This window comes from Cyprinus carpio, unplaced genomic scaffold (genome assembly GCF_018340385.1).
Source record: "Cyprinus carpio isolate SPL01 unplaced genomic scaffold, ASM1834038v1 S000006502, whole genome shotgun sequence".
Classification (NCBI taxonomy): Eukaryota; Metazoa; Chordata; class Actinopteri; order Cypriniformes; family Cyprinidae; genus Cyprinus; species Cyprinus carpio.
In genome coordinates, this window is record NW_024879170.1 from 415,685 (window position 1) to 487,773 (window position 72,089).

Sequence of the window (72,089 nt, forward strand, 5' to 3'; positions counted from 1 at the left end):
GTGAGGTTTCTTTTTAAGGAACATTCTCAGTACATTCAGAAGTTCTGCAGCTTCAGACGTGGCTTCACTTTCCCTGTTAGATGTGGGTTCAGCCTTGAGCTTCCAAGCATCACGTCGAGAGTGTTCCCCCTCCCGGCTCCCTGGGCTTGGTGTTCTGGAGGCTGTTGGTCGGCTATTTCTGAGTCGCCGGCTGGCTTCCCAGACGGCCCCCTCCTTTTGGTTGTGGGAGGGGTGAGGCTGGTCCCAGGATCCTCCAGAGCGGTCGTTCTGGTGCCTCGGACGGGCACCACCACGACCGCGCTGCCCTCTGCTGGCTTTGAACGGTCTTGACTCTCGGTGCCGGGTTTATAACTGTGGTGCTGTTGGGCGCCCTCTAGGGTCAACTCTGAATAGGACAGGGCAAATAGTTGGGTGTTTTACAGTCTTTTCTGACACAGTCTTTTGTTTGGTGTAAGCCTTATGGGCTAAGTCGCGTAACTGTTGCGTTGACATGCAACGCGGGCATGCGAACACTCCCAAATGGTGGCTTACAGTAGGATGGAGGTTTCGAAGAAACAGAGTTCGGAAGTTAACGTCTTCCTCCATGCCTGGTTCATTTCGTGCTCCGAAGTAGGCACGTCGCAGTCGGTTATAGAAATTCGGTGGGGTTTCAAGTCGACCGAGCTTGAGGTCCATTGCGGTTACTAACCCTTGGTCTGATACTGGATCAGAGAATTCACGCACCAAAGCTTTTCGCAGTTGCTGGTAGTCTGTTTTGACAGTCTCTGGTTGACGGTCTAAGAAACTGCGTACCTCATGACTGGACGTAATTCTGAGCAGGTACAGTTTGTCCCAAGTGGTTACGTTGGCGACAGTTTGTAAGTGAAAGTCTATGTCTTGTAAGTAAGCGTGAATGTCATGGCCTCCTGCAGGATCTGGGTTAAACGTAGGGATGTTTCTAGCCAGCTTGTCCAGTTCTTTGGGAGCCATGTGTCCGTGGCCGGTGACCAGGACTTTCTGGAAGGGTTTTCCCTCCCCCGCTGCTGACAGGGGTTCGTGGAGGCTGGTTGGTAAGTAAGTAAGTAAAATTTATTTGTATAGCACATTTCACAGATAAAAATCACAAAGTGCTTCACAACAATAGGTAGAATCCACAACACTTATAAATACATTACAGCACATAACCAAAATAAACAAAAGTACACATTTTGAAAAGCAGGCTTTCACTCCCTTTTTCCAGCTCTAAGTTCTTGGCTGAAAGGCTTGGGTCCACTGGCCAGGGGAAACTCTGTGGAGTGTGTGTTTCCTCTTTCTGTTCACTTTGCAGTCTATAAGAATGTTTCAGTTCTCTGTGAACGATGTCAAGTTCATCTTTTAGAAAGTTTTTATGCTGCGTAAGGTCATGGATTTCAGCTCGGGCCATGTTCAGGTGATTTTCATAGGCCTTAGCTTTAGCATCTCTTTCTTTCAGTTCGATTTCAGCCCTTTCAAGGAGGGCTTCAGCTTGTCGGAACTTTGCCTCGAGTCCCTCTCGGGCTTCTCTCTCCAAATGTTCTCTTTGGTCTGTGTCCAGACGAAGATTCTCCAGGGCATTTTGAAGTCTGTCTACTTCCTCCTGTAGCCCTGGGTCTGTGGCATCCTCTTTCTCGCGCTGGTGTTGGGTCTCGAGAAGTAGCTTATCTAGACGGCTCTGGGTGTGAGCCTGATGCTTCCGGGCTTCCTCCGCTTGAAGTCTTAGAGTTGCAGCTTCCTGCTCCAGGTCGAGGTAGCTCTTTTCGCTGAGCCATGCCTGGGTGATGAGGAGGTGAGCTAGGGTCCCGGTGATCCTGGCGAGTTCTTTGTGGGGGTAACTCTGTGTCGGATCGTGTGCCATCAGCTGGTCCATCTCAGTGTCCAGTTGTCTTTGGCTCAAGTGCTGCAGGTCACTGGTGTCCGTGGGCAGGAAGGGGGTCGTCATCGTTTCCAGCCATGTCGCTAGCTGATCCCAAGGGACTGCGGGACTGGATGAATGAGACATCCTGGCTCACTGCGGACGAGAGAAACACAGCACACACACAAAGAGGCCAATGCAAGTTTGTTCTCTGGCTAACGAGCTATCGTATGGGCTATGCCGTCTATAAGAATTTCGGCTAACTGATGCAGACAGTTAGGCGGGTTCAATTACGGGTCGGCCCAAAATAGAGACTTTGACAGATTGTAGCCTCGTGGGTCACCTGGTGACACCGGCTGCTCGGTTGTCGCTCTACTACTTAGCTCTCCTTGGGGTCTCTCGGTGAACTGTAAGAAACAAAATCACAACAGCATGAAAAGAGAAAAGAAAATTTAAGATAGGAAAGAGCACAGTGAAAACAGAAACACCAAATAAATTGGTCTGCAATGAAATGGAATGAATACGAATGCTGGAAGTGTTAGGAAGAGAATAAAGGGGCTAAGCCTGCTACCTTTCGCAAGAGTTTCTGCTAGGGCCTACAGCACGTGTGGCTATGGGAGTAAGAGACCTAGGAAAAGGGTGTGGCTTAGAGAGGAAAAGTGGACCAAACACTTAACACATATCCGGGGGAATATCTAATATTCTGTGCCTTATAATAAGTGGATGGGTCTTATCACATTTGGTTCACCTGGGTGAACTGATGTCGCTCAGGTGAAAACCAGCGGCGCGGGCAGACTCCCTGGCGCTCCCAAACACTCAACCGCAGTGTCCCCGGCCCTCCGTTACTCTGTGTCGCGTTGCGCCCTCTCAAACAGCTTGTGACTTTTAACACAACCTGACAGCACTGCAAAATTGGGCTGTTCCCTAGAACCCTCTCGAAAGAGAGTGGCCCCCTTTTAGGCCCTGGTTTAGGTACTGGTCCCAGAAATTGTGTTGTTTGTGTCGGCTGGACTGATTGACTACCTTTGGAGTGCCAAATTGCTGATGTCTCCACTGCGTGCCGCAACGACGGACAGAGATAAGAGAAACCAAGTTTCACTCACAGCCAGTGTCGGTAAAGCTGGTCGGCCCCCTTGCTCACTGGAAACCTGAGATGACTGTCCAATCACTAAGGGAGTTCCACAATCAAATACACAAAGGATGAACAAAGGAAACTTAAAGTGAATTAAGATTTGTTTTGTTTAACATCAACTAAGTGAATATATATGTAGAAATTAGAGGCAACAGCTGTACCTAATTATGATAAACAGTCAACAGTCAAAGGCAGGAAAATTTGTCTAACATAAAATAATATTCGCACGAGCAAAGCTGTAAATGCAAATAATTATTGAGAATTTAGACGGCCTAATTCAACAACCACAGAGAAATAGAAATTATCTGAAACGGCCACAAGATGGCGTAATTTCACTCATGCAGGCTGAAGTCAGAAGGCGAGGCGTAATTTGAGACTTCTAAACACTTAAAGGACGCCCTCTGGTGTTTAGTCAGCGGAATTAAAGACAACTTCAATGTGATTTAGAATCTGAGCGTTTGTCAGGCTGATTTTCTGCGTCAAAATCACAACTAAACAAACAGACAAAGGTTTTAGGACCTTTGCGGTGCTATATTACACAAGAGCGTGAGGCAGGATTTCTTCGCTGCAAAAACACGCAAATGTGAACAACAGGAATTTTCTGTCTGTTGCACTCCCATACACATTTATCAAAATAGCACTTATGATTTAAATGTTTTAGGTTTAAAATTGGGTAGCTAAGCCAATTTTTCGACCAGGAGTTTTATCGTTTATTTTTGAATATCACTGTGGTTCACCACGAATTCAATAATGATATGTAAATACAAGGCCTTTTACAACTGAATCAGAGGAACATCGCTCTGATCAGATTTACGTATTGCAAAAAGAGATTTCTTCGTCTTTTAATAGGCGGGTTATTAATATTAAAATGTTCTCACTGCAGAGAGATCTTGGTCTTCTCTTAACAGGAGACTTTTAACATTTATACTGCAGTGTACTTTCATTAAAAATAACAGTGACTATACTGTTAGGTTTTTTTTAGAAACTGTTAATGTGCTGAACAGCTGGCTTTTGTGCCGAAGGACTTCGCCCGAAGTGTGACTTAACTCACAATTCTAAAATGCGCATGCATAATATTAACATCCAAAAATACGCATGAATATGAATATGAATATTGCTCACAGAAACAAAGTTTGAACGCTGCCCAAAATAACTCCACCATAAAATATTTAGCAACAATCACTTTCTGGGGAATAATTAACTCAAATGAAGTGAATATTCTTGAGTCTATGAATATGATGTGCTTATTGCTTACAAATATTAAATTACCCAAAGAGGGAATATTTAATCATTTAAAGGTAATCTTTACTAGAATTAATGTAAGTTATCTAGACCATCTGTTCGTCCCGCGAACTGGATGCTAGACTTCCTTATCAAAGATCAATAAACAAATACCCTTCTTACAAACTCCAAGAAATATTAATCTTCTGATCAGGAAAAACAATATTTTCTGGGTCTGTACTATTTAGATTACGGAAATTAATTCCTAGAAAACAAAGCTTGTAGCTTAGATCACACGATTCAGGGACTTCGATCTTGATGAGCAATAAAACGGTTAAATTCAAGCAAATTATTGTATTTAATAAAAGTGGACTAAAAATTACATAACTACAATTCACACAGAGTAAATATGAGTGTATAGCAAAACAAACAGTACAATTTAAACAAGATAATCGAACGAGAATAGTAATGAGATAGAGAGGGAGAGAAAGAGTGAAGGCAGATCTAGTTTTTCTGCCATTTTTACAGCCCTAGTTTGATTATGGTTGGAGTGTTAGTGTTCATTTCGTTAACGAAGTCTATGACGAATTATGTTCGTCAACAAAGTTTTTCCCACTGATGAAAACAAGACAATAATAAGTTAATTTAGACTCATGGTAACTGAGTCTAAATGAACATGCAATATTGTTCACGAAAAAAGTTGAGACTAAAATGTAGGTAAAAGAACAAAAACTTTACCAAAACATTTTTATTTTTGTTGAAAAAAGTGGAGCCAAAACATTTCTGACTGCTGTACAAGACTATTATGCAAGTGTTCATGTTTGCGGTTGCCAGATATCAAGAGCTCAAATCCCCCAATCAGAGCTTTTCTGTTAAATGGATACAAACTCTGCCCGTCTTTTTTGTTTTTTGCAATCTGGAAACCATTTATATACGCTCTCTCTCTCTGTGGAGACGCCGTGATCTTAAAACACCGACATACAGTACTGTACACGTAAGCTGGAGTTCAGCGATCTCCGTTTGAGGTGTTCTGCTTAAATTAAAGTGGCATTCAGCCAGTCTGAGTTCTGTCATGGATCTCGACTGTATTGTCAGAGGTTGTGCAAGTAATGTTACAATCAGCAAACCACAATCACAGAGCGGCAATAAGTCTTTTTTACCATTGTTTTAAAAGAGAAACATTAATGCAATTTGGAATTATTAATAGGAATTTCTCTGTTATGGTATTAGAGAGTAGGTTTTTATGACAGTTTTCATCATATAGACAGGGTGAGTGTATATCTGTAGTCTCTGGTGTTTATTTGGCCTCTAATTGATATCCTGTTATAAATCTGTACACTAGATGAGGTAAAATAAACCATGCATATGATTCGATATTCTGTTGATTTCTGCTTATTAGTGAAAGAGCAACTTCTAATAAAATAAATACATTTCCCAAATAACAAAAATCATTGCAGTTAAAATTAAGCAAAATAATATTTTTTATATTTTATTTGCATAGATTTATATTTTAACCATTATACAGTAAGATGGAAATATGAACAAAATGTCTAAGTTTCCACTGACTAAAACTAGACTAAAATGCTCAGACATTTAGCCCTGGTTTCACAGTTCAATTAGGACATTTAAGTAATTTTTATAAACGTGCCTTAGAAAAAAACATTGCTGGTGTCCATCTTGAGACAAAACAAAGACATTGATATATTTTAAGATCAATCAGTGCAAGTTTCTTTCAGTTGAAACAGCTCAGATTTACATTTCAATCTGAGACTAGGTTTAAGCCTTGTTTGTAAAACTGGGGGTTAGTTGACAAACTAAAACAGGACAAGTTGACTAAATATGATAAAAACTAAAAGTTACATTTGACACAGGACTAAGAGTAAATTAAAAATAGCCTAAGAAATAAACACTATTGGAGCTAAACACTGCAGGACAGTGGCAATCCAGGACTGAAGTCTCGGATGTATGTGAATAAAATCCTAAATTCTGGTCATCAGAATGAACTATACGAGGAGCTGAATGGGATTAAATATTCTTTCAAGTAATCATGATAACTGAAGTGAATGCATTTGAAAATAAACAATAACCAATGAAAATGACATCTGGAGGATGGAGTAAACCAGGACAATTGGTGATACATAAGGCAGTGGTGAGTTCTAAAGGGGCAACGAAGAGTAAACCTGCACAGACTGTTATATACAACATTAAGGGGTTGAAGATTGGTAACTGTGCATATGGGTATTGAATGAAAGATTAAAATCTAGCCAGATATTTAAATGGCCCAACAGCCACAATTGGCAATAAATCCATGAATTTGAGATTAAGGTCAGTGGGAACCTGAAATCTACTAAATTTGTAAAATAACAGAGTAGGATTTAGTCTTATTAAGAGCGAGTTTGTTGGACAGCAACCAACATTGAACTTTATCAAAGTTGTGATGGAGAGAATTATGAATTTCAGTAATGTTAGAGTTGGAGCAATAAATAACAGTGTCATCGGCATACAGTTGAATATTACAGTTAGTGCAGGTAAGAGGAAGATCATTAATGAAAATAGAGAACAAAAGAGGCCCAAAAGAAGAACCTTGTGGTACGCCTCTCTCTATAGTTCTGGAATCTGAATGACTGCCTCTAAAGAAAATACACTGTTGACGGTGATGAAGGTAGGAGTTGAACCAGAGAAGGGAGGACCTGTCAAGACCAATAGAATGTAATTTGTCCAGGAGAAGATAATGATTGACCATATCAAAAGCTTTAGTAAGGTCAATAAATACAGCACCAGTAAACATCAAACATCAAATCCATTAAAGATGTCATTAGTAAATTTTAATAATGCGGAGATTTGGATAGTTGATTAAAAATTAATTTCTCAAAGACTTTAACTATGGAATGAATAATTGAGATAGGTCTATAATTGTCTAGGTTGTTAGAATCACCCTCTTTATGCAATGGAATGACTCTGGCACATTTCCAGGCAAAAAGCACCTCACCAGTAGTAAAAGATAAGTTAAAGAGATAAGACAGAGGAGAAGAAAGGACATGGGATGCCAACTTAATGAATTTAGCTTAATTGCCATTTAGACTAGCACCACCGTTTGAGGAAAGTCCACTTATAGGCTGCTGCACATCAGTTGAACTGACTTCTCTAAAAGAGGAGCTCCCAGCAAGCTGGATTGGAGGAGACAACGGAGTGAGAAGGAAATTATACTTGAGGTGTTAATGAGAAATGCTGACTAAAGGCATTATCTATAACAATCGGATCATTTGACATTTCATTATTGATTAACATATTATCAGGCTTACCTAATAAATTGTTTATATGCTTTCAGAATTGTCTAGGATTATTAAAATTATTTGACAAGCTGTTTTTATTATAGTTTGATTTAGCGTTCCTAGTTTGAGTTGTACAGGTATTTCTTAAAGGGGGGCTACAATGGTGTTTCGTGTATTCAGAGTTGTTCACAGTGTTAAAGAGATGGCTTCTCATGCTAAACATGCCCAAAGTTTTAAAAAATAATTTGGACGAATGACGGAGAATTTCTGTGCCGAAAATCTTATTTCCGGGTTGGCACAAGTTTCGGCTGTTTTTTTTTCGATCGTGGATCTAATGACGTAGACAGTGGTGGAACTCCTTATATGAGCATTTCTCTTGGAAAAGCGCGCCCACGCACATGTCGACCAGAGGAGAGCGAGACCTCGCTCATCAACACGCTTCATCGGGAAATCGTGGGCAGCGCTGCACAGGATTTGTTCGAGAATGTCTCCAAATAAGTGTACACGAACAGTGGATCCAGTTTGTTTTTCTGGGGCAACAATGGAGTGTAGCAAGTGCGTTTGTGTGTTCTCATCATTTCAGTGACGAATGTTTTATAAACAAGGCCCAGGTCGATGCTGGATTTGCACAACGTTTGCTATTAAAACATGGAGCAGTCCCAGTGATAAAAGACCCCATTCATGTAAGTACAACTGCATCAGATTTCTGTCTTATTTTGGGAATCAGCACATAAGTGAATATATGTTAATGGAAACAACACAAAACATCTTTATTATAGCTTCGCTCACGGCGCGCCTACAGAAGCTCAGCTTTTTCCGGAGAGAATCGGAAAGCTGTATTTTTCTTTTATAAATATGATAAAACTAAAGACTTTTTGGAGATATGAAGGATGCGGTACTACTCTACAGGTACTCAAGATTAACATGAGATTAGGTGAAACTGTGTATGTTATGTACCCTTTAAGCTCTTGTAAGACTCCCAGTCCACTATATCTTGTGTAAGATGGTACTTCTTCCAGGCTCTATCTCTCTGTTTAAAGAGAGTAATCAGTTTCCCACTAACCCAAGGTGAATGATTGCTTTTTACCTTAATAACTCTCAGGGGTGCATGTTTATTAATAATATTCAAAATTTCAGTGGAAAAATATTCCCATGCATCATTAACAAATGGTATTAATTTTAGTCTATTCCAATTAATATTAAGCAAATCATGTATAAAATGATCACTATTAAATAATTTGGTTAGACGTACCTTGATCAATTTAGGTGGAAGATGAGGAGGTCTGTTTTTCCAGACACAATAGATAATGCAGCGGTCACTGAAACAGGAAACAATTGACATAATATTCTTTATATAGATTCTGAGGGAGAATTAGGAGGTCTGTAATATTTCCAGTTATTAAATGTTTATTTTCATGAAGAATTACTTTAACAAACAAGCCTTCGAAGTGTACTGGTTTCTCCTTTGGAACAATCACCTGTGACAGTAAGCTCAAGGATACATACGTGGCTACTCCACCTTCTCTAGAGCCTCTATCTGCTCTGTGCAGCGTGTAATTATCAAAGCTTATATCACTATCGGTAATAGTTGAAGATAACCACGTTTCGGATATTGTAATAATGCTAGGTTTATTGTAGACAAACCATACTTTTAGTTGATCAAGTTTGGGCAATAGGCTCCTTATATTTACATTAATTATTTTAAGACCGTTAACCATCCTTTAAAAAGAGAAAGAAAGTTAAAGAAGCAGAATTAGAAAAAATAGAGTATAATATACGAATGAGGGGCAGACTGCATGAGAACATACAAACACAAAATACATCTACACATACATCCACACACGCGCGTACATAACAGAATACTAATAGTTCAAACAGAACCATAAAAAGAAACAACAACAGAGACAAAACAGAACTCAGTCAGCAATAAGTATATTAACAACATAAATGAACCCTGCAACATCAAAGTTAAGAAGATTAATTAAGTGCAGGGATAGCATTGACCAAGGAATAAACTAACTCAGCAGACAGGATCAGGGGAAAAATTAATTAAAATAATACAAATACTAAAAATAATAAAAAAAGAAATAACATCTTGGTCAACTAATAGTTAATCATGAGGTTTTAATCAAAGGTTTTAATAATATATGATCCTATATCTCCTGTCACAAAAACAAGGAAAGGTACGCATCAGCTTCACGACACTGTGTCATAACATCAGGAGTATGGCAAAACAGTAATCACATGCAGTGAATAAGTGAAACAAAAAGATTCAAATAATAAGCTAATGGATAAATACAGACCGGACTCAAGGCGACTTCATATTGACATCGTGGATAAATGCATCAGCCTCATCCGGGGACCAAAATAGCAAAATTTTGCCGTCAACTTGAACTTGAAGCACGGCTGGATAGAGCAGTGCATATTTCATATCCATATCATGAGCCTTTTTTTAATTGAATCAAAAAGACAACGCTTTTCTATTAGTCCAGCGCTAAAGTCCGGATATATATACACTCGAGCTCCATTTAACTCCTTTTTTCCATGCGCATGACGTAGAATCTTCCCCTTCTCCTGGAAATGTGAAAACTTCACCAGGATTGACCTTGGATCCTACCTGGAGTCCCATCTGGGTACTCACTGTTCTGGGTTTATTTCAGTCACTTTATCTGCACAAACTAAGCAAACAGCTTTATCTTTGCCTTCAGTAAATAAATACTCGTTAAAAACTCTACTTTCTGCACCAGTCTTTCTTTTTTTAATGTAAGCTAACATATTTAAGGCTAATGACAAACTCACCTTTCTTGAAAGCTGCCCTGCATGATTGCGAACACATTTGATTGAAAGTGAATAGTCCGCGTCTCCCATCCAAGGCCTGTAAGCTGTCGGCCGCTCTCGCTGCCAAGGCTTACAGCGCTGCGGGCCAAGCTGCCTCTGCCCTACATGCCACGGCTATCCTGCAAACTCACCAAGCCAAGGCTTTAACAAATGCACGAGGGTAGAACCAACCCGAGGTTGATGCAGGAGCTGGGCACGGTGACTGACCTCACCCTTCCGGGCGACGGAAGTCACGCCGCAGTCCCTCGGGAAGGCGATGTCCACTCTGGTGGTCCAGTAGTTCCGTCTCTGGTTCAGCCTGGTCGGTATGAGAGACGTTGACAAAGTGCACTTTCTCGACACTCCCATCTCCCATGCTGTCCTGTGCGGCGACGCTGTCGAGGGCTGTGCCCAGCAGTTCCTGACAGAACAACAGCAGACTGAGGCCATACACCACATCTTGACCCGACGTGATCCTCCGGTTACCACCATTCCGTCGCAGGCAGCGCCTCAGCCTGCTCATCGCCGTGGGCGCCCCCCGCGTCCTCCACACCAGCTCTGCCCCATGCTGAGAGTTCTTCGAGGTCAAGGCTCGTGGTTAGATGATGGGCAACACACTGCCTCCTCATTCTCACCCACGATGCCCCCTTTCGCCAGTGGTCAAGAGGTCGCGGTTCGGAGACGGAACGCCTCTCCACGTGTCTCTGGCCAGTTCCTCCGGGAACACGGGCGTGTGCCTGTGATGACTCAGAACACGATGCTTTCTGGGCCATCTGACACAACTCCCCATCGCTGCACCACTGCGGGTATGTCTACTGTCCCTTTGGTGCCACTTGTACGGAGTTTGGGAGCGTGGCTTGCACTGCCCAACCCGTCACGCTGGCTCATTCGGATGGTCTGACTCGGTCACGCGATTCAGTTCACCCGGCGAGCTCCCAAGTTCAATGGCATTCTCGAGACTTCAGTGGCAGTCCGGGACACCTCTGTCTTGCGTGAGGAGATTGCTGTCCTGCTGGCGAAGGATGCAATCGAGCCGGTCCCTCCAGCCGAGATGAGGACAGGGTTTTACAGCCCTTACTTCATTGTACCCAAGAAAAGCGGTGGCCTGCGACCTATCCTGGATCTGCAAGTCTTGAATCGGGCCCTGCACAAGCTCCCGTTCAAGATGTTGACGCAGAAACACATTATCAAATGCGTCCAGTCCCAGGACTGGTTTGCAGTGATCTACCTGAAAGATGCGTACTTTCATGTCTCGATCCTCCCTCGCCACAGACCGTTTCTGCGGTTTGCATTCAAGGGTCAGGCATGGCAGTACAAGGTCCTCCCCTTCGGGCTCTCCCTGTCCCCCTGTGTCCTCATGAAGGTCGCGGAGGGCGTTCTTGCCCCACTCTGGGAAGTGGGCATCAGGATCCTCAACTATCTCGACGACTGGCTCATTATGGCCCGGTCCCGAGAGGAGTTGTGCGATCACAGGGACTTCGTGCTCTGGCACCTCAGTCAGTTGGGGCTTCAGGTCAAATGAAACAAGAGCAAGCTCTCCCCTGTGCAGAGAATCTCTTATCTTGGTATGGCGTTAGACTCGGTGAGTATGACGGCACGTCACAACAGCGAGCGTGCCCAGTCAGTGCTGAACTGTCTGAGTTCCTTCAGAGGCAGGACAATGGTACCACTGAAACGCTTTCAGAGGCTCCTGGGGTATATGGTATCCGCAGCCACAGTCACGCTGCTCGGGTTGCTTCATATTAGGCCACTTCAGCACTGGTTGCACTCCTGAGTCCCGAGATGGGCATGGTGCCGGCGTGCCCTTAGAACAAGTGTCCCGGCATGTTGTCACAACAGATGGCTCCAACATGGGCTGGGGCGCGACATGCAACGGGCCGGCAGCTTCAGGGTCCTGGACAGGACCTTGACTGCTTTGGCACATCAACTGTCTGGAGTTGCTGGCAGTGCATCTAGCTTACGGCGGTTTCGGCCGCTGTTGCTAGACAAGCACGTGTTGGTCCGCACGGACAACACTGCGGCTGTTTCGTACATCAACCGATAGGGCAGTCTACGATTACGTCGCACGTCTCAACTCGCCCGCCATCTCCTTCTCTGGAGTCAGACGCGGCTCAAGTCGCTGCATGCTATCCACATCCCAGGGGAGCTCAATCGTGCAGCCGATGCGCTCTCACAACAGCTCACTTTCCCCGGTGAAAGGCTACTCCATCCCCAGATGGTCCAGCTGATCTGGAGTCGATTCAGGGAAGCCCAGGTAGACCTGTTTGCTTCCCACGAGTCCTCCCACTGCCAGCTGTACTATTTCCTGTCCCAGGCCCCCCTGGGCACGGATGCACTGGCACACAGCTGGCCTCAGGCTCTACGCAAGTATGCGTTTCCCCCAGCGAGCCTGCTCGCACAGACACTGTGCAAGGTCAGGGAGGATGAGGAACAGGTCCTGTTGGTTGTGCCTTACTGGCCCACCCGGACCTGGTTTTCGGAACTCATGCTCCTCGTGACAGCTCCTCCCTGGCACATCCCCCTGAGGAGGGACCTCCTCTCTCATGGGCTTGGCACCATTTGGCACCTGAATCCAGATCTTTGGAGCCTCCACGTGTGGCTTCTGGATGGGACGCGGCAGACCTAAGTGATCTGCCACCGGCGGTGGTAGACACTATCACTCAGGCTAGAGCCCCCTCTACGAGGCAGGCCTATGCTCTGAAGTGGAGTCTGTTCACGAATTGGTGTTCTTCTCACCAAGAAGACCCCCCGGAGATGCTCGGTCAGAGTCGTGCTTTCTTTCCTGCAAGAAGGTTGGAGCATAGGCTGTCACCCTCCACCTCGAAAGTGTATGTGGCTGCCATTGCAGCCCATCACGATGCAGTGGACGGCCGGTCCCTGGGGAGGCATGACCTGAACGTTAGGTTCCTGAGGGGTGCCAGAAGGTTAAATCCTCCTAGGACACCCCTGATTTCCTTCTGGGACCTCTCTATTGTTCTGGCTGGACTTCAGAGGGGTCCCTTTGAGCCGCTGGATTCAGTTGAGCTTAAGTTCCTGTCTCTCAAGACAGCACTCCTGGTCGCGCTCACTTCCATCAAGAGGGTCGGGGACCTCCAAGCATTTTCGGTAAGTGAAGGTAAGTGGGCCTGCCTACTCTCACGTTGTCCTGAGACCCTGGCCTTGATTCGTGCCCAAGGTTCTACCACTCCCTTCCAAGACCAGGCGGTGAACCTGCAAGCGCTGCCCCTGGAGGAGGCAGATCCAGCCTTGGCGTTGCTGTGTCCCGTAAGAGCGCTTTGCATATACGTGGACCGCACCCAGAGCTTCAGAAGCTCTGAGCAGCTCCTGGTCTGCTTTGGAGGTCAGCAGAAGGGGAAGGCTGTCTCCAAGCAGAGGTTGGCCTACTGGATAGTGGATGCCATCGCCTTGGCGTACCATTCCCAAGGCGAGCCGTGCCCCCTGGGGGTGAGGGCCCACTCCACACGGAGTGTGGCCTCCTCCTATGCGCTGGCGCACGGCGCCTCTCTGGCAGACATCTGTCGAGCTGCGGGCTGGGTGACACCTAATACCTTTGTGAGGTTTTACAACCTTTGTGTAGAGCCAGTTTCTTCCCGTGTGTTGGGTAACAGGTAATTGGCGGGAAGGGTTTTCTGTGTCTCACGCTTGCTGCGCCATTCCCCCTAACACGGGGATGCGAGCGCCTTTCTTCTCCCAGTAGAGTTCCCCGGTTGGCGTACCCTGGTCGAGCATCCTCCAGCACCCTCGGCGGTCAGACTTGGCGGAGCAGTCTGCCGCCAGGCCCAGCACTGGTGTTAGCATGCCCGGAGTTCTGGTCAGCCCCTGTACTGGGCTAGGTGTCCATATGCCTTAATTCCCTAAGGGTAATCCCATATGTGTATTCTTCCACGGTAAGGTTTCCCTTTTGGCAAACCTGTGTCTTCCCTTGACAGACCCGCTGTCAGTCTCTTCTGGCAGCTGTTCCATCCCTACTCTAAGGTAGGACCTGCCTCAGAGACCCATTCCATATGTAGTACTGCCCCCTGGGTCGGTCCATATCAGTATCTCCACACGTCACCTCTCTACGGGTAGGATGTGGTCTCCGTAGTGACCTTTTCCTAAGGCTCGCTTCCCCATTGTCTTGCCAAGCTGTAAGAACAAATAGGGAAGATTTGAAGCAATCTTTCTCCGAAGGTTGAAATCCCTTCCACTAACTTTGTGTGGGCGGAACAGCAGCGTGGCCTTCTTCAGCAACGATGTACTCACCCTTTGGCCCCTTCGGTACCAAGGTCAGTGAATTTGCGCTGGGGCTTTGGGAAGGTTACGACCTTAAGCATAGCTTTTGTGGCACGCCACAGCTTGCCGACAGTTGCAGCGCCACAGGGTTGTGACGGTGTTCAGGTTGTGGCGTTTTCCATAGGACCCCATATGTCGTTCGACATAACTCATAGTGACCGACAGATAGGGAACGTCTCGGTTACTTACGTAACCCTCGTTTCCTGATGGAGGGAACGGAGATGTTATGTCCCCATGCCACAACCTTGAACCATCCGCTGTTGCCGGGACACGTTCTCGGCTCCTCAGCGTAAAACCTAGTAAGTGGATGCACCTGCTGCCTATTTATACCCGTGGGCACGGGGAGTGGCCCAGGTATGTTAAATCCACTAGCCAATTTTCATTGGCGTTTTCTCTTAAACTCAGAGATGATTGGCCTCCCAAGTGAGACCCCATATGTCGTACGACATAACGTCTCCGTTCCCTCCATCAGGGAACAAGGGTTGCGTACGTAACCGAGACGTTACGTTGCCTATTGGTAAGTCATGAAATTACCAAAAAATACGAATACATTATGTAATTGTAACGTCGTGTGTAAGCTATGTGGGTATGTAGTTTACAGTTGCTTACTTAAGGCCCTGACTGAAAACCCACAGTACGCTACTGCTATTATGGAATAACTTATGCTCAAAAAACTGCGTCTTAGTAGTATAAAACTGCATGGTTTTGTAGCATACAGTGTCACAAACAGAATGAAACCATCCACTAAAAAAAATCAAAGATAAGCAAAATATTGTTTATTTGAATTCCGGCGCTCTCTAGTGACGCGCGCTGTCGTCTAATGGGGCGATCTGCTTTGTGCACAAATAATTCTTTCTTTTTTTTCTTCTTCAACATTTTTCATATACGTTTGTGTATTTTGTGGGGAATGTGGCTGTATCTGCATGATTACCATCTGTTTGAACGCACATCAGCATGCTATTACTGTGTAAGCACAGCTATCAGTGTGAATGCGGTCTATATGAATACATTTACAATTAACCCCTTAGCCGTCAAAGATCGCTGACGGCCCCAGATTATTATTGTTTCACTTTCACAGCACGTTAAACATCACTCTCTTACTTGATCTGGGGAAACTGTGCATCAGATGAAAGTTTAAAGGCTCTAGCTTCGATATTTGACCACTGGGACCAATAAAACATTGTTGCAGTGACAGTTATTTATTAATTTATGTCAGGAGTGCAAAATAATAAATCCGTATTATGCCAAATTTTGAATAGAAATTCACCACTCATTCATATTCAGTCACGTCAGCAGTGGTTTATTTGTGTTCACATAGACTCACTGAACAGCGTCAAATAAGGGTTTATAGACCAAAGATGCATATCTACGGAGATATATTGATATATTTACTGATGTTTACTTCATATTTCTTCAGACAGAATAATCATTTCTATTCATTTTCCACTGATTTACGCGATCTGATGATAAATAGCCTCTCCCAGCGCTGTATGTGTGTGTGCCGAGCTTCGTGCACGCGCTGTGTCTCACACAGTCTCTGATTCGTCCTTCGCCTTGTCAATCTTAGAGTCCCATAACAAGACAACGTCACATCGTGTCACATGCTTCATGTACACTTCCGCATTGATATCTGACCACAACAACACAGATACACCTCTGTACCCACGACATATCCAAACAATAAACACGCGATTACGATAGTAAAGCTTGGTATGCGATTTTCTTGAGATTTGGGGCATTTTTATAGAAAATATTGAAAATGTACATCTGAAATGCTAACTTGTGCAGCGATGTAAAAGGCTATAAATAGCATATTTTTACAACAGTAAACGACCAAATTCCACTTGTGCTCGCAAAAGGAAGTTATTACAAACACTCGATCGGGGTTTAAAGTGAGTTTTGAGTAAAAGTGTACTAATAATTTCATAAATAGTCTTATGTAGCTTGATGCTAACGTTAGCTCTAATGCTGCTAGATGACAGGTGCAGTTCTTCATAATGCATTTTTATATAATAATTCACGTAAGATCGTAAGAAAATGTTTTGTTGTATTTTTATAGTAAGGCTTTTAATAAAAGTGGGGCAAATGAATACTGGAACTGAAGATTTGTGTCTTTGTAGACCTTAAAATACCACAACAAAGGCTAATAATGGCGGAATAAAAACAAAAGAATAATGATAAAAGAATAATGCGGATAATGTGTCATACCTGGCGGAGGTGTGAAGGGATCGTTTCGTGAGAACAATAGAATCATGAATGGAGGATCGTTCAGAGCCAAATAAACATGAGAAAGCATAAATGAGAGCTTTACATGTGAGTTTACAGAAGATGACAGGGGTCATAAATCAATCCGATTAGCCTTCTATAAAAACAGACGACATGGCCTTAGAAAATATTTCATAAAATTCACAGTTTTTACAGATTATATTATGAAATTTCAAATGAAGCATTGGTAGACTTGTGGCTTTAGCTACACTATGTTTCTAAAACACATATCCTACATCAACAATTTTTTAAAATACATTTAAAAAATATGTTTTTAATATTTCTATTTTTGTTTTTATGTTTGAGTTTTATATATCTTTATTATCATAACAGTCTGAGTAATTCTGATTCCTGAACAGTAAACTTTGAAGTGTCAGCTTTGTGAACATATGTTGATTATGTATCTAATCAGAAAGAATCATGAGCAGAAACCTTTTTATTTTGGGTATGTCATTTCTGTCTCTATGCTGAAAATGGGGGGTAACTGGTAAGGGGTTAATCATTTAGCAGACACTTTTATCCAAAGCGACTTACAAATGAGAACAATAGAAGCAATCAGACCAACGTGAGAACAACAACAGTATACAAGTGCCATGACAAGTCTCAGTTAGTCTAGGACAGAAGGAGCTATGTGTTTTTTTTTTTCAAACTATAAAACTATGGCCTTGAATTTGCGGTTCTTGTTTTTTCTCTCCTATAGGTGACTTTTGAGGCTCTGTAGTACAACAAATTGCGCGTAAAACGTCAAATATATGACACAGATCAAATTACCTCATCTTTTGCTGGCATAACTCAATGCATCGACACAAGAAGCATGCATATGATAGGGTGTCAGCAGAGTATACTTTCTTATCAAATTGCAATACATATCTGGTGTTCAGTGTACCTTTTAAAGTGGGGTTTACACTAGTCCGGAATAGAGATTAACCAAAATAAAATATAAAACAGCCCATTGTCAATCTTGTGTTTTGAACCAATAAACATCTGGTTCTGATTTATGGCCGCTCAACCAGTGCATCTCTAATTCCAGTTTAGTTTTCTTGGTTTTCAAATTTAATTAGTTTCTTTTGATTAGTCTTCAATTTTAGGCTAGTGATATTTTCAAACATATTTTTTATGTCCCAGTATTTTAAGTTTTTTCCTTAGAGAGAAGCAGAACTGTGAGTCTTCAAGAAATCCTAATTTTCATCTCAGGTGCCGACAACGTACCACCTTCAGGATTTCCAAACAAACCCACAATACAATCTCTCCATTCTGAAGACAACGGTGTGTGAATCTTCCCTGAAGCCAACACATTGTGGTTGCCTCTGTATGACTCTAACCTCAGTTTTAGAGACAAATTGAGTCAGGCATTCTCCAGTCCCCTACTTTTGGTTTTGCTTGAATGTGCTGTTTGTGCTTTGCTGCCTCTTTAACATTTTAAGTTTTTTATTTTAATTATTATTATTTTATTTTTTTTACTTTTATTGTTAAGGACCAACATAAGCAGCCATTATATTGCACTGAGTTCCAAATAAGTGTTTAGACTTAAACTGTTTTCCACTATATAATCAAAACTGAATTATGTTGAAATATATATTGTTTTGGACATTACAGAAGCTGTTTACTGGGAGGGCTGTTTCTGTTTCAGGTTTTTTTTGTTTGTTTGTTTGTTTGTTTGTGTGTGTGTGTGTGTGTGTGTTTAATCTTTATTCTAAGGGAACAACATAAGCAGCCACTATATTGCACTGAATTCCAAATAAGTATTTAGATTGGCAAACTGTTTTCCACTATACAATCAAAACTCTGAATTACATTTAAAAAATATGTTTGACTTTACTGAAGCTGTTTACTGGGAATATGTTAAATAAATTTAAACTTGTTGAACTTCTTTCTGATCCCAAGTTACTTTGTTCTGGTGAAATAACCCATTCACATTTCTCACTAAAAACTAAAGTTACCACTTATTTTTAATAACGTTTACAAACAAAAATATAATGAACAAATGAATTTTCACATAAATAGAATTATTTTGTAAACTGGCAGATAAAGACTTACTTTGACAGCTTCAGGTTATGTCGTAGGTATGTTTGCTTTTATATATCACGCTCAATTTTGAAACACATTTTCAAACAGTTAGTTACATTACAATAGTAATGATAAAAGAACGAGATGACAGTATTGTCGGCAGAATAAGACAACAGTTCAGATGACAGAACCGGATGACAGAACAAGATGACAGTTAATATGAGGTTCCATTTGTGTCAAAAAATTATGAGGTTCCATTTGTGTTAAAACGAGTCGACTGCTTTGTGCTTTGTACTCTACATTTGTTTTTGTCTACAGTCATTGGCAACTTGTTCAGGTAAATCAGTATATGTTGGTGTGTATGTTGTCTGTTGACATCATTTTAATCTGTCGTCCTGCCTGCTTTTTCTCTGTCGTTTAATTACTGTCGTCCTTATCGTAATTTTTGTTCTGTCTTGTGTCGTTCTGGCTTGTCATCTTGTTCTGTCATCTTTACTGTCGTCCTGTTCTGTCGTGCTTAATGTTGTCTTGTTCTTTCATCATAACCTTCATCAGTGCAGTAAAGTTAGTTTCACATTTCATATTCGACTAGGCTGCTGTAGGGATGTCTGCAAATTTACCTCACAGTACAAAACAAAGTACAATAATTCATTCAAATTAATGTTTAGAAAAAAACTACTGTAATTCACTAAAAAGGCTTTTTCATGTTCCAAAGGTTGTAGTATGTACCTAGTTACAAAACTTACTAGTTTATCAATATCTCCCTTACTGTATGTGCAGTGCACAAAATGTTTTATGAAAAAATTACAGTAATTTACCAATAGGTTTTGTTTTTTTCATGTTCCAAAGGTTGTTGTATGTTCCTAGATACTGACATGTGAGATTCTGGCAATACCTCTCGTCATACAGGCCTATGTACAGTACACAATTATATTCCTAAAAATTACTGTACACAAAGTTTTTTTGTAGGTTGTAGTACATTTGCAGTTACTAGACTGACTTACAATTTGTGAAATTTTGCTCATACCTCCTTTACTGTACATACAGTGCACAAGTATGTTTAGAAACAATACTGTAATTCACCAAAATGTTGTTTTTTTATGTCACAAATAGTACATTGCTAGTGACCAGACTGACTTACTACATGTGAGATTTTGTGAATACCTCCTTTACTGTATGTACAGTACACAAATATTCTTAGAAAAAGGTTGTAGTGTTTTCTTATTTACAAGACTGACTTACTACAGGTGAGTTTACCAGTATCTCTATTACTGTATGTACATTACACAGATCATTTAAAACAATCCTACAGTTATTCACCAAGAGGGTTTTATCATGTTCCAGAGTTTCTTATATTTAGTCAGTTTTACCCACTAGTAATTTACCAATATGTTTTTTTGTTTTGTTTCATGTTCCAAAGTTTGTACTGCAGTCATTTTTATGAAAAGAACTGTGTATTGTACATATATGATGGGAGGTATTGGCAAAATCTCAGACATAAGTCAGTCTTGTATCTAGGAACATACTAGAACCTTTGAAACATGAAAAACAAAAAACTATTGGTAAATTACTGCAATTTTTCATAAAATGTTTGTGCACTGTACATACATTAAGGGAGATATTGGCAAACTCATACGTTTTGTAACTAGGTATATACAACCTTCGGAAAATATGAAAAAGGCTTTTTGGTAGTAGTTTACAGTAGTTTTTTTCTAAACACATTTGGTGGTAAAGGCTGGCAATGTAGCTTGATAAAAGAGGAGGTACACTTCTGTTAGTGGGCTGGAAAATGCATCCACCAGCCTTTCGAACCTTGGTTGTTTCTCATCTGTGAATAACAAAGTACAGGTTGAGCATACTACACACTGTGCATAATTTTTTTGTTTTGCAAAGTTTGGTGCTTCAGTATTTGTAGATTATTTTCCCACATGTTTCTACGGTATACTAAAAAACTGATAAGAATATCATAAGTTTTAAGGCTTTTATTGGCAAAAAATATATAGTGAGTCAATATTGAGAGTGTTGACCCTTGTTCTTCATAACCTCTGCCATTCACTCTGGCATGCTGGATATTAGCTTCTGGGCCAAATCCTGACTGATGCTGATCCATTCTTGCCTTATTAGTTCTTGCAGTTGATCACAATTTGTGGGCTTCTGCTTGTCCACTCGCCTTTTGAGGACTGACCACAGGTTCTCTATGGGATTGAGATCCAGGGAGTTGCCTAGCCACGGATCCAAAATTTCAATCTAATGATCTTTGAAACACTTCTTTATCACTCTTGCTTTGTGACATGGTGCTCCATCGTGCTGAAAAATGCACAGATCATCACCTAATTGCTCATGGATCATTGGAAGAAGTTGCTCTTGCAGGACGTTTTGATACCATTCTTTATTCATGGCAATGTTTTTGGGCAGAATTATGAGAGAGTCCACTCTCGGTTGAAAAGCAACCCCACACATGGATGTTTCACTGTAGGCACAACACAGGACTCATGGTAGCGTTCACCTTTTCTTCTCCAAACAATTGATTTTCTAGATGTCCCAAACAGTCGGAAGGGAGCTTCATCAGAGAAAGTAACTTTGCACCATTCTTCTGCGGTCTAATCCTTGTACTTCTCGCAGAATTTCAGAACTTAGTTTTTCTTGGAGAGAAGTGGTTTCTTTGCTGCCCTTCCTGGCGCCAGGCCATTGTCCAAAAGTCTTGGCCTCAGTGTGCGTGCAGATGCTTTCACACCCACCTGCTGCCATTCCTGAGTAAGCTCTGCACTGCTGGAGACACGATTCTGTAGCTGACTCCTCAGGAGGAGACGGTCCTGTTCTGTAGCTGACTCCTCGGGAGGAGACGGTCCTGCCGCTTGCTGGACACTCTGGGACATCCTGAAGACTTCTTCACTGCAGTCCAACCTCTCTCCTTGAAGTTCTTGATGATCCGGTAAATGGTTCTTTCAGGTGCAATATTCTTTATAACAATTTCCTTGCATGTGAGGCCATTTTGATGCAAAGCGATGATGGCTGCACGTGTTTCTTTGGAGGTAACCATTGTTAACAAGAACACAATGATTGTAAGCGCTTCTTTTCTCCTTTTATAGCAATGGCTGCATCCGAAATGGCATATTCAATGAGTAGATACTTAATTTCAATAAGTACTTACTTAACGAGCACTAAAAGAGTATGTACTCTACCGCCAAATCTTGTTGATTATGAATGCGATCCACCATGTTGATGTTATCATGTGACTTAGCGGTGTGTTTCCACTGGCACGTAGCAAGCATTTTCAGTTGATTCCTATGGAAGTTGAGTATAAACGCTTGAAAGGTGCATTATGGTATTGAAAGTGGCGCAGAGAAAGTGTTGAGAGTGGCCGAGAGCATCAAGAATGTTGGACATTGCTCTACTTTATGCAAATATCGAGCGAAAAACGCTGGGCGACAACCAGTCGCCGATTAAAAGAAGAAGAAAAGCAAACTGGGCAGATGCAATGATGAAGTGTCTCATCTGTGTCACTGGACCATTTCCAGAATGCTGCTGTCGAATCTCCATCCTCACTGCTCACACCAGTCTGCAGACATTTCAGATCACACAAAACTGCACAAACACAATACAAAGCAGTCATTTTAACAGCACAATGTCACTTGATTTCTGTATTAGATGCAACAAAATTATCTTACTTTATATTTTTGTTTCAGGTTTTCCCTTTTTTCCACAAATGTGACTGTCACCTGCTCCACCACAAAAGCTCTGCATCAAATGTACATCAATCAAGAATCAGAAAAGAAATAGCTCTGTTTGAAATTACAATAATAAAATAAACTACAACTTAAACAACTTATAAATCTTTATTCATTTCTGTAGTGTACTCACTGAGAGCCATTGATGGCAGCATTCCTTCATCAGTCTCTCTGCAGCAGATAAACACACATGTGTCTCATGTGTCCCTGTAAGATCCAGACAAGAGTCAGTCTCCTCTGTGATTTATCTGTGATATACTGCATTTACATGTTGTGTTCACTCACTTTTTATCTAACACACGTTCCTCAATTTATCAACAATACTAATGGTTAAATGGAATATATAACTTATGTTTACTTACTCTATGTAGATTTGTTTATTTACATTACTTACATTCATCTAAAGCAGTGTTGACAGTGAATTCTACATAACAGCACACACACACACACACACACACACACACACACCTCTTTATCAGAAGTCTGTTCATGTTGTGATGTGCTCATCTGCAATTCTCTTAGAACATTTTCCTGTCTCATTAAATAGTCATTTAGTAATTGTCTTTAAGATGTATATGGCTTATGTAAATCCACTTTGGAGAGGTACGTGTGTTTACTGGAGCTTTGTTCGTTATACATAATAAAACATGTTTTTACTGAAAAATAACAAATATACTGTAACGTTACTGGCTAGCATCTTTACATCTTAACAAATCAACAGTTTGCTATACAGTAGCTCAACAAATATGATTTTAACACAAGGAACTATGTTTTGGTTTCTGATACTCTTATTTGTGAACACCCTCGTTGCTGCTCTCCTTTACGTTCGATGATGACGTGTCATCTCCCATGTGCTTCTGGGATAGAAAAGTGTCCGTCGATGAACACTTCAGAATCTGGACTGAAGCAGTAGGACAGCCGGGGATTTCTCACCTACTCTTTTATGAATACTGAGGTTTCGGACATACTAATCTGTTCACATACTCTTTTCTCCTACTATATAGCAGGTAAGTAAGCATATTAGAACGCAAATTAAGTATATGCACGTCCGAATCTCGCAGCCAGGTAATCCTCGCCTACTCTTTTATGAATACTGAGATTTCAAACATATGTGACCAATCACGGAACGTAGGGACACAAGTCGGTTCTGGGGCATTTTGAGTTATTCACATATTCTGAAAGTGTAGTCTCCAAGCTTTTCAACGATGTGTAACACATGGAAATCTGATCATATTTGGAGAAGTTATGGCCTTTTGAATGTAGGCACTCAAAAAAGCTCAAAAGGGGAGAAAATGGCCTCTAAGATTGTGCAGTTCTCACCTGTTCTCACCTGCTGGGAGTGACAATAGGGCTCATTTACATCTAATTTAGATAAGCCATACCCCCCTGTAAAGCTGCATGGTTGCATAACAACGACAGCACGCAACGGGAAAAATCGGACCGCATACTATTAATAATAAAGGATAATGTGCATTGTAAAATGTCAGTAATTTATCTTTTTTTGACTTTTATAAAAATGTTTTAGAGGCTGAAATATGTGAGTTTTTATCTTTTTATAAAACCTTTTTTTTGTCAAAACTCTATTTGAACTTGTGCATTGTAGATAACGTTGCAAGACACTCCTTTAAAATCTGGCCATCATTTTTAATTTTTAACACAAAACGACAAACTTTGATGTTTATGGAAAACTCACCCCATAAGAAACAGAAAAGTATTCTTGCAGATCTCGTTGCCTCCAATGAAATAAGTCGTTCGGGCACACTTTCTCTTTGTTGGGGTCTTCCTTGTGGATGTTACCATCTCCGAAGTTTGCACTGTGCGTCTGTTTGCCTCTAAATGTCCAATAATTTGCATGTCCTGCCACTCTTTTTCCGCAGCTAAAGAATCGAGCCGTATGTTGTACATAATGTCTGGAGAAAGCTTCTAGCTACAGGACTGTCTCCCATGCAGAGAGTTCTCTTTTCTCCTCGTGTAGCATTTACAGTCAAAGTTACGGATTTTCCCCATTTCTCTGTCTTTATCCCCATCAAATGTTACTATCGATATAGCCTCTGATATCTTACGGTCCAAATACGGTCCGATACATTCTTCCTCATCTTTATCTTCACTCAGTTGTAGATTAGAGATATTATTCAGTCTTATTATGGCGCTTTCATCGTCGCTCAGATCGTCTTCAGAATCAGTGAGCGCTTGTTCATAAGCATCCGGCTTGTAGAAAAAATACTTCAAAACATTTTCACCGACCAGAGCGCTGCATAATAAGTAGCCACGCTTCCCTTGGAGGGCGGGGGCAATAACAAAAGAAACAAAATCCGGCTTATCCAGTATGGAAATACACACAGACAATGACACGCCCCTACTGCGTGCTAAAATATCCGAAAAACAAGCCGATTTCAACCTCAAAATGTACGCTTTTAAATATACCAATACTGCTATCTCAAACACGGAGAGGCTTCTTCGTGATCTCAACTAACAGATTCTGCAAAAAACGAAAATCACCAATTTAAAAAAAAACGCTTCTTTCTCATTTTGCGCGAAAGTTGTGCTGCCGACTTGTGTCACTGGTTTCCGTGACGGGTCACATATTTGCTAGCCTACTGCTTTTTGCCTACTATGTAGTAGGGAAGTATGCCATTTCTGACACAGCCAATCAGTCTGCTCTTATAATCTATGATTAGTCAATTAATGTTAGCTGGTCATTTTGTGTCAGAATCAAAAAACAGTTTTTTTTTTTTTTTTTTTTTTTTTTTTTTTTTGTGAAAAGTTCATTGTTTTGACCAATGAAGCTTTTAACACTTATTTAAAATACATCTGATCACTCTACATAATAATATAGAAAGAATGTGAATGAACACCACAACAGCTTTAGCAGCAAACTTTGCAAAACACAAAATTTTTGTCAATGCCAAAATAATAATCTTGCATTGGTGTCAATGAAATATGCAGCCTACATACATTCAGGTGTATGAATGTATCTCTGGTTTAATATCTTCTAGATGTTTCATCCTTGGTATCAAAATGATCTGCTCTTTATTTCTCAAACCATGATGTACTCTATGTGATCGTGAAATGCATCATACTATTTGTACCATATTTTGGGTAAAACTACACCATTTTTTCAGGACAGTCATAAAGCATGCAAATGAGGTGTCACCGGGAACTATACGCCTTGTTACTAGTCAATCTAACCAACATGGGTGTTACAGGGAAACCAGATAAAACCTCATTATAATCAGTATTTATGTCCCCACTGGATGCAACAAATGCTTCGTTTGTAATGGGTTTTATTGGTTTTGTCTGGTTGTGCAGGGAGACGGCATCACAGTATGTTAAGGGGCGTAACATTTCCATCACACGCTTGAGGTATTCGGTATCCATCACAACACACTGGATAGCTGGCCAATCAGAGCACACCTCGCTCTTCAGAACGATAAGCTTTGTAGAAATCGACTTGTTTCAGAAAGGTGGGGCATAGAGAAGCAACAATTATGTACATTATGCAGTTTAAGGATCAAAAACACATTATTTTCCACATAAACACATTGCATTACACCAAATACACAAAATAATGTTCTTTTTCACAATTTCATATGGACCCTTTAAGGAGTTGATGACAATATTATTTCCTATAGCCTCAATTTGTTCAGTAATTTTTCTGAAGCCAGTGTCTTTTATTAATAACCCCTTTGCAGTCAAAGATCGGCACTGACCCCAGATTATTGTTGTTTCACTTCAACAGCACGTTAAACATCACACTCTTACTAGCTTCAATATTTGACCACTGTTTTGATAAAACATTGTTGCAGTGACAGTAATTTAGTTATTTATGTCAGGAATGCAAAATAATACATCTGTATGTGTCATTTTTAGAATAGAAATTCACCACGCATTCATATTCAGTCACGTCAGCAGTGGTTTATTTGTGTTCACATAGATTCACTGAACAACGCCAATAAGGGATTATAGACCAAAGCTGCATATACATGTTTACTTAATATTTCTTCAGACAGAATCATAATTTCTATTCATTTTCCACTGATTTACGCGATCTGATGATAATTATGCTGCGTTCCAGGCAGGGTTTTGAGCCCGTAAGTCATGACTTCAAACCACGACTCACGACTTTGTAGCGTTCCAGGCAAGTCACGCCAAACTGCCTTAGAGCAAGGAATTGTAGCTAGATTATTAATTTTATTGGAACGTTATATTGTCCTAAAGTCTATTTCTCACCACTCACTTGCTTAAACACTGCATGCATAGGCAATATTATCTATAGGGGCTGCCATTGTTGTTTCCCGGGCTATGTGACGTCAGAGCTCAGAACTGGGAGTACATCGATCTAGTACGAGTTCACGGGTGGGAAGTCACGGGTTTGACTGCCATTCAAGTTCACTTTCACAGGTAGAAGTTTGGGAAAACACGGGTTACGGGTTGCCTGGAACGCGGCAATAGCTGCTCCCTGGGCTGTCTCTGTGTGTTTACTCTTCTGTGCTCGCGCTCTGAGTGACAGAGACCTGATTCGTCCTTCGCCCTGTCGATCATAACCGTACATCATATCCCGCCCCGTCCCATCCTGTCATGCACTTCCTGTACACTTCCACGTTGATATCTGACCACAACAACACAGAGAAGCCTGTGTACCCACAAAATATCCAAATAATAAACACAAGATTATGATAGTATTTGGTTTGTATGTGATTTTCCTCAGATTTGGGGGATTTCCATAACAATAATGAATTTGTACATCTGAAATGCTAATTTGTGCAGTGGTATAAAAGGCTATAAATAGCATATTTTTACAACAGTAAAAAGTGGTTTAAAGTGAGTTTTGAGTAAAAGTGTACTAATAATCTCATAAATTGTCTTATGTAGCTTGATGCTAACTTTAGCTCTAATGTAGCTGCATAGCAGGTGCAGCTCTTCTTCATAATGCATGTTTTCATAATAATTCACGTAAGGTTATAAGAAAATGTTTTGTTGTATTTTTATAGAAAGACTTTTGATAATAGGCCAGTAAATGTATACTGGGATTGAAGCAATGTGGCCTGGTAAACCTTGTAATGTCAGAATAAAGGCTACTAATGGCTGAATAATGATAAAGGAATAATGAGGATAATGTCTCATACCTGGCGGAGGTGTGAAAGGCTCATCGAGTGACAACAATAGAATCATGAATGGGGCAGTGTGCCGGTCCAGACAAGAGATAATAGCACACAGGACAGCTTACAGGGTCCATAAATCAATTTTATGAGCCTTTTATTAGCCTTCTCTAAAAACACACATGACATGGCCTTAGAAAGGGGCACATCAACAGTGAGCAGCTTCAAATCTCGTAGCTTCAGAAACTGTCGTTACTGAAAGAGAATTAATCTAAGATCCTCTAGTGCAGGACATGCGTGCCAACAGTGGCATGCAGAGGGATAATCGCTGGCAACAGGGAAAACTGCGGATGTGCGCGAGACCACTGCACATACTACCCTGCTGAAAACACAGCATATTTTGGTTAGGTATGTTTTGACGCTGGGATGCTGGTTTATGCTGGTCGTTTGCTGGTTTATGCTGGTCCAGCATAAACCAGCAAAGGACCAGCATAAACCAGCATCACAGCATCAAAACATACCTAACCAGCATGTGCTGGTTTTTTCAGCAGGGTTGGCACTTCAGATCAAAGCCTCAGCGGTCTAACAGTGCTCGTCAATGACAAAATGACTGAGATGGCCGATCAAATCAAAGTAGGCAGGATTCACTGTTGACAAGCAGAGCGCGATGCGTCAGTTTAACGTTAAAGAGCGTGAGGTAAGATGAAGCTGCAAATCATTTAGTTTTAGTTAAGTTTTAACAATACATTTACGATAGAAATGTTAAATGACCGATAGCTATATCCAGTGACGCAAACTACTCGAATTTATTTTATTTCTCATATATGGCCATTTTCAGAGAGAGAGATGTATTTATTGTCTGCGTCTGTCTCGCTCTACAAACAATGAAGCTGAGTTTAGTTACTTAAATTAATCTGAGATCCTATAGTGCAGGGCACGCGTGCCAACAGTGGCACGCAGAGGGATAGTCGCTGGCAATAGGGAAAACTGCATACTGACGTATATTTTGAGGTAATAACTTCTCATAGTCACACAGCCTGTTAAGAGCTATAAATACTATTAAAGTGTGAGGATTAACTTGCACTAGTCTACGGATGCGCGCGCACATGTAGCAGCTTTGAAAGTCAGTGGGTGATTTTTTTTTTCAGGCAGTCTAAAAGTAATCACTTGTGTAGGGTTACGTGAAGTGATTTCTCAGCATTTTTTGAACACTGACCAGTTGCGAATGCTGTTGAACTGTTGTGCATCTAACAAAGTACAGTAGGTGTTTGACTTGAAGTAGCGCTGCACGTGTATGACAGCAAAATACCACGAGAGCACACTTCAGATCAAAGCCTCAGAGGTCTAACAGCGCTCGTCAATTTCAAAATGACTGAGATGGCCAATCAAATCACAGTAGGCTGTTGACAGAAGCAAAGTGCGAAGCATCAGTTTAACGGGGGTGACATACCCCCACTGAAATTTTTTTTTTGAAAAATAACCCCTGAAATGATGACTTCTGGTGAATACTGTAAAAACTAATTGATACATTTTGTGGCAGTACGAGGAAAAAAGAGGAGTTTTCTTTTGCTGTGTGGCCGGATGGAGGAGGGAAATAAATTAACCGGAAATGGGAAACGTGTATATAAGGAGGAGTTATAAGAGGAAGGGGGGGAAAAAAAAAAAGATAAGGGAAGAGAGAAAGAGAGAGAAACCGGATTACCTGAGACAACCACCTAGTTGGTGAGACTGAACGCATCGCTGCTGTTTGAGCCGGTCTGGGTCGCTGAAGCGGACGTGATTTTCCGGGGCGGTCTCTGTAGTGCGGCATGCACTTTCGGCTGCTGGTTGCAGGGCGATGTAGTCTTTGGGGGCTGACGAGCGTGAGTGAGCTGCTCAGGTGAACGAACTCCTGTTTAAACTTCCTTAGTGTAAAAGACTCCAACCAAAAGAAAAAACAGTTTCCTCCCTGCCATTACCGGCTCGAGCTCAGCGCTCCTCACAAACACACACAAACACCCACACTACACTAACACGCAAACATACCTGAACATTCAAGCATGCGCATTCATCACATCGCACCAAGGCAAAGACCTTTTCCATTTCCTGGTGTTTGGTTCGATATAGCGTGTAAAAGTTTTTTTTCGTGATTGTAAGAACTGATTGGTTGAATGTTTTTCTTTATTTAATTTGCTTGTTGAGCAACGAACCTGTTGAAATTGTGTTTTTTATGTGTTGAAGGACATATGTTTTTTTTATTTTGACTTGAAACCAAAGTGATCTCTTTATATACTTTTTCATCTTCTCTGTTTCCAGTACCTCCTGTTGAGGAAATGGTGTGTGAAATTAAGGGGGCTTAATTAGTTTTTTCTTTATCTCCTTTGTTGGGGTTTTGTGTGATGTTCTTACATTCATTGTTTCTGAAAAATATACCGAAATATCCATGACCATGAACTGGTGAATTATTTTTGTTTTTGTTTCCTTATTAGTTTGGTGAAAATATATTACGGTGAATGTGAACTTTCTTTGTGTGAGACTCTGATTTATGTTTCTAATCGGTGGCTAATAGAGACATTCTGGGGTAAAAAAGCAACAAGTAGCATTTGTATTTTGACAAGATTAAGCTTGTCTGGCGCCCGAACTGTGTATAATTAAGTTAGACGTTTGATTTAACTTTCTTTGGGCCTGCTACCGTTACAGAAGTGGCGCCCGAACAGGGACCTGAATTTTTTTTTGGAAAAAAAAAATATATTGAATTTTGTTTTTTGTTTTTGATGAAAACTTGAACTGGGGAAAAAAAGAAATTTCAAATTTATGTATGTGGGTTAGACTTGTTTATTGAACACTGGTACAACATTGTAATATTGTTGTTTTATGTATGTTCTGATTGTTGCCTGACACCTACACCTTACATTTTACATAACATTGTACACACTTCATTCTACTTGTAGATATGACCACTACACCATCCCCTATGTCCACTTGTGTGGATATTGAAGCTCCGCCTGATGTTGCAACCCCTATTTGGCCAACTGTCCCACATCCTCAGGTTACCCCTGGTCATCCTTCACCATATGTTCCATACACCCAAGTACCTTCTAGAACCAGCTATCCTGAATCACATGTCCAGTTTAGCACTCCAGTACAAACCCGTTCCTGGGAAGAGGGGCCAGGCCCCATGCAGCTATGCACATCACCTGACCTTTCTTCTTCTTTCTCTGTGACGCAGCAGGATTTGCCCGGTGTACTCCCAACTCCTGGAAGAGAAATGCACCAACTTACTTCAAGGGTTCAAGGTAATTGGGATACACTACTGGATTTTGTAGAAACTCAGACAAAAGCAGTCGGTGAACTTACCCAGGGGCTGAAAGCAGCTTCTTCTCAGCACAGTGACCAAATTAATAACCTTTCTACCAAAGTGAGTGACAACCAGCAGCAAGTTCTCACCCTATTGGCCACGAGTGGAAAACAGGATGAGTCTGAGGCTGATCAGTTAACGAAAGCCATAAAACTCATGATATCAGGTGAACTTCAAAAAGTAGAATCTACTGTTGTATCTGAGGTACGCTTTATGGTGGACCAGCTCCAGCTGGAAGTACAACAAGACCTAAAAACCATGCAACAGCACTTTCAAAAAAGCCATGATCAGCTGACAACAGAAATACAGCAATGCAACAGTCAAACTGCTAGTCTTTGTACCAACTTAAGGAAGTTTGAGACAGAGATGACTGACCAATGCAAAACTCAAGAAAAGAAGATGGTGGCTCTACTTAAGGAGAGACTACCATCCCCTCCTGTTTCTACCTCGCTCCCTTCCCTTCCTCCTTCACCCTCGGTGACTGCACTTGCACCTGCATCTGCTGCTACAGGGGTAAGAAGTGACCACCTGAAATTAACGTTTCCCACCTTTGGAAGGCAATCCGACGACCCAGATCCATTGCTATATCTGGCCCGTTGTCAAGATTTTCTAGCATTACATCCCTTGGTTGATGCAGACCTGCTGGCCACTTTCCGAACTGTCCTGTATGGAACTGCCCGTGACTGGTGGGAAGTTGCCAGATCGTCTATAACAACATGGAGTGAGTTTGAATCCGCCTTCCTCTCAGCTTTCCCTCTCGGAGGATTATGAAGATGAGCTGGCAGATCGGGTCAGAAATAGGATCCAAGGAGAGAAGGAATCCATCAGGGATTTTGCGTTCTCGTACAGAGCTCTCTGCAAAAGGTGGAAGCCTGCCCTGACAGAAAGTGACATGGTAAAATTGATCCTTAAAAATATCAAGCCCTATCTCGCCAGCCAGCTACGCAGCAGAATAAGCACAGTCGAAGATCTAGTGAAGCTGGGTCATCAGCTGGAGAAGGATTATGCACAGCACATCCAATATGAGGGACGTAAGGCCATAAAACCACCTACCATGCCACAAAGACCAATCCCTAACCAACCCGTGGAGAAGCCTCAAGTACAGTGCTGGAGGTGTAAAGGTTACCACTCACCTGGAACCTGCCCACATTTTATGTCTGCTTCTTCCAATCAGCCATTTGATCAGTATCGTGCCAACAATAACAAGCGTTCCTTCCAACCTTTGAAGTCTGGGGGTCCGCCTCGCCAGCCAACTACCCCTTCCAGCAACACGGTGTCTGCAGCAGCTACACCCTGGCCATCTATGACCATGGAAGAGAGTACCACCACCGGTTTCAATACCCCATATCAGCCAACTGCGGTACCACAACAATTAGTAATACCTATTAGTATTGGCACTTGGAAAGGGAAGGCTATATTGGATACAGGCGCAAGTTACACCCTTCTCCATGAAAACCTTTGGTCAGAGCTTAACCCACCCATCAAACTTCACCCGTGGACCCTTGGACCTCTTTATTTAGCTAATGGTGTGGCAGAAGTTCCATTAGGCTGGATAAATCTGCACATTATTCTCCATGATAAGACTTTCTCAGTGTGGGTGGCTGTCCTCACCTCCAAAGCCCTTGCTTATTCAGTGATCTTAGGTTTGAACTTTATATTCTCTAGTGGACTGCAGATTAACGTGACAGACAGGAAATATTCATTCAAGTCTGCCCCTAATGAAGACTACCCTTTTCAACCAGGTCAGGCCAGTATACCGGCAGTGAAACTACCACACCTGGAAAAGCGACAACACCAAAAGAGCGTTAAGCAAAGCCTCTCCTTGCTTAGTTCCATTCCTCCACCCACACCCCCATTGTTATCAGGCCCACTTGACAACTTGGATGATCAAGAGTTCATTGACCTGGCTGTAAATGGTGCTCACTTACCACCGGAAGGAAAACAACAACTACGGCAAATCTTAGAGTCCAACTCCGAGGTGTGTACCCTTCGTCCAGGACGGACGGATGTTCTCCAACACCACCTCTATATCACCCATCCAGTGCCCATTAAACAGCGACCGTATCGCATGAGTCCTTCAAAGCAAGCTGTTGTGAGAGAGCAGCTGGAGGAGATGCTACAGGCAGGTATTGTGGAACCATCTCACTCTGCCTGGGCTTCACCTGTAGTTCTAGTTCCCAAAAAAGATGGTAAAATGAGATTCTGTGTTGATTACCGGAAGGTTAATGCTATAACAGAGAGTGATGCATACCCTCTCCCGAACATCACTGAGATTCTTGAATCCCTCTCTGGTGCGTCCATCTTCTCGACCATTGACCTTAACAGTGGCTACTGGCAGGTAACAATGGACCCAGATAGCAAGCCCATGACGGCCTTCATCACTCCATCAGGGTTATATCAGTTTAGAGTCATGCCCTTTGGGTTAAAAAATGCCCCAGCGACCTTTCAAAGATTGATGGAGACAGTTTTGAGAGAATTGCGAGGTACCATCTGTTTTGTCTATATTGACGATATTATAGTGTATTCACAATGCATGGACCAGCACTTCCTCGATCTCCAGACAATTCTCCATCGATTGCTGACAGCTGGGTTGACTGTAAACCTAAAGAAGAGCAGGTTTTGTCTTCAGGAGTTGACTTTTCTTGGGCATGTGGTGAATATCCATGGTATCTCCACAGACCCGAGTAAGGTGGAAGCCCAACACAGTCTCACTCGCTACTCGTCAAATGTCTGACGCATGGTCAAGGGATCTGGCGTCACTTTTTTGACGCACTGGGTATACCTTTGACGTCTTTTTTCAACGTGGGGGGTAGTCCGATAGACTTCTATGGAACTAAACAGCGTTGAAATTTGACGTCTTGTTTCAGCACACCACAACCCATTGTCTGCCTCGTATGGATCTAGACTACAATAAATAAAAATAAAAAGGAACAGGTTACAAAAAATTGATCTATGCCAAGGTGAGTCAAATGGCGGCCCCCAAATGGCGGGTTTTTGATGTTTAAAAAGCCTCGCAATCTGATATCAAAGCGCCCGCAAAGGTTTAGCGCGTTCATCAGCGGTGAGTTTAACAATGCTCACCTGCAGGGAAAACGGCATTCAGAGATGAGTTTAACAACGCTCACCTGCAGGGAAAACGGCATTCAGAGGTGAGTTTGACCAAAGCAACGTTCGACTGCAGGTAAAACGGCATTAAAAGGTGAGTTTAACAACGCTTCAAGGTGCATGCAAGTAAGCAGTTTAAGCGTTTTCTTATCATTGGTAGGACACCGCTTTAACTATAGCATGCTGGATAACGTATTTTTATCAGAGGTTTGTTGATTTTAATAAATGCATATAAATGCTACGATTGTGTTCAATTAATCTTTTTATTATTATTATTATTATTATTATTATTAAATCCTCTAAATTAATAACGCTGACATCACCGTATGGGCGATCCCAAGGTCCATTGCGATTTTCCACTCGGTAAGTAAAGTAATGTTAGAAGGCTTAATTAATAAAGATCGATACTATTCTTACATTTACACATCAAAACTGTTGAATCAGGACAAGAAGTTGTGTTTAGGAACTTTACATTTTTTAAGGTGGCCATATCTTATGACGATAAATAATGGAAAACATTCTAAAAAAAATGGCTTTCTGTACCAAATGTGCAGGCTAGCAAAGTTAGCTAATTGAATTCAAGTTAATTTTTTGTCGCATATAATCATGTAAGGTACAATCATAAGAGAATGTAAGATTTTCATAATGAGACATAACGTGTTACAGCAGCTATAATGTATTTCTGCGTTGGGATTCTTCTTGTGGTTGTATGTCGTTCGTTGCTCTTTCTTTGCCAAGTGTTTTGTGCCCATTTATATACAGTAAAATTATCACAGGGAAAAGGAAATAAACCAGTTAAAGAAATATTTTTCCTTGTTAGTACAAAAGTAGAATTAATAACTTATAAAACATATTTAAAAAAATTGGCACTGATTATCAGCCAAACTGGCATTTTGAATGGTTGGTATCAATATCAGCCATGATTGTAAAGATCAGTCCATCCCTTTTGAGCTATTGTATTGTGAGTTTTCAGGCAACACCCAGCCCTACAGTATTCTGGCCTAATACTATAAGCACCCACAGACCTCCCCGCCACATCCCAAACCATGGGCAAACTTGACCAACATTTTCTCAAGTTCTTAAACCTTTCAGTTTTTCAGTATATATGTATTTGTATGTAGCATGATCTTCAAATCTGAATGTATTATCTTTCCCTTCTCTCAACAGGTCCCCTTGTTCCTTCATCATTTATTTTAAAACTTCTGTTTCATTAAAAAGCAAAAACAAAGGCACTTTTAAGAGCCACGTTTGTCTATTTAATTGTTGTTAGTCCGTCTAGTTCTCCGTGGTTCTTGCTCATTTGCTCTTCCCCCTATCCCTTTAGTGTTTTGTTTGTCCTTGTTCGTCATGAGTGACCATTCCAATTTCGAACAGGTCCTTGATGAGCTTGATGAGCTTGTTGAACATTCTGAATTAAATTATGAACTCCAGAGCTTGGATGATTTCATTAATAAGATGTCGGGAGAACAGGAGGCAGCACCATCCACCAGCCATCAACCTGTCAGGTGGTTGAAGAGAGACAGTGATGGAAATGTTGTCTATGACAGACCAAGGTCATCCCGAAACCAAATGGGTCAGTTTTATTTTTCAGTTATATTACTTAAAGGAGAACTCCTGTGATTGTTCACATATATCTAAAATGGAGATGTAGATTGTTTTACCTCTTGGGATTGAATACATGAATCAGTCATGTGTCTGGTATGAGATATGCAGTTTTTATGACATACTCACCAAAGGGGTATAGACAACGTAATTGGGCTAATAAAAGTTTGTATCATTGTGTGGAATAAAATGAGCTTGTCAAAATCTTTGGAATTGTAATGCTGTAAAGGTTGATTTAGGTTTTATTTTCTGCTACAGCTAGTCACAGCTACAGTCGTAAGGCTGGTGCTCATCCTAGAATGTTGGACAGCAGCGTTGAGCTAACCAACTACTGTCCTCCTGACACTGTTGGTATGTTCTTTTTTTGTCGCTATCAGTTCATTTTGTTTACAGATTCTAATAATTAGAATGTAAATTACATGTTTTTGCAACAGGATAACCGACAACATCCATGTTACATACTTTGATAGTGTAGAAATTATTTTTTTAAATATGATGTACTATTTTAACAGAGACTTTCCTTGAAGAGCTAAACCACTCACAGGGTGATGACTTGGATGATCAGGAAACGGCACCAGCACCACCACGGGCCTCTTCAGACTGGTCTACTCGAAAAAGTCTCCTCTCAGAGAGGTGGGAGAAAGAAAGAGCCTGTCTGGTGAATACCATGGTAGCACAACAAAATGTGACAACTCAGATCTGCCAACAATGTGGCATCAGTCCAGCTGCTGTCCGTTGTCGTGACTGCAGACCACAACCATTTTTCTGTGCTGATTGTGATCTCAGTATACACCGAAACCACGTATTCCACAACAGGGATGCAACAATAGCTGGATTCTTTCAGCCATTGCCTCCAACAACCTGTGTCGTGGAGAGGGCTCTTTTCCAGTGTGGTAAGGTGTATTTCTTTTTTTTTCTTTCTTTTTTTTGAGTGTCCCATTTGGGGCTGCACAATTAATGCAATCACAATTGCAATATGATCCAACGCAACTGCCTAATGGTAAAATCTGCAAATAATCATGCTTAGGTACATTTGTGACATTTGACTTTTATATTCACGTCATCCTCCTTGACTGTGCAACTTCTGGTTGGTGGGTCTGCATAGTGCGTAAAGGGTACAAAAATTCTGATTGGCGAACTTCAGTCAGTCAGTGGGTGTTAGTCTTGTACACTGGCTGTGCTTACCTATCAGAGGTGGCACAAATTAAAGAGACATTTGGAATATTGAACTAAATCAAATCATTCACATTCAAAAATCATATTGGAAATGGTAATTGCTTTATCTGTCAGAAAAAGCGCAATTATGTATTGTGCAGCCCTAGTCCCATTCTCAGTTTATTTAAATAACTTTACAGTATAATAGGCCTCTCAGGAATCTTTTGAGTACTTTGTCTGAAACACACTTTATCTTTAAAGCTTTTCAAATCATTTATTAAAAAAAATGATTACAGAATACTTCGAGTTAGTACATAGTACGATGCATGTCTTTAATCCCTGCATATGATGTGTCTTTCAGTGTGTATTGTGCCGTTGGAGATGCCCAAAAAAATATGTAGTTGTTCTCCAGGATCGTTGAGTGTCAACACAGGAAAAGTTGTTGCTGTGGTTACAATGAATGGTAAGAATAAGATGAACTTAAGGGAACATTCCAGATCAAGTGGCTCTAGTGTCCATATCACATTCTGGGCAAAGTGCCCATAGGGACCTGGGTTGGACTTTAACCCGATTCCACCCCATAGGGCTCTCCTACTTGCTTCCTGACACTTTCCATTGTCCTATTTGAATAAAAAAAAACTGCTTATCTATTTCTATTCAAACGTTCCCTATAGTGGTCTGCGCTGGGCAGGATTTTCAGTCCTGCACCCCCCCCCCCCCTTCCTGCAATATTCGGTCCCGTTCTGCAATGTGTTGTTTTAGTCCCACTCCCATCCGCATCGATAACCGTATGTGCATCTCCCGCCTGTGAAAGACCACAGGATAGGCAGGAGGGATGTTCAGTTTTGCATTATTTCACGAAAGATGCATTTGACAACTGAGAAAGACTGCCAGATGTCTGATTTTAAGTTTCTTGGTTATGACTGTACTATATGGGTGATTATAATGTAGGCTACTTTTCTTTAGAAATTCAAGAACATCTGAAGTAGCCCAGTGGTGTCCACTTCTTCTGTCATGCTTTCAATTTCAAGTTTCAGATAGAGCAGCGGGAAAGAATTGAAACCACGTAAACAACATTGTCAGTTAGACTGCTTAAACACCTTCTTTTTTTTTATTGCTGCCTAACATATCATCCAGCTGAACTATAATTACATGCACTACTTTCTCATTTGTGTATGTTGTTTTACACAAATATTTAATTTGCGGAAATGCAGTGAATCATCTGTTTCTCCCGCACCAGCAAAACACACCTGTCTCATCCCGGCCAGTCCCGCATAGAGCTTTCAAAACCTGTCCCGCGCTGCAGTCTTTTGTGTCGGGACATGCGGGAGGGACCTCTAGTTCCCAATGAATTTGTCAGAGTTGTGCATAATACAATGTGTTCTTGATTTTTCCAGGACGATATGATCTCAGTATGCCTGAGATGAAATGCGAGGCATGCAAAACCACATGGAGCCCTGGAGTGGATGACTTAGTCCGTAATGACTACTGGCCTGCTACCCTTCACTTTTCCACAGTGTACTCTACAGATGTGTTTTATTCATATGAAGAGTTGAAGATGGCAGCACCAGGACTGTCATGCCAAGCATTTTTAAGAATGCTTGATCAACGAACTCTCCGCTTTGGCCGTGTGAGTATTAGTGGTGGGAATCACTAACAACTAGTACTAGTATTAACGTGTATTGTAGAATGACTATGGTGACATTATCAACACATTGATTATTATAATTGGAGCATGTTGATGATATCAAAACACAGTGATTTAGCTATACACGATACATTGACAGAACGTCATCTAATATTCCAAATTTTTGTGTAAAAACTACCGCTCTGTAAAAAAATCTAAATTCGTACACTAAATGTAAAAATTTTTTGGTTGTGATGTTTTCTGTCCGTGACATACAAAGAGCCAAAAGATTTCCAATGATGCACTGGGCTGAGCAGCTGCCTTTGGAGGCTCGATGGTGGAGGATTTGGCGTCACCTTTGACCTTACTGACTTTAGTTTACTGTGAATTATGTTGGCATGTTTTATTTGTTCTGAAACAGATTGGGAAGATCACAGCAGACAGCTTCAGAAAAAGTTTTTTGGAGTGGGAGGCTGTTAGATTTGAGGTGGATAAGATCTGCAGGGAGGAGCATTTTGTCTGCCCTGCATGCACCCCAGACATGCTTGCTGTTTCTGTGGATGGAAATCGCAAGCACTACCGCTTTAAGAATGCAGCAAGGTACTTTCAAAATGTGTGTAATTTGCAGTGTTGTTAAAGTAACCTTGGCTGTGTCATATTGAAGGTCAATGTGTATCTTTCTTTCATTTAGATCTGAAGAAAAAGCCTTATTTGATGGCATCTTCATTGCAAAAGATGATGAAGTAGAGAGATTTGTGGATTACATTCATTCTACCACCAACCATGTAAACTTGTTTTATAATATTTCTAAAAAAAAAAACACCAATAACATCTTGACATTGTTTGGGTGATTCCTTACTTTTTATAACAACCTTTTTCCATTTTGTAGGTCTCTGGAAGAGGTGTCTGTGGAGGGGAGTGGTCAGCTGCAAGGGAAACGTCTCAGAAATCCTCAAGTAAAATTGATGAGGAGGGACTTGAGCTTGCAGTCTGTCGACATGGAGTTTTTCTCACCGCTCTCAACATGTTCAGGGGAGAAATATATGCTTATCCCCTCTACCTGCAGAACAAGCTGGCAAATACGCCAATAAGCTTTTTTGCCATGGATGTAACCTGCAAGTACTGGCCTTACCTCAACAAAGTCACAAAAAGCTGCCCGGAGCTCCAGCACCTTCTGAGCATGAAAGCCCATGATTTTAAATGCGAGGTAAGAAAACATTACAATGTCATTGACTGTCCCTAAACACCTGCAAAGGAATGTTGGCAGCTTTTAAGTATTTTCTTCAATAGGTTAAATGGAGTGGAGCTTACCAGCAAGGGGCCGGATTGACACTTGGTGAGGAGGTTGAGCAGTGTAACGCCTTCCTCTCTAGGATTGCTGTGACCACGAAGCACATGTCCAAAGCAGGTAAGGTAACCACACACTGCACTAGACTGAAAGTGTTACAAGAAAATTGTAGCCAGTGAGGGACATGTGGTGTTGTGTTTTTTTTATTTTATTTTTTATTTTATTTTTTTTGTAGGACATACTGACATGCTTACATTGATGGCCATGCGCTGGAATCAGCAAAAGTTTAATAACTTGGCTACTTCACTTGCCTGCCGATATCAGAAGGTAGAGATGAGTATTGTTATTTTCTTATATTGTAAATACCTTCTATTGTATATTTTTGTAGGTATAACATTTTTCTACTTTCGTTTCCTTTTTTTGTTATTTGAAGGCCACAAAACGTCTGGAAAGCCAACTTCAGGACCTGGAAAGCATGAGAATCCAGCTGGCAGTGACACAGGTTGAAGTTGAGGGCTGGGTCACTGATATTAAGGAGTGGGCAGAAGGTGAGAGTTATACTATTACTTCAATGTCTCAGTTCTGCAGAATAATGGGAGACATGCTTCTGCAAGTAATTATTTGTTTTAAAATGAAATCATACATACACTGTTTTTTTGGTCATGTACTTATGCAATAAAAATGCCAAATTTTAGTATGTACTATACACTATACACACTGGAAATTATGTCAAAACAAAGTACCCTGAAAGTACCTGAATGGTGCACAGTCCAGAAGTTTGGACATTTCTTGCAGTTAGTGGATCCCATCTTGGCTACGTTGTAATTTTCTTTGGTACCCTGTTACATACTTCCTATACACGCTAATAAATATGAAATGATTGAGACTCGCATGTCCTTCCTCTAGGAGCTGTTTTTTTTTATAAAGGGGGAAAAAAAAAGCAAAGAGGGATCATCCTTATGACTTCATTATAGCGTTTCAGTTACTGCCATGAAAATGTGAAATGTTTACACTTTTTTTTTTTTCTTCTCAGCAACAACATCCCAAAAGAATGCCGATCTTGACGCAGTGATCAATAGAATAGAGGTGCTGGTGGCCAGCATTAAAAGAAGGTCCCAGCGCCTTTACAAAGACACCGATGGCAGCAAAGGTCGGGCCCGGATCCGGCGCAAAATCAGAGAGGAGAAGGCCATTCTTAGCTCTGTTGTTGAAAAATACAACAGTATGGTTCCAGATACAGAAAGAATCGCCTTTGACATCATTCTCTCTGACGAGACAGTTTGGCCATGGCAACTTTCACATGGTGGTATGTACACAAATCTGTTGACAATTTTGTTTAATTCACAGTAGCAAAAAAATAATTACTGCCTTATCCCAGATTATCTCAGAAATTCTTTGAAAAATAATCATACTTATAATTGACTTATTTTCCACGACTGTATCCCAGACGCTGTAGATTTGAAAACCAAGAGGAAGGCATTTGATGTTGTGATGGCTATAAGGAGACTTGAGGAGGAGAAGAAGATTGTTCTTTCTGAGATGGCAAAGCATTGGAAATCTCTCTCCACTCGTGCAGACACACTCAAGGAGATGTCATGCCAGCTTTCCAGTGAGGCATTGAAAAGTACACATTAAGTAATGCGTTGAAATACTATACTGTACATTGGAATTTTTTTTTTTCTGATAATGTTTGTTTTACAAGGTGAGCTGTGGGATCTAAATGAAGAAGGGATCAAGGGTTTCCTCAGCTTAACTTTGAGAAAGAAGCAAGAAGTCACCAGAATGATGAAGCATGCAAGAGACTGTTATGCTAAAGTTTTGACTGGAACAAGTATGGACTTCCAGAATGATTGGGATGGATACGACAGTGACTCTGAATTGTCAGATGAGTTTGATGAGCTCTCAAGTGAGAAATGAGCATTAAGTCATTTTTGTTGCAGAGTTTCCTTTTTATTTTTTATTTTGTTTATTTTTTCTCCCACTCTAACAATGCAGCCCTATTTCTGATACCGTAGGGGGTCAGAAATGTTGCTGTGGGGGGCCACTACGGTCAAATCAACATGGAGGAAACACTGTTTGTGTGTCAGATATGCTTGAATAATAGTATTCATCATATCTACATGTGACATTACAACAATAATGAATGTAATTAATTTAAGTAACTGTTTTTCCAATAGTAATCTTCTGTTTATGGTAGAACAAAACTGTGCGGAAAAGTTTGCAGGAAGGTGTAAATATGTGCATTGTAATAATAATAATAAACATAATTCCACTAATGTCATCTGCTTTGGCAAATCTGAGTTTTCTGACAGTTTTACATTGACACACAAACCCATTTTTTTTCTGAAGTTGGACTCTTGCATCATCTCATGCTACAAATGGTCTCTGAAAGCATCCTTGACAGGACTTTATCAGCTGCTTCTCATGTGCAGTGAAAGTACATAGAGGTTCAACAAATGCAAAAAACTGGCCCTAAACTTGAAAATGTGACTTAATTATATACACAATAGTGGTTATTATATACACACAATTAAATTTTTCAGAATTTGGATGTTTAATAGGGAAGCCTCACTGAATTACTTCAAGATTTGCTTTAATAACTACATTTCCTGACTATATGAAAAACCTACAGTTGAGTGTTTAAAAATACAGCCTAATAGCTCGTTTGACTAATTTGCATTTGTTTTAACTTGTACTGTTTGAAAAACAAAAAATAAACCATACAAACAGAAGCATTTTTTTTTCATACATGTTATTTAATTTTCTAATATTGTGGTTGATAAATATTAATAGCAGAGACTACAGGGAAAAAAAAAAAAAACATGAGCATATTTATGTGTGAGACTTTGATTTAAAATCACATTAAATTATTAAATTTTTGGCACACTTCTTGCTCAGCCTTCTGCACACAGACACAAGGAAGCAGACAGACTGACTAAAACGACTGTCTGCCAGCTGCCTCACATCACAGAGGTCAGTTAATTCTCAGCACATAGAGACTCTTTCACCTAGATATCACACTATAGAGACTGTGTCTGTTCCCCGAACTAGAAAATACAAAAAACGTCCAAACGAAGTTAAGAGTAACAATTTAATTGAGGTTCAACAAATAAAAAACAAATGCAATATGGATAAACAAATGATAAAGATTGGCTTATTGAATATCAGATCCATTTCTACGAAAACACTTTTTGTAAATAATATGATAACTGATCATAATATAGATGTGCTCTGCTTGACAGAAACCTGGCTAAAACCTGATGATTACATTATTTTAAATGAGTCCACCCCCCTAATGCTGGCTTAGTGTGTTGTGCTTGCACAGGGTGTGTGTGATGCGTCACGTGCAGTAGTGCGTAGAAGTACTTGTTGTCAGTGCATGTTGCATGTTGTGTGCTGCATGTTGCTCCTGCCTGCTACTCTCTGCTTTCAGCTACTGCCACCGGCTAGCCCCCCTAGTGGAGGTGAATAAGAGGAGCCGAGTGCGTAAGCCTCCTCCTGCCGGTACACAGCCTCTCTACCACCAAGACTCCTGCAGTGCCTCCACGTGGCCACACACGGATACTGGGTGCCCGCGAGACCCCAGGCTAATCTGCAGGGGATCTCGGAGCAGCAGTGGGCCCCAGAGGCACGACGTGCAGGCCCACCGGCGTGTGGATACGCCCTGGCGTCTGCCAACCACTGCCCCCAGCTAGGGGTCAAATAGCATGGGCAGATAGGGCTCATAGCCTTGGATGGAAACCTGTCTAAGAGAAGGTCACTCTGAAATAAAATCGGGACTGTGAGGAGTTGCGCCCCACAGTCCACTATCAGCATAGTAAAGCCAACCATGGAGCACAAAGACATTCCAAATCCTATACTTCCAGCGGCGGGGAGTCCGCAGGAACATCGCGGCGGACGGTGGTGCTGGTCCTCCTCCTGGAGGATACCATGACAACGGGACCTTAAACTCTGGGATTGTCCAGAAAGAAGAAAACAAACAACCCCAGGTATTTATTCAATACAGTGACGAAAAATATAGCATCAACAAGAGTTGGTTCAGTTGCTTTGACGCAATCTTTTTTGTTTAAAGTGCTATATAAATAAAGGTGACTTGACTTGGCAACTCACACATCTCATTTAACCATTTCACAAGCTGATGAAAGGGTCGTGACATGGGTCAGAAGGTATCAGATGTCATAAATGTTGAACCAATCCATCAGCTCTGCACCTATTGGTGTGTATATGGACAATACCTTTGGCTGGAAGGCCCATGTTGAAAGTGGGTGTAATCATTTAGAGCAAACACTCATGGTGAATCAGAGGGTTTTATATTATACAAGGCTGCATTACAGAGTATTTTAATATGAAGATTGTGGAGAGGAATAGAAACCAGTCTCTCCAGGCAAGCATAAATAATGGGGTCTGATCCATCTTTATTCTCCATACCAAGTATGAGTTCTTATCCTCTGGCAGAAGATATAGGTACCCCAATCTAAATGTAACATATCTAAACTATAGCCCTATTTGGACCTACAGTAGCTCAATTAAAACTTTAAATAATGTTGTTTGAGGCTGGTTGTGCAATAACTTCATGATATAACGCAAATGGTTGTGTGTTGCTCGTCACTGTTTGTGAAACATGAGCAATAGATTGTTACTGTGTGACGTGCTTCAGCAGGGTTGCCAACTCTCACGCATCTGGCGTGACACTCACGCTTGGACTTAAGCGTGAGATTGATGCTGAAAGCATAAGTGTCACGCCAGATGCGTGAGAGTTGGCAACCCTGGCTTTAGTCTGACTACATATCACTTTGTTTATGTTGTTTTTTATTGTAAGTATAGATCAGCTGTATGATAAAACAATATGTCAAGTGTTATGTGTGAAGCATTTGAACTCAAGGCAGATATCCCTCTGGGGACAATAAAGGAGGCTATCGCCCAAATCGCCCATCATCTGCAAACCAAGAAATGTAAAAATTTTAAACGTTGTAGTAGGACAAAATTGTCAAGAGTGCTATAGCAAACACATCATTGGAAAGGTCTCAACATGGGGATTAACATATTTCATTCTGAAGAGGATACATTACTCCTGCTTTGAAATATTGACCTCTGAACCTTGAACCCAGTCCATCTTTGAAGGCTTGTCATTCAGCAACAGAAGGTGCTAAACACATAAGACCAGCAGCTATAGAAAGCTCTGGCCCTCTACTGTCATGTAGATATGGTCACCAAAGTTTAACCACTGTAAGCACTGTCAAATATGGTAGTAAGCTATTTTCACCTATTTAACGATTACATTTTTAAATCTGATGACACCAGTGTGTTCACCATCCCCCAAAATCACAGGGTGTATCCAAAATTGTACACTTTTGACTTCTAATTATGAGAAATATACCAATATATTTAAACTACAACTCCCATAATAGACGCGCCACATAAACTGTCACAAAGCATGTGCGTTATTTCGGGGGGGGAGGGTGGGGGGGGGTGGGGGAATTGTCAACAGTGCTATAGCAAACACATCATTGGAAAGGTCTCAGCAAAAGTGGGCGTTTATCACCATGTGGGTATTTTCAAACTGCTGGGTGTTTCTGAATCATGCAATCTAAGTGATCCCCCTTACCCAACCCCACCCCTAAACCTAACGTCACTATTACATAAACCAATCATGTATCATGGTGTAAAAACACCTTGATCTAGTAACTCCCATTACTTTCCTGCAGAGACCTATACTTGGATTCTGCCGTGAATCACTATGGCCGTGAATGGTCTTCATTCCATTTCAAATTGCCGCCGGCCGACGAGCACACAATACATGAGACAAATACATGAAACTGTATTTTATTATTATTGTTATCTGTATTGTTTAAATCTTCAAAAATACTACGTTAGACAAAAACATTAATATAACGAATATTATGTTGTTGTTGTTGTATGTTATTGTTGTTGTTTTTTTAATTCAAGAAATGTTTTACAATAGTGCAAACACACATTTCTTAGAAAGCTAGAACATTTCCCAAAAAGCATATATTAAACAAATGAAGTCAATTTTGCTAATATATATATATATATATATATTTTAATATATATATATATTTTACGTCACTTCTGGAGTGTTGTTGCTGGTGACAAAACCAATGATTATATATATATATATATATATATATATATATATATATATATATATATATTGTGACGAGTCAGCTGCCTCCTCCCTGATAATCACCGGCAACCACCCCGTCCTAAATCGCCGCCCTTCACCAGGCTCCCGATAGGAGTGGGTGTGGGAGAGAGGAGGGGCGCTGGACGAGTCAGGGCTGGCGGCGTGTGATGGGGCACACCTGAAGGAAATGGAGCCTCATCATCACCGCCGCTGTTTAAAAGCCCAACGCGCCTCTCCTCGGGAGACCGGTCTCTTTCCCCGTGCATGCACACTGGTGTCCTCGTGGGTCCAGGAAGGGTGTGCGTTGAGGGAATCCCGCGCCACCAGAGACGTGAGCTGCCGGACCCGCGGTCCGGTCGAGAACCGCACCCGACTACACGGCCGTCGGGCCAGGATGCCGGGCCGTCCATCCCCTACAAGCGCCGCGGCCAACGAGGAGGATGAAGCCGCTAGAAGAAGCCGCCGCCCCTCGCGCCCCGGACCGAAGAGGGGAGCGCGTGCGGCCGCCGGACTCCGCCCCTTACCTGGACCCTTCCCTTCGTGAACACTGCCAGACCCCCACTAACCTGCAGCACAACGAGGACACCAGATTCCCTGTTTGTTTTGGACACTCCTCCCCTTTTGGACACTTTATTGCACCTTGTTTTGGTTTTTCTGTTAAATAAAAAACCTCTCCGAGGCCTGACGCCACGCCCACTGTGTCTGTCGTTGGCTCGTCCCGCCACTATATATATATATATATATATATATATGTGTGTGTGTGTGTGTGTGTGTGTGTGTGTGTGTGTGTGTACATTGAAGCGATACTGGCGTTAAAGACCAGCTGATCGCTGTCCGATTCTGTGAATGAATGCCCGCATTGCATTGTGGAATATAGGCTTTGAATACGTCTAGCTCGGATCATATAATAATATTCTGTATTACAGCATACTGTAATATTTCTCCGGTAATTAGACCAAAATAATATGCAAATAAAGAAATTAATACCATGATAACATCTAAATAAATATTGATAGTTATAGTTTAAAAAATATAAATAAACAACAAAAAAACCCAGCTTCCCTGGCCCATATAGATTGAAATAATAACATTAAAAGTGTAAAAAAAATGTATTGTCTTCTGCTTTTTACTACCCATCCGGGGGTAGACTTGCACACACACATTCAGTGTGTCAAAGTAAATGGAAAAGGCCACTAGTGCAGAAGCCAGGGTTTCATGTGCCTTGCCTTTAGAAGCATTTTTTTAAAAAGCCTTTAGAAACTTTCCTGAATAAAAAAAAACCATGCTTTCACATTTTTAGAGGCTTCTGGACCCTCTTGACATCTGGTCTTGGTAAGCCTGTGTATTTATCCACCCCTGCCTACCTCAGCTACCCTTTATACAGAAAATGTATGATTTAGTTGGTGGAATCAACTGTCTCTTCATGGTGTCAGTTAATATGATTGAAAACACGTCCCACCTTCCTACATATTTTGGTGCATCATATTGCAATATATAATTTGATGTGTTGAAGAATATTTCAGTTAATTGGCTAACCCACAAGGTGAATGGAAAGACATAAACAGAAATATAGTAACACTTTGATTTATTTGAACACAGCTTTTAGCAAGAATCAGTAATAAAGAAAAAAACAGCATGACAGCATGTTAGGGTGGAAACCATTGAAAGTGTGTAACGTGGCTCCTCCTTCTTATCTAAAATCATCACATGCGCAAACAGGATGGCTGTGCCGTAACAGCCGAACTCGACAACTCATAGCAGGTATTCAACTCATACTGAATTGTAGATGAATGGGTGACGTCACACATGCTTGACACCTGGTGAGAACTGGCAGGCCGGCTCCCATGTCTCCTCCCAGATTTTTCCACTGTAAGTATAAGTAAAAAAAAAATAATAATAACAACATTAGAACAGTGAAAAAAACAGAGGGGCCATTTTAACATAATAGTTTCACAGCATAAATAGTTGTAAAAAATTATTGTACGGCCTTGTATTTGTTTTTATACAAACCTATACATATATACTGTAATGCTTGATGCAATGTAACAGATAAACATCAGCCACTCCGATCTATGAAGTCATAGAAAGTTAACTAGCCAATAGCCTATATCAGTCAGCAAGGATGTTCTTGGCTGATACAGATTTTTGCCAGTATATTGGTGAATGTCTACTTCCTACATATAATCACACAGGGGCTATTATGCATGGTACTGAAAAGAGCAAGTGGCTAAATCCTGTAGACAATATTTGACACTGCATTTAATCCATCCTATACCAACAGTGTAACAAACAGTGTAATTAATAAACATGTGGGTCTCCAAAATTACAATATTGTGCAATATTTCAAGCAATTTTTGTTGTTTTAATCTTGATGACAGCTGACAGCTCATGAAAACCAAAAATCATCAAATCACTATATTATAATAAAGAGGAATACAGAAATGTCGACCTTTTGAAAATAAATTTACAAATCTGACTTATCAAAAATTTTAATGCATACATTCTACTTGTTCTGGCTGCTTTTGCACAAATGACTGCATCAATGTGGTGTGGACGCCATCAGTGTATGGCATTGCTGAGGTGTTATGGAAGCCCATGTTGCTTTGATAGTGACTTTGAGGTTGTCTTTAATGTTGGGTTTGGTTTATATCATTGTCCTCCCTATGGGGTTCAGGTGAGACGAGTTAAGCACAGAAATACCATACTAAGCAAATCAGTTACTAGAAGTTTTGGCACTGTGGCAGGGGCAGAGTCCTACTGGAAAAGGAAATCAGCATATACATAAAGCTCGTCAGTAGATGGAACCATGCTCTAAAATCTCCAGGTAGAAGGCTGCATTGACTCTGGACTTAAAATATAGTGGACTTGACATTTCTCTCAACGCTGCTTGTTGGTTGCAAAACTTTGAGACCCACCTGTACATTTACACAGGTGTGCTATAATATACATTCCGACCTTATGTTCCAACCTTTATCCACCACCTATGAGATGGTTAAAAGTGGAAACAGAAAGGATATGTATGAAGGCAATATAAACCAATATAAAGCAGTACATACCATGCAGAGCAAGGTAACCATTTCACCCTTACTTCTGCTTGCCCCTGCAGAAAGACACAAACATATAATCAGGTTTTGAATTTCATAATTTTTGGGGCAAGGCCACTTGGCTTTCATTTGAACTTAAATGGACTCAAATTACCACTTGCTTAAATGTTTAGTATTTTGTGATCTGTGAAATGCCAGATGAGCAACAGACAATGGAGAGATGTTGAGACAGCCCAATGAAAACTATATTTCTTACCTCATTTATCCTTCTTCCTGTTATGGAGTCGTATTTGAAAACTTTTTGCCTACTGCATTTCCGGCAACCTTAAATGACAAAAAATAAATATATTAATTAACCATGAGTGTCAAAAAACATTTAAAAAAAAAAACTTTCTTAACTAAGATTCATAAAACCTGGGGAACAACATTAACCATTGTCCTTGAACTTTGAATATTATATTAAGGGCCATTCACACCAAGAACGATAAACTATAAAAAAAAGATATTGTTCTTGTTAATATGATAAACTATAACGATAACTACATGGAGAACAATATCGTTGGGGATCGCTTTTAAATCGATTTTGAGAACAATAAAAAGCTAACAGCCAGTAAGAACCCATCACATTTTAGCCATCACATTTATTAACACAAGGTGAGACTTTGCTTATAGTTGGTCAGTCTGGATGCTTTTAACGTTATGGTTATGGTAATAGTTATCGTTCCTGGAATGAACTGCTCTTTAGTCATCAAATTCAGTGATTTCATAGCCGAAATGTAGACTTATTATCATATAGCCTAGCCTAAAGGTTATTGAAGCAGACTTGAGAACAGTGGTGGGGGTGGGGGGAGGGGATAAGCTACCTGGGCTGCCCACTGATTTGTGTGTGTGTATTCATCTCTACTCAAGTGTGTATTGCCAATTGCTTGACTCCTAGAGTGCGTGTTCAGTACTGAAAGGTGTGTATGCAAGGACAAACTTCTTTGTGTATCAGACTGGCCACTGAAAATTACTCACTATTAACTAATTGACTGCACTTAAATTCACTTGAAGAATTCTGTATTTTAATGAATAATGATTACAAAAAAGGGGAAATTCATACATAGTGTGCTAAGACCATGAGATGGTCCTCACTACAGGACACAAGATCCAGGGGGAGTGTTTGGATCCAGATCCAACTCCTCCCTCCTTACATCTACCGAAACCTACCCGTCTCCACCCCCTGATTCCTAAACCCGCCCATTTCCACCCCTAAACTTACCCATCTGCCAGAGCTCCACCCCTAAACCCACCCCTCCAAAACCTATCAAACTCCACCCCCTAGATGTGGATCCAACCACGCCCCTTGGATCTTGTGTTCTGCAGTGAGGAGCTACTGAAGACCACAGTTCACTTACACTTTCTTTTTTTTGTTGGGGGTGGGGGGAGAGACAGGGTATAAATCTAAAAGATAAAAGGTCTCATTTTCCTGGGCCTGAGACTGGGACTCAGCCAGGGCCAAGAAACTGAGGCTGTGGCTGATCTGGGCTTGGGCTGAGCTCTGATGCTGGGGCTGATGCTGGGGCTTGGGGGAGCCTGATGCTGGGGCTTGGGCTGGGAGCCTGATGCTGGTGCTTGGGCTGGACCTGATGCTGGGGCTTGGGGCTTGGGGCGGGCTGAGCCTGATGCTGGTGCTTGGGCTGGACCTGATGCTGGGGCTTGGGCTGGGCCTGATGCTGATGCTGGTGGACCTGATGCTGGGGCTCGGGCTGAGCCTGATGCTGGGGCTTGGGCTGGACCTGCTTGGGCTGGACCTGCTGGTGCTTGGGCTGGGCCTGATGCTGGGGCTCGGGCTGAGGCCTGATGATGGGGCTTGGGCTGGGCCTGATGCTGGTCTTGCTGATGCTGGGGCTGGGCCTGATGCTGGGCCTGATGCTGGTGCTTGAGCTGGGCCTGATGCTGGGGCTCGGGTTGAGCCTGATCCTGGGGCTCGGGTTGAGTCTGATGCTGGGGCTCTGGCAATGTCGTTGTGGAGTTCCCTACAATATTGTATGTGTATGTTAATTTTTGATATTCCCCCATCATCAAAAAAAAATAAAGTTTAAAACTATCATGACCTACCTTCTTTGATCAATAAAAAATTGTAGGCCTTTCTCATGGTGGCCACAATTTTTAGGTTATCCTCAGTGGGTGTCAGATGGGTCACAACATCAGCCACCCACTTTCCAGAGGCCTTATCTTTCTTGGCGAAAAATAGAATTGGGACATACCCCAATGCACTTAGTTTTTTCACCTGTAATAAATAAATGCAGACAGCAAACATTAGTTATTCCCACTGCATTATTTTCCACCCTATTGAAAACAACTGCATTAAATACATTAGTGCTACTGTTTCTGATATACAGGTACACAATTAACATTATCAACCTTACCAGCTTTTCCCCTTAGAAACAACATTACATGATGTTTTTATTAACAAAGTTTTGGAAGAGCATTTCCAAATAATAAACCTTATTAGACATGAATGGAGCAAACTCTGCTAATCAATCCAATGAACGAGTTAAGAGGTGTATATATAACAACAAGCATACCTCTGTCCGTTGACAGTTTGACAGCATCCCTCCACCACCCCATCTCCTCACTTCTAGTCCTAAATACTTTTATAACAACGGGGGGAAGTACTCTGGGTTCTAGCAAAAATCCCGAACTTGGAGCCCTCCCCCGGACAGCACACCAAATACTCATAATCTTTACTCTGTTTAATTGATGTAAGTTTGAAGACCAAGTTAGTACACACCAGCTAGAAAACACGGAATAGTGAACTCGGACACAACTTCAGAGAATATAAATGTCATCAAAATATACAAACGGTAGCAAACATATGCTTAATCGTTTTGATTATGTGGGGGTCCTTGGAAATGTTTCTCCCACACAAAGGGTCCTTGGAACAAACCGTTTGTGAAACCCTGATTTATACAACCAATATTCATGTAATGTTGTGCTGGATGCTGATGGTTTAGTACTTAGCAATCTGGGTTTCTAAAGGGAACACTAAAAGTCCTGACACCCTTCAATAATAATTGTATTGATTGGACACACACAAAATGAAAATATGATAACAAAAATACATTTTGACTGGACTCCTTCTTTATGGCCACCTATCCACCAGATCCAAACACTCTCCCCCCAACCCCCCGGTCGGTCTACCTGTCTCTGCCCACTGCAAATGTAGATTGGGGGACAAACAGAAACACTCATTTGGGAATGCCACCAACGGACATAAAATAGACAGCGGTCCTACTCCAGTAGGTATGGTTGAATCCTTTCCACTTTTAATGTGACATTACTATCTCTCCTGTAGTAATTAAAATGTTTTTAAGTTGTGGCTTTGAAATAGGACACCTGGAATATGGCCTTGCTTTTAACAACACATATGTTGCACACAGTATGGCTTACACGCATGTTATTTTGCCACATCATCACGCACTTTCTCTAAAATTAACGCAGTGAAGACACTATAAGGGTGAGATGAAATATTCACACGGTAGGGGTGGTAGTGCAAGGTAGGAGCATGTTATCTACTTACATAATCATGCAAGACTGTCTTTAATAGTGACTCTGGGTCTGAATTCTTTGAATTGCCTTTAGCAGAGACAGAGACTTCAATAACACGCATACTGAAGTACCTGTGTATTACTAAAGCAAAGTTATATTTACAATGTAGGCGGTTGTATATGTAAACAAATGTACATGAGCACCTGGTCAAAAAGAAAGTCTATTCCATGCGTGTCAAGCAAATTACAAATTAATTAAAATAATATGTTACACGAATGCAATCTATGACAACCTCAAATTCATTCACTGACAGATTAAACTTATTTTTGTAAAACGAGGCCCTTGCCCTACCATACAATATTAATGAAAGTGAAACAAATTATATTGCTTAATGAAATATGAGCATTTCTACTTACTGCAATATGGGCAGAGTCCACCACTCTTCCAGCATTTCTAATTTTTTAGGACCCTTTCCCCCCACTTCCTGTCCAGGGTCACTTTTTTGGCTGCTACTTTATTTTTTTGGGGTGATGGCTGCAAAACAAGAGCTGCAGGTTTTGAGGCTCACCTGTGTTGGTAAAAGTATACCAAAGCGAGACATCAGATCCAGCAGTCACAGAGAAAAAGTACAATCAAGATAGAGTTTAATTTGGCTGTATACAGGAAAGAGAGGAACACACAAAGCACAATGCAATTCAGAATATGCGTCTCTAGATTGACACATGATTCTTCTTCTTCTTATTATAATCATACAGTGAAAGTGGCAGATGTAGGAGACACCCAGGCTACTCTAATTAATATTGTCTATGGTGTTTGGTGCGAAACAAGCAATCAAAATTTATATCAACCAGACGCCTTACATTATCACTGTTTTGTAACACAGTACAGATATCATACAGGGTCATTTAGTAGGAGCATACTTTAGTGTCCAATTGACCTAACAATGAGAAATGTAGAATATTAAAACCACATATTTGAATATTACACATAATGCTCTATTCTATTTTCCTTCACCTGGTTAAGTGCTTGGCAGGAGGGGCAAGGCTTGAACTTCCTTCGAGACATTTTGAAAACTACACACATACACACACACACACATTTTGTAGAGTACACTTTAGACAGTGTCAACAAAAACAACACAACTTATTTGCATAAATGATAATTTTTCATACGTGTCATTGTTATATATTTTCTAATTTACCTATTTTGGAAGCTACTTATATATATATATATATATATATATATATATATATATATATATATATATATATATATATATGAATATGAATGAATCAGTCAATAGTTTATGGCAGCATTACTTATTACATTATTTATACATATGAATTGTTTTATTTCATATTGAAAAATTGTGATGAGCCACAATGTAGTAGTTATGAATTAATTGTATTGTTAATTATGGATTTATTTTGGGTGTTTATTATGTAATTTTGTGTGGATTTTTAACAATTTGGCTGTAAAACAAACCAATCTGGCAACAACGTTCTTCATTCTTAACATTTAGAATGTTGGATAGTTGTAATACTGTCATAATGTAATACTGAAAATCTTACATTCCATTATGATTGTACCTTACATGATTATATGCGACAAAAAAATAACTTGAATTCAATTAGCTAACTTTGGTAGCCTGCACATTTGGTACTGAAAGCTTTTTTTTTTTTTTAGAATGTTTTCCATTATTTGTCGTCATAAGACATGGCCACCTTAAAAAATGTAAAGTTCCTAAACACAACTTCTTGTCCTGATTCAACAGTTTTGATGTGTAAATGTAAGAATAGTATCGATCTTTTTTAATTAAGCCTTCTAACATTACTTTACTTACCGAGTGGAAAATCGCAATGGACCTTGGGATGACGGTGACGTCAGCGTTATTAATTTAGAGGATTTAATAATAATAATAATAATAATAATAAAAAGATTAATTGAACACAATCGTAGCATTTATATGCATTTATTAAAATCAACAAACCTCTGATAAAAATACGTTATCCAGCATGCTATAGTTAAAGCGGTGTCCTACCAATGATAAGAAAACGCTTAAACTGCTTACTTGCACGTGCCTTGGAGCGTTGTTAAACTCACCTTTTAATGCTGTTTTACCTGCAGCCGAGCGTTGCTTTGGTCAAACTCACCTCTGAATGCCGTTTTCCCTGCAGGTGAGCGTTGTTAAACTCATCTCTGAATGCCGTTTTCCCTGCAGGTGAGCATTGTTAACCCTCTGGAGTCTAAGGGTATTTTTGGGGCCTGGAGAAGTTTTGTCATGCCCTGACATTTGTGCTTTTTTCAGTTTCTTATAAATATCTAAATGGCTAAAGTGTAATCTCACTGTAATCAGCACAAACTAGGCTATAATAATATGTGAGCAGCATGTATGTACATGATTGTGTTTTTGAGAAAAAAAAATGTTATGCGTGGTTAGTGGAAAAACTAAAAAAATGTTAAATCACTTGAATAAGGCAATAAAACACATACAGAAAATTGGTTCCCAGGAATTTTGAGAACTGGAGCTTGTAGCATAGAATTTTATTTTTTCTCTAAATGATGTGAAAATCATCTTGTTTACTCACTTACAGAAAACAATATATTGATTTAAATTTTCTAAGACACTTTTTGTTGGTAAAAGTCATATGCGAGTAGGCGTCAACTATCATGAATTCACACCTGAGAAGACAAAGGCCTGCATAATGAGCTGCATAATGAGCCATTCAGTCAGCTGTGTCACTGAGAGGGATGAGTTACAAGAAAGAATGTGAGGACAAAATAAATCTATATAATTTTATGTTTGTAGTTTATTTAGAATATATTTAATTATCCCACAACATAATTTAATATTCACTTGTGAGTGCAGTTAAACAGTTTATTAGGATCAATCAAAGCTGACTTTCAAAGTGAATTTTTTGCATCATTACTCCAGTCACACAATCCTTCAGAAATCCTTTTAACAATCTTATTTTCTACAAAAAAACATTTATTGTTATTATTATCATCATCATCATTATTATTATTATTATTATTATTATTATTATTAATTTTGAAAAGAGCTGAGAATATTTTTTTTTAGGTTTTTTAGGGGGGATAAATTGAAAGAACAGCAATGATTGTTACATTTGTTACAGTTACATTTATTGTTACATTTATATTATTTACATCAAGCTTTTGAATGGTATAGTAGTGTATATTGTTATTGAAACTTCATAATATTTCACTTGATTATACATTTAGTCAGGAATTATAGTTTGGAAAAAGTCTTTGGAAAAAGTCTAACCAGTAAAATGTTTACACGTTATGCGAAAACTAGTACAAGTATATAAATAAATAAAAAGAGACTTACTCATGTTTATGAACTCTGCTGAATAAAGTGCTTCATTCTTTTTTCTGAGGAAATCCAAATCTCAAATCCTCAACCACATCACATCTTTTTGGGGTGAATTATGTCTTATTCCTCTCATCGCGAAGCAAACAGTAAAATAATAAAACTTGAAGAACAGTCTCGCTGCGTTGTCTTCTGTTGTGTGGGCGTATTCAAGCCGCGCGCTTCAGTGAAACATTTGAATCTCAAAAGCGCGCTCTCGGCGCGGGGGGGCGTGGTCGCATTAGAAGATAATGAAGGGAGCCGTGAAAAAACGGACATCGCGTTGTTTTCGTATCGATTACTTTATCACAGAATATTTGTTTTCAGCAGCAATTTGTTTAGTTTAAAAGTAGACATGTCAGGCTTTCTATAGATATCTCTCTCATGTCTCTGTGTTGAGTATTCACTGAGTTACAGTTCATTTTAATGACTCGTTTGTAAATGAAGATCAGCGCAGACAAAGGCTGCAGACAGCACTCCTTGTTTGTTATCTTTATTTTATAAGTGCACAAAGTTTTGTTGTTATTATGTCTGCATACAAAAAAAAGTAGACCCTTTACAGATTCGATTGATGTATTGCACTTATCTGTACGATCAAAACTGAAAGTGTAATTTAAGTTCTTTTCGGGGTTATCAGGAGAAAATACCCCAAAACGCGTATACGCGTTATTCGACTCCAGAGGGTTAAACTCACCGCTGATGAACGCGCTAAACCTTTGCGGGCGCTTTGATATCAGATTGCGAGGCTTTTTAAACATCAAAAACCCGCCATTTGGGGGCCGCCATTTGACTCACCTTGGCATAGATCATTTTTTGTAACCTGTTCCTTTTTATTTTTATTTATTGTAGTCTAAATCCATACGAGGCAGACAATGGGTTGTGGTGTGCTGAAACAAGACGTCAAATTTCAACGCTGTTTAGTTCCATAGAAGTCTATCGGACTACCCCCCACGTTGAAAAAAGACGTCAAAGGTATACCCAGTGCGTCAAAAAAGTGACGCCAGATCCCTTGACCATGCGTCAGACATTTGACGAGTAGCGAGTGAGACTGTGTTGGGAAGCCATACGTGCATACTTTAAAGGTATTAGTATTAAAGAGGTTCAACGCTTCCTTGGACTCTCCGGGTGGTACCACCGGTTTGTGCCAAATTTCTCTCGGATCGCGGAGCCCATTAATGCCTTGAAAAAAAAAGGGTCATGCATTTAATTGGTCACCCCAATGTCAACAGGCTTTTGAACAGCTAAAAGCATGCCTTACTTCACCTCCCATCCTCGGACATCCTGACCTTGAACGTCCATTTATTGTGTATACGGATGCCAGCGACACCGGGCTGGGTGCTGTGCTGTCGCAGCGCAGGGACCAGGGCTCAGAGCAGGTGATTGCATATGCAAGTAGGACCCTAAACAAAGCGGAAACTAATTACTCAGCGACAGAGAAGGAATGTCTTGCTGTCGTGTGGGCGTTAGAAAGGTGGCAGCATTATTTAGAGCCCAAACTCTTCACTGTTGTGACTGAACACTCAGCCCTGCAGTGGGTAATGAGCTCTACAAAAACAACCAGCCGACTTATCAGATGGGTTCTTCGACTGCAGAAGTTTGATTTTGTAGTTGAATACCGGAAAGGTAGGCTGAATGTAGCACCTGATGCTCTGTCCCGGATCCACACCCAACCTGGATGTAGCGTATATGCCAGTCGAACTGAGGAATCAGACCTACCAATCTCTGCCGCTGCCATATGGGAGGAACAACACAAAGACCCTGATGTCATCAGAATTTTCCAAACAATGGCAGGACATGGAAATCATCTGAAAGATCAATATAAGGTAATAGAAGATAAACTGTACCACACAACACAGTTGAAGACTGGCCAATGTCATTATCGGATATACATGCCCAACAGCCTGATTTCGACAGTCCTGCAACATTATCATGCAAATCCGTTAAGTGGTCATATGGGTATCTACAAAACTTACCAGAGGCTGCATGACGTGGCTTTTTGGCCGGGGATGTGGGCGGACGTTAAGAATTACGTCAAAAGGTGTGTGAAATGCCAAACCCTAAAAAACGACAATCGTAAACCTGCAGGTAAAATACAACAAATCAGCACCTCACATCCCAACGAAATGTTAGGAGTAGATATTATGGGACCAATGCCCCGTAGTACCCCAACAGAATGAGTACCTTCTTGTCTTTGTGGACTACTTTACCCGCTGGGTGGAGCTGTTTCCCATGAGGAAGGCCAATGCACAAACCGTTGCGACGATTTTCAGGAGAGAGATTCTGACACGATGGGGTGTTCCGGACTTTATCTTATCTGATAGAGGTTCCCAGTTCCTTTCTGCTGTTTTTAAGGAGTTGTGTGGTAAGTGGAGTGTCTCACAAAAACTCACTACTGCCTACCACCCACAAACTAATATGACAGAGAGAGTAAACAGGACCCTAAAGTGTATGATTGCTGCTTACGTAGATGATAACCATAAGAAATGGGATCAATACTTACCTGAGCTACGATTTGCAGTCAATTCAGCTGTCCAGGAGTCCATTGGCATGAGTCCCGCAGAACTCCACTTGGGGAGAAAATTGCAAGGTCCAATGGACAAAATGTTGCATGGTAGGAATCTCTCTCCCGATCTACCTTCCTATGATGTTGTCAATAATCTTGTCCAACTTCAATCAAAGGCCAAGGAGTGCTGCAAAAAAGCACAAAAGAGACAGCTTAGGAACTACAATAAAAACAGACGGGAGGTGTTCTTTAAAGAAAAGGACCGTGTGTGGCTCAAGAATTTTCCCCAGTTCAGTGCACAACATTACTTCAGTGCAAAACTTGCTCCAAAATGGAAGGGTCCTTACCGTATAATAAAGCAGCAGGGTCCGTTGAATTATCAAGTGGCATTGGAGTCCACAGGGGAAGATGATCGCACTGTGCATGTGACTAATTTGAAACCATGTTACCCCACATCAGAGGAGTTTGAAATCCAAGAGAGGCAACGAATCCTTGAAATTTTCCAAGAATCCGAGGATGAAGATTTCTTGGGTTTTTAATCCCCACTTTCCACCTTTTATCTTACAACCATGAGTTGTTTTCTCCAGGGGGGGAGAGTGTGGCAGTACGAGGAAAAAAGAGGAGTTTTCTTTTGCTGTGTGGCCGGATGGAGGAGGGAAATAAATTAATAAATAAATTAACCGGAAATGGGAAACATGTATATAAGGAGGAGTTATAAGAGGAACGGAAAAAAAAAAGATAAGGGAAGAGAGAAAGAGAGAGAAACCGGATTACCTGAGACAACCGCCTAGTTGGTGAGACTGAACGCATCGCTGCTGTTTGAGCCAGTCTGGGTCGCTGAAGCGGACGTGATTTTCCGGGGCGGTCTCTGTAGTGCGGCATGCACTTTCGGCTGCTGGTTGCAGGGCGATGTAGTCTTTGGGGGCTGACGAGCGTGAGTGAGCTGCTCAGGTGAACGAACTCCTGTTTAAACTTCCTTAGTGTAAAAGACTCCAACCAAAAGAAAAAAACAGTTTCCTCCCTGCCATTACCGGCTCGAGCTCAGCGCTCCTCACAAAAAAACACACACAAACACCCACACTACACTAACACGCAAACATACCTGAACATTCAAGCATGCGCATTCATCACATCGCACCAAGGCAAAGACCTTTTCCATTTCCTGGTGTTTGGTTCGATATAGCGTGTAAAAGTTTTTTTTCGTGATTGTAAGAACGGATTGGTTGAATGTTTTTCTTTATTTAATTCGCTTGTTGAGCAATGAACCTGTTGAAATTGTTTTTTTATGTGTTGAAGGACATATGTTTTTTTTTGACTTGAAACCAAAGTGATCTCTTTATATACTTTTTCATCTTCTCTGTTTCCAGTACCTCCTGTTGAGGAAATGGTGGGTGAAATTAAGGGGGCTTAATTAGTTTTTTTCTTTATCTCCTTTGTTGGGGTTTTGTGTGATGTTCTTACATTCATTGTTTCTGAAAAATATACCGAAATATCCATGACCATGAACTTGTGAATTATTTTTGTTTTTGTTTCCTTATTAGTTTGGTGAAAATATATTACGGTGAATGTGAACTTTCTTTGTGTGAGACTCTGATTTATGTTTGTAATCGGTGGCTAATAGAGACTTTCCGGGGTAAAAAAGCAACAAGTAGAATTTGTATTTTGACAAGATTAAGCTTGTCTGGCGCCCGAACTGTGTATAATTAAGTTAGACGTTTGATTTAACTTTCTTTGGGCCTGCTACCGTTACAATTTAGATAAATATATTTCATACATTATAGCATATTATAATACAACTTATTTAGCCTATATATTTATAGAATAGCAAAGTAAGCCTAATCAATATACAAGACTGAACCACATAGATGTGAAATATAAAGGTTATCATGATCATTTTGCCAACAATGAACCGTGGATTTGTTTAGTTTATAATACGTTTTATTTTTAACTTAAACAAATACGACATATAACATTCAAAACTCATCTGCTTAGACTGCATCTGAAGAAAAATAAACACAACAGTTTTCTGTAGCCTTGTGCAAACTTATTCAATAGAATTAGACTTCTAGAATGTTCATTCCAGTGCAAAAAATAATATTTTAAGGAAGTGTAGTGCAAATATCTTTATATAATTATACTTCCACTATATTTGAGTTTTAGAAATCCACATGATTACATAGCCTACCATATCAGCCTCTGGAGTCGTCTGATGGACAAGGAACCTTGACATCGCTCCCTCCTGTGATTATCGCCTGATGCGTGCTGCTTAATATCACACACTCCGCCATGACAAACAGAAAAAACGCGACGACATATGGTACAATTGGCCTTGTATTCATTGTCCCTCACGCATTCCAGCCACGGGTAGTCTTGTTTCCATTCAATTCTATATTTTTGTGTTCTTTTCTTTTTCGCCGGCTGCTCGGAGGTAGTCATTTTTTACATTTCCCGCTGTTGTCACTTGTCGTCATCGTTGCTACGATACGTGACTCACAATGACTGAAACGACCAATTAAAAGGGCATTCTCTGATGATGTTCCAAGATGTTAAAAATGCTACGCTGATCATAGACAAACAGGGGGAGAAATTAGTAGGCCTATCTATCGCACCGTTGTTTTTTTTCTTATCATAGCCTACAAATGTCTTCGTTCATAGTCTGACATATATAAGAAGCTATGTGTGTGTCTGTCATGGATTTGCACTGAATCGATTTTCAAAAATACGGAACAAAGTGCGTTCCGTATCAGTTCAATAAAAAAAAAACATCACCATAAATTGGTAATAATGCAATTTAAGTCATGAGTTTTAAGTGACAGTAATTTGCCGGACAACTTGCACGCATCGAGTTCCAAGAGCAGCTTTTAAAAAAAGGCCTAAAATGTGTGCCTAAACAAACATTTTCAAACATTTTTTATTATACCAGCTTAAAATGCTAAGACATCTTGAAATTAACCATTACATTAAAACACTGAAACAAACAAATGTGATGTGGACCATAGACTGTCACAATAACATAAGCTCAAATACAGTATCACAAATGACAGAGGGTGTATTCAGAAAATTAAAAAAAAAAAATGAAATTACATTTGCTGACACTAGTGGGGGGGGGGAATTATGTAAGGAAACCATGTTTACATGAGGAATGTAGTGCATTCAGAATGTAAAACAGCTCCCACATTAATTCAAATTTTCAATTGACTTATTCTGATGTTGATCCAGAGCTGTATATGTAACTGGTCCTACTTGCACTGCTCCAAGTGTGATTCAAACTAGCTTCAGCGTCATTGGAGGTGTTTTACAGATGTTGGAGAAAGGGACCCCAGACCTTGGAAGTCACTGTTGCATCTCTTGGGCCAAGTGGAGTAAGGTTAACTCACACAGCTCTTACTAGCTGGCCTCTGTTGTATATGACATAACACTCTGCCTTACATCACACCTTTTAGGTTTGAGGACTGAAATATATAACAGTTATATTTATTTATTTATTTATTTACACTACCTCAATGGTCCACTTTAGACATTCTACTAACTAAAAGTATACATGGATTTTGTTAATTTAAGACACCTGATTCAACTCATCAACACGTCAAAATAGGCATTGACATGAAACAACTAAAATATGTGTTGTTATCAATGCTCCTGAACTAGAGTGAAGACAACTGGTCTAATCTGAAAGAGTTTATTTAAGAAATAATAAGAAATGTATTACTTATTAAGGCTCTTAATGTGATCGTTGATTGCTCCGCCAAAATGTCACTGATTACTACCGTGCCATTCACTTTCAAATTGTGTCTAAATAAAGTCGCATAATTGAACCAATTCTCTTAAAATAAAGGCAGCCTTCTTTCCTTTTTTATTAGCTTATTTCATTCCTCAAATCAAGCCTCAAAATTGCACAAATTTCCTTAAACAATTACTTATCCCCAAGAAAGAGCATCTGCCATGACATTTTCAATTCCTTTCTAATGATGGATCTCCAGGTTGTAATGCTGAGCCATCAAAGATCGTTGCTTATGATTTTACATTTTTTTTAAGAAAACCAGCGGATTAGGTTCTGTGTAGACAATGACAGGAGCAGTGCTATAACTGACATACACATTAAAGTGCTGCAAAGCGAGCAACATAGCCAGGGTCTCCTTTTCAATAGTAGAATAATTCATTTGATGACTATTAAATGTAACAGAAAAATAACACTGGATGAGATATCCTGTCAACACCATCCTGAAGCATGACAGCTCCGACTCTGGTCTTGCTGGCAACCACTTCAAGCTTAAACGGACGATCCATGTCAGGGTGGACAAAATTGGGGCACTACAAAGGAGAGATTTTGCACACAAAGACGCATTTTGACATTCATCAGTCTAGTTAAAAGCAACTTTAGGACTGCACAATTTCATTACAAGAGCAACCACAGTAGCAACATTTTCACAGAAACATCTTTAATAACCAGCCATCCCCAGAAATCGTTGCAATTTTCTTTGTGTAGTAGGTATAGGATACACAAGAATAGCATTCACTTTTGTGTCCACTGGATGTACTTTACTGTTCCCAACCTGTTTTCCAAGATATGTAACAGAGGCTTTTGCAATCTCGCACTTCACCAAGTTGGAAGTTAAGGAGCCAGCGGCTAAATGACTGAACACATCATGCAATATAGAAATGTGTTCAGCCCAGGTAGAAAAATAAACAACCACATAATCCAAGTAAACATCACTATTTGGAAGGTCACCCAAAACCATAGATATTACAGATTTCTCGATTGCTTAAAGGGTCATGAAACCCCCCTCTTTCAGCTCAAGTCTAGCTCACAATCTTTTTGAAAAATGCAACTTAAATGGGCGTGGTGGCTGTGAGAAGAGGGGAGGGTAGTGGGTGTTGTACGGCAGGGGAGGGGAGAGGAGAGGGGAGGGGGGAAACTCTCATCGCCAGTAGCCCATGCATATCGACTGTCACTAAAAATCAGTGGTAAAACGTGAGGAAATACTAAAATTTTTTAAAAAACTGGAAAAGTTCAAATCTAATGAAATACACTGACACATTATTTTTGTCTTTTCAAGAGTTACTGAATGCCCTGCTACATATATCCTACAGTAATTGCAATTCTATTTAAAACATATTAATGTACATGTGTAATTACAGTCATTATAAAATATATAGTTGTTTATATACACACTATAAATGCATATATTTGAAAAAAAAAATAACGCTTAAAAAAAAAACCTTGTGTACATAGCATAGATCTACGCGCCCCCTAAACCCCAAATAAAGATGGACAGTGACATAGAAATTTGCAGTGGCAGCAGTACGCAGGGCTCTGTGGAGGTGGAGGACTTCTCTCCTCCTGATTCCCCAGGGCTAAATGGAGACATAATAGATGGCGGTGCAGGTCCTCTGCCCTATCTATATGAACCGTTAGCCTCTGCCGGGACTATGGAGGAAAATATGGACGAACCGAAGGCAGCGTGGATGGGAGATGTGTCGGAATGATAGCTAGCTGCTAGCTAACTAATCAGAGAAGACTAAAAACTCTTCTGCAGGCACAAGACCTGAAAATAGCATAACGTTTTCATTCATAAACGTATAATTTTGCAACAGGTGTACTTGTGGTCACTGTACCAGGCTGTCTCCAAGAGAAAACTTGTGCTGTAGAGAGGTGGCACAGGTAAACTTAACTTGACACTCAATTCACTGTATTGCAATTCAGTATGTAATCAGTCAAAATACGCGTTTTACCATATGTAGGTTTTGGGCGTGTTTCCATTACACACACACATATATATACACACACATATACTTTTCACATTATATATATATATACATACATACATATGTGTGTGTGTGTGTGTGTGTGTGTGTGTGTGTGTGTATGTATATATATATATATATATATATATATATATATATATATATATATATATATATAATACACCTTTTATTTTATTATTACTTTTAATTCCTAACATGTAGGTGATGCACAGATGTGAGCAGGTTGGTGGGGCAGCATGCATAACTGCTCATCCATGTTTTGAACCTGTCGCCCTAAACACATTTGTTTTGCAAGCTGTTTATGGCACATATCGCCAGCTCTATGGTGACATGGAGAACACAGTCCTCAATAGGTTAGTAACATTCTTACCTGGTGTTAACTAAACATGTAATTTCACAGATTAACATACATTTACAGTACAGGTAGCATTTTAGTATTTTATGTAATGATCCATAACAAGTTAAACTAAAGTTTCAATCTCAGTTGCTACAGACACCTGGCCTATAAGAATTTTGTCCGGTGGTGCTGGGGGTACCTTGGCCGACACATTAGGGTGGTGATTCCCTCGTGTGCTGTTACCCGCATCAGAGAGCAGTTCCCTGACAACACTGGAACCTATTCAGGTTTTCAACCCCCTCTCCTTGACTAAAATAAAGAACTTAACATTTCAGTTTTTCCATGTAATTTGTTTATTTACTTTAGATCACAGACAGACAGAAGGTGGTCTAAATCGTGACGTGTGTTGTGCAACAGCTTCACTATTTTCAGGTATTTGAAACTGTGTGCAGAGGTGGTCAGGAACTTGCAGTCCTTTTAGAGATTCCTGAAACAGTTGTGGCTGCTCCAACACACATTCAAAAAGCAGATCCTGCAATCTGTCAACAAATGCTGCAGAACATTAAAAAAAGAAATAGTACATTACAGATAGATAGATAGATAGATAGATAGACAAAGACAGACAGATAGATAGATATAGACAGACAAAGACAGATAGACACAGACAGACAGACAGACAGATAGATAGACAAAGACAGACAGATATAGACAGATAGATAGATAGACAAAGACAGATAGATAGAGATAAATAGACAGATAGATAGATAGATAGACAAAGACAGATAGACAGACAGATAGACAAAGACAGATAGTGTGACGACTGGGTGAAGGAGAAGCTGGAAACAAGTGCGAGTATGAAACAGTTTAATGAAAACCAAACAAAACAAACAAAAATACAAACAACGCTGGGAAGGCGACAATCCAAGATGGTGGGAGACGGTGAGTAATCCAGATGGTGATGGTGAGTAGGCAGCAGGAGAGGATGGCACAGGAACTGCGGGGAATCGAGCCGAAGGTAAGTGGTGATGCTTGTGAAGGTGCGATGAGTGGATGAGGTTCCGGGGGAAGACACAGACATCCAAGTGCAAAACCCAGAGATCACGGTTTACCAACCGTGACAGTACCCCCCCCCCCCCCGTAAGAACGCCTCCTGGAGTTCCCAGAAGGTCCTACCTGCTGATTGTAATCATCAATAAGGGAGTGATCCAATATGTCCCTAGCAGGTACCCAACTCCTCTCCTCCGGACCGTAACCTTCCCAGTCCACCAAGTACTGGAATCCTCGCCCCCTCTGCCTCGAGTCCAGAATGCGATTAACCGAATAGGTTGGTTCCCCATCTACGAGACGCGGCGGCGGGGGAACCGGAGTAGACGGATTAATATGTGCATAAAACACGGGTTTAATTTTGGACACATGAAAGGCGGGGTGTATCCTCCTGTACGCTGGAGGTAGTTTGAGGCGGACTGTCATCGGACTAATGATCTTGGTGATAGTAAACGGGCCAATAAATTTGGGAGCTAACTTGTTAGATACGGATCGCAGAGGAATGTTATTGGTAGAAAGTCACACTTTTTGACCCACGATGTAAACGGGAGGCTTTGACCGGTGGCGATCGGCCTTGGCCTTAGTGCGCTCCCTCATCCGGAGCAGAGTCTCGCGGGCTCTGGTCCAGGTGTGGTGGCACCTCTGGACAAACGCGTGAGCGGAGGGGACCGCGACTTCAGATTCCAGACTGGGAAAAACTGGTGGTTGGTAACCTAAACTGCATTGGAACGGAGGAGAAAGGCCCGTGGCTGACACTGGTAACGAATTGTGAGCGTACTCCACCATAGAGAGTTGTTGAATCCAGGAAGAAGGATTCTTGGAGACCGAACATCGCAACGTCCTCTCTAAATCTTGGTTGGCTCGCTCAGACTGTCCGTTACTCTGGGGATGATAACCCGAAGACAAGCTAACTGACGCTCCTAGCAATTTACAAAATTCTTTCCAAAATTTGGATATAAATTGAGATCCCCTGTCAGAAACCACGTCTACGGGGAGGCCATGAAGCCAAAAGACGTGATCTAGGACAGTGACTGCTGTCTCCTTGGCTGTCGGTAATTTGGGCAAGGGAATGAAATGTGCCGCCTTCGAGAACCGGTCCACTACGGTCAAAACGACCGTCATGCCATTAGAGGGCGGGAGGGCAATAACAAAATCTAGAGCGATGTGGGACCAGGGTCTCGAAGGGACAGACAGCGGTTGAAGGAGCCCATCAGGAGGTCGGTTAGATGACTTACCACTGGCGCAAACTGAGCAAGCCAACACAAAATCGCGGACGTCACGAGCCATAAGTGGCCACAAGAATCGTTGTTTAACCAACCCATTAGTTCGACTTATCCCTGGATGACAAGCAACGTTAGAGCAGTGACCCCACTGAATGACTTCGGACCTTAACTCCTCCGGCACAAATAAACCGTTCGGTGGACAACCCTTCTAAGGCCGTCTTGACCTTCGACTCGACCTCCCATACGAGTGCTGAGACCACTTCTCTCTCAGGTAAAATACACTCGGGAGTCACCGGGCGGGCGGAGGGATCAAAAAGACGTGATAAAGAATCGGGTTTGACATTTTTGGAACCCAGGCGGTACGATAAGGTAAAATCAAAGCGACCGAAAAAAAGTGCCCACCGAGCCTGCCTGGAATTGAGTCTTTTGGCAGTTCTAATGTATTCTAAGTTCTTATGATCGGTCCAAACCATGAAAGGTACCCCTGAGCCTTCCAGCCAGTGACGCCACTTCTCTAAAGCTAATTTGACGGCCAACAACTCTCTGTTACCAATGTCATAATTGCGGGCGAGTTGGAGAGCCCGAACGGCATCACCAAGTATTCAAAGTGCCCTCTAGGGGTATTAAAGGCGGTTTTCCATTCATCCCCCTTCCTGATGTGGACCAAATGATAAGCATTACGTAAATCCAATTTTGTGAATACGGATGCTCCCTGTAACCTCTCAAAAGCTGAAGACATGAGTGGTAAAGGATAGGTGTTCTTTATTGTAATGTTGTTCAGCTCTCGGCAGTCAATACAAGGTCGCAGAGAACCATCCTTCTTACCCACAAAAAAGAACCCCGCCCCCGCTGGAGAAGAGGAAGGGCGGATGAACCCAGAGGCCAAGGAATCAAAAATGTATTTCTCCATGGCCTCCCTCTCTGGAATAGAAAGAGAGTATTACTTGCCTTTAGGCAGAGACTTCTCTGGCACTAAGTCTATGGCACAGTCGTAGGGACGATGCGGAGGCAGAGAAGCAGCACGGGACTTACTGAACACTTCCTTCAGGTCCAGGTACTCTTCGGGCACGTTTGATAATACCATGTTCTCTTTCTGTAAAACAGAGACAGGGACAACAGGACAAGCAGAAACCAGACAAGACTCATGACAACTTCCACTCCACAATGTGACAGTGTTGGAACCCTAATCCACTCGTGGATTATGTTTCATTAACCAGGGGTGACCTAAGACAATGGGAGCTACAGGGGAGTCCATGAGGAAAAAGGATATGGTTTCGCAATGATTGCCTGAAGTGAGCAGAGTGATGGGTTCAGTGTAATGGGTGACGTGAGGCAGTTCCTGGCCGTTGAGTGTGTTGACCTGGATGGGAAGAGACACAGGCCGGACAGGAATGTTCAGGTGACGTGCAAGGAGTGAATCGATGACATTACCTTCGGCTCCGGAGTCCAGAAGGGTGTGACAGTCGTGTGTGATTCCCCCACCGCAGTTTCACCGGAAGGAGAGTCGAGGATGTTGTTGAGGACTTCCCAGTGGAGATCCCACCCGATAGTAGCCTCATCCTTACTACTGGGCTGGCTCTTTTACCGGGTAGGCTGTAAGGCAAAGTGCATGGAACACTTATTAAGGAAAGTTCTGCAGAAAGTTGGCTCACCGGAGTAGTTCTCTGGCGCCGGGAGTCGCGGCTCTGGCCGGAAGTGATCCTGGGGAATTTCCCGGGGGACGGGCGGCGCAGGCGGTGCGATGGGCGCAGTGGGAGAGGTGAGCTGGTGGATCTGCTGGTGAGCTTGGACACCTGTGCCACCAGCGCTTGGATAGCGCGTCCGGTGTTCGTGATGCTCTCCTGCTGCTGATCCATACGGTTGACGCTGTGGTGAATAAAGTCCGTTAACGAGGTGGTGCTCGCTGCTTCCATTTTTAAGGGTGAGAGCGTTCTGTGACGACTGGGTGAAGGAGAAGCTGGAAACAAGTGCGAGTATGAAACAGTTTAATGAAAACCAAACAAAAATACAAACAACGCTGGGAAGACGACAATCCAAGATGGTGGGAGACGGTGAGTAATCCAGATGGTGATGGTGAGTTGGCAGCAGGAGAGGATGGCACAGGAACTGCGGGGAATCGAGCCAAAGGTAAGTGGTGATGCTTGTGAAGGTGCGATGAGTGGATGAGGTTCCGGGGGAAGACACAGACAACCAACGCAGAACAACACAGAAACAAAGAACAGTTACCAAACATGAAACAACGCTCTCACAAACACAAGACGTGAGACAAGCCATATATATAGGGAGAGGGTAATGAGTGACAGCTGCTGCTGATGACAATTAACGGAGACGCCCACAAGCTAATCAGTGCAGACGCGAAACACACAGATTTCACCACAAAGTGCAAAACCCAGAGATCACGGTTTACCAACCGTGACAGATAAACAGACAGATAGACAAAGACAGACAGACAGATAGACAAAGACAGATAGACAGATAGATAGACAAAGACAGACAGATAGATAGATATAGATAGACAGACAGATAGACAGACAGATAGACAAAGACAGACAGATAGACAAAGATAGATAGATAGACAAAGACAGACAGATAGAGACAGACAGATAGATAGATAGATAGACAAAGACGGATAGACAGATAGACAAAGACAGATAGACAGATAGACAAAGACAGCTAGACAGACAGACAGATAGACAAAGACAGACAGACAGACAGACAGATAGATAGATAGATAGATAGATAGATAGATAGATAGATAATACCAAATGTGGGATTTCTTTTCAGAAGTCGTACTGTGTACTCTCCTCTTCTGTAGCGTGGATACTGCATGTGCCATCGGAGCTCCCCTGCAGCTGTTGTTGCTTGTAGTCTTCCGCTATTTTCGTTGTAGTGCATGGCTGCAAGTTGAGTCCTAAAAAGTAGGATCTGAAACATTAGGCCGGTGACACACTGGCTGTGTGGCATGAGCGTGGCGTTTCTGTTGCGTGTCAGCTGCGTGGCGTATGCGAGGTTTTTTCCATGTCTTTGCACACCAGAAGCGTGTCTGACCGCTGCTAGCTGCTGCTGGGTGACATATGATGAGCCTCATTGGTTTTATTGAACTCAGAGGAGTGTCAGCCATGTTAAAAATTTAACAGCTGAAGTCCATATTTGTGGATTATGCTGATTGTTGACGCGAACCATTTAAAAACGATTCACGTTCGATGTGTGACTGGTTCAAGAGATCCTGTTTCATCGAGTGATTTCGTTCGCGAATCGGCTTGCTGTGAACAGGCGCGCTCAGAACAGACCCGGGGAGAATCAATCTGAATAAGTCGTAGTTTTTGATATTTTTGGACCAAATGTTTTTCGATGCTTCAAAAATTCTAACTGACCCTCAGATGTCACATGGACTACTTTTAAGATGTTTTTTATTACCTTTCGACGTGGACAGTATAACGTACATACATTCCATTGAGGACAGAAAGCTCGCGGCTAAATCTAAATCCTATACGGTTGTCCGAAGATGACCGAGTTTCTCACGGGTTTGGAACGACATGAGGGTGAGTCATTAATGACATAATTTTGATTTTTGGGTGAACTATCCCTTTAATAAATTAACCCATAAATAATGAAAATAACTGCATTAGTTAAACAAAAAAAAAAGTAAATATGAAATCAGAATTAACTTTCACAAATCTTCTCAGAGACAAAGATTGGGGATTCCAGTGCAGTAGTTTACTGATGGGTAATCCACAATCATAGTCAAATAAACAGGCAGTCCAAAGTAGTCAAAATGCTATTTGAAACATTAGCTTGTCATGATGCTTTCAAAACCTTTATGATCTTTTGTTTCGATCAGCTGTTCAGAACAACTATAAATTGGCAAGTAACTTGATTTCATAGCAAAAGAGGCGAACATTACAACACCATTACTGTTTCGAAATGTTGTCGGAAAACGCTGATGGTCAGCCTCTAGGTGTTGATCTCAACGTGTGGCACATGAAGAGAGTTTCGAAATGTTTCGAAACGCTGTTGGTTGCATTTTGTTTTGTTTGTTTATAAGTGTGCAAAATATTCTATTGATTTTGTGCTGATTCATGATCTTTTTTCACTGCCGGATGCCCAGTTAATCACATAACGTGAAATCCTACTAGATTTTGCTATGACAAAAAAAAAAAGGCCAGCAAAATGTTGTGGTTTATTGTGTTGGTGGAAAGTGGATAATTTGGCATTTAAAATATTTAGTAATATTAGTGGAATAAAGAATCAGAATCAGAAAGAGCTTTATTGCCAAGTATTCTTGCGCATACAAGGAATTTGTTTTAGTGACATAATCTTCCAGTACACAGAGACAACAATAACACACAGAGAAAGGGTAAAATCAATTAAATAAGTTTATAAATAAATAGATGCAAATAAAGGAAATTGTATGAACAGTTGTGCTATAGCTGACAATGGAATAGAATAGAGTAAGATGCAGAGATGTACTTGGATGGAGGAGTTACAAATAAATATAAGGATATTGTACTTTTTGGATGGTAGAGTGGTGAACATTTAACTGTTCATGAGGTATAATTCTGGGGGGGGAAGAATCTTTTCTTTGTGCCTGACTGTCCTGGTACTTGTGGGCTCTGAAGCGGCGGCCAGATGAAAAAGTTGAAAAAGGGGGTAAATGGCTGTGAGGATCCAGCGTGATTTCTGAGCCCTTTTCCCACCTCGGATGTATACAGTTCTGAAGGGGGGCAGGGGTTGTCCTGGTAATTTCACCAGCTCTGAAGCGCCGTCCCAGATGGCAAAAGTTTAAAAAGGGGGTAACTTGGATGAGAGGGATCCAGAGTGATTTTCTGAGCCCTCACTCTGGATGTATACATTTCTTGAAGGGTGGGCAGCTGTCGAAGGAAGTACAACCTTTGTTGGGCCTTTTTAACAATGGAGTCAATGTGATTGTCCCACTTCAGGTCCTGAGAGATGGTGGTTCCCAGGAATCTGAATGAGCTCCACTGCAGCCACAGTGCTGTTCATGATGGTGAGTGGGGGGAGTGCAGGGGGGTTTCTCCTGAAGTCAACAATCATCCCCACTGTTTTGAGAGTGTTCAGCTCCAGGTTGTTAAGACTGCACCAGACAGCCAGCTTGCTCAACCTCTTGGTCTGTAAGCAGACTCGTCCACCGTCCTGGATGAGGCCGATGACTGTAGTGTCGTCTGCAAACTTCAGGAGCTGAACAGAGGGGTCTTTAGAGGTGCAGTCGTTGGTGTAGAGGGAGAAGAGCAGTGGGGAGAGAACACATCCCTGAGGGGCACCAGTGTTGTTGGAGCAGCTTTTTGACATGAATTTCACCAGTCTGACTAGCTGTTGCCTATCT

At 41.1% G+C, this 72,089-nt stretch overlaps 3 protein-coding genes and 2 long non-coding RNA genes across 7 annotated transcripts; 3 read left to right on the plus strand and 2 right to left on the minus strand.

Annotated features, from left to right (window-relative positions):
- Positions 1-34,240: 34,240 nt before the first annotated feature.
- LOC109094835 lies at positions 34,241-36,791 on the plus strand. Of its 2 annotated transcripts, XM_042754374.1 has the most exons (4): positions 34,241-34,467; positions 35,272-35,677; positions 35,965-36,057; positions 36,219-36,791. In XM_042754374.1, exons 2-4 carry the CDS (start codon positions 35,452-35,454, stop codon positions 36,635-36,637), a joined length of 738 nt encoding a protein of 245 aa, XP_042610308.1. In that variant the 5' UTR covers positions 34,241-34,467; positions 35,272-35,451; the 3' UTR covers positions 36,638-36,791. The 2 variants fall into 2 exon arrangements, with proteins under 2 accessions (XP_042610308.1, XP_042610307.1); XM_042754373.1 differs by lacking the exon at positions 34,241-34,467 and having other exon boundaries at positions 34,979-35,677.
- A 430-nt stretch (positions 36,792-37,221) lies between these two features.
- LOC122143752 lies at positions 37,222-39,731 on the plus strand. The gene is made up of 5 exons (XM_042754366.1): positions 37,222-37,324; positions 38,259-38,491; positions 38,910-39,088; positions 39,180-39,273; positions 39,378-39,731. Exons 1-5 carry the CDS (start codon positions 37,243-37,245, stop codon positions 39,729-39,731), a joined length of 942 nt encoding a protein of 313 aa, XP_042610300.1. The 5' UTR covers positions 37,222-37,242.
- Positions 39,732-39,832: 101 nt separating this feature from the next.
- LOC122143755 lies at positions 39,833-42,057 on the plus strand. 2 transcript variants are annotated; one of them, XM_042754370.1, is made up of 6 exons: positions 39,833-39,896; positions 40,012-40,103; positions 40,210-40,324; positions 40,810-41,082; positions 41,224-41,400; positions 41,479-42,057. In XM_042754370.1, the coding sequence occupies exons 1-6, from the start codon at positions 39,884-39,886 to the stop codon at positions 41,691-41,693; spliced, it is 885 nt and encodes a 294-aa protein (XP_042610304.1). In that variant the 5' UTR covers positions 39,833-39,883; the 3' UTR covers positions 41,694-42,057. The 2 variants fall into 2 exon arrangements, with proteins under 2 accessions (XP_042610304.1, XP_042610305.1); XM_042754371.1 differs by having other exon boundaries at positions 41,224-41,385.
- A 5,373-nt stretch (positions 42,058-47,430) lies between these two features.
- LOC122143758 lies at positions 47,431-49,394 on the minus strand. Its single transcript, XR_006159350.1, has 3 exons — positions 49,222-49,394; positions 48,978-49,021; positions 47,431-47,788 (listed from the first exon to the last, which is right to left on the minus strand). It is a non-coding gene; the product is annotated as an uncharacterized LOC122143758 (long non-coding RNA).
- Positions 49,395-50,852: 1,458 nt separating this feature from the next.
- LOC122143759 lies at positions 50,853-53,051 on the minus strand. The gene is made up of 3 exons (XR_006159352.1): positions 52,916-53,051; positions 51,066-51,237; positions 50,853-50,983 (listed from the first exon to the last, which is right to left on the minus strand). It is a non-coding gene; the product is annotated as an uncharacterized LOC122143759 (long non-coding RNA).
- Between the last annotated feature and the right edge of the window lie 19,038 nt (positions 53,052-72,089).

What these genes read in the sequence shown, in the direction of transcription:
- LOC109094835 (XM_042754374.1), top strand. Translation starts at nt 35,452, where the DNA reads ATGAGTGACCATTCCAATTTCGAACAGGTCCTTGATGAGCTTGATGAG. An exon ending in GTCATCCCGAAACCAAATGG is followed by an intron (nt 35,678 to 35,964) that starts GTCAGTTTTATT and finishes TTTCTGCTACAG; the next exon opens with CTAGTCACAGCTACAGTCGT. An exon ending in CTGTCCTCCTGACACTGTTG is followed by an intron (nt 36,058 to 36,218) that starts GTATGTTCTTTT and finishes CTATTTTAACAG; the next exon opens with AGACTTTCCTTGAAGAGCTA.
- LOC122143752 (XM_042754366.1), top strand. Translation starts at nt 37,243, where the DNA reads ATGCCCAAAAAAATATGTAGTTGTTCTCCAGGATCGTTGAGTGTCAAC. An exon ending in TGCTGTGGTTACAATGAATG is followed by an intron (nt 37,325 to 38,258) that starts GTAAGAATAAGA and finishes TGATTTTTCCAG; the next exon opens with GACGATATGATCTCAGTATG. An exon ending in GAACTCTCCGCTTTGGCCGT is followed by an intron (nt 38,492 to 38,909) that starts GTGAGTATTAGT and finishes GTTCTGAAACAG; the next exon opens with ATTGGGAAGATCACAGCAGA.
- LOC122143755 (XM_042754370.1), top strand. An exon ending in TTGCCTGCCGATATCAGAAG is followed by an intron (nt 40,104 to 40,209) that starts GTAGAGATGAGT and finishes TGTTATTTGAAG; the next exon opens with GCCACAAAACGTCTGGAAAG. An exon ending in ATGGCAACTTTCACATGGTG is followed by an intron (nt 41,083 to 41,223) that starts GTATGTACACAA and finishes ACTGTATCCCAG; the next exon opens with ACGCTGTAGATTTGAAAACC.